A 72,089-nucleotide genomic window follows, 5' to 3' on the forward strand; every position below is an offset into this window, starting at 1 on the left:
TTAAAGGTGTTTAGTAATGTTCGATATTTTTGGACATAAGTTCATTTTGCAGTGACTCACTTAAGAGCCTTGTAACTTGTGGTGGGGCCCATTTGTCCTTTCGGCAAGTTACACTGTAGGAACAACTATACCCAAGGCTACAAATTTCGCTCACACCTGATTTCTATACTAGCTCGAAGGATTTACCGCGCGAGGTTGTTCCCAAAAGTGATGTGTCTCTTGGCAGGCCTCTCTTTAAAAGATAAAACTTGAGTGTTACTAACACTTTTCTCTTGCACCTAGGACCACGAAAGCCAAGGGAGAGGATAGTGTGTGTTAGAAGTAAGACCACTCGACAAACTCTTTTGCACAAGTTTGCCAAACACAAAATACACTTGTTCCTTTTAACTTGTCATTGCAATGATTTTTTTTATCTTTTTGGAGATGTTGCTCCAATAATCATGTTCTTTTTAACTTCAAAGGCAAAAAATGTTTGAGTAAACTAGAATTTTAAAATCCTGGTCAACTTAATTTGAAACATGTATGCATGAAGTAAATCACTTGCAAAATGAGACAAATGGATTGCTCCTTTTATTTGCACCAAAATTTGAAGTGTGGATTGTGAGTTTTACTTAAGTTTGATGCAATAAAAAGGAAATTTGTTTTTGTCTTGTTTTAAGCACCAAAAAGAGAGTGTATCCTAACTTGCAAGAAATAAATTTGTTCAATTTTAGAGCACCAAAACAAATTTTATCCTAACTTGCAAGAAACGAAATGTTTGTTTTGTTCAATTTTAGAGCACCAAATGCAAAATTTTCACCTTTTAAACAATAAAAGAAGTTAGTTAAAAACCTGCACAAGAAACGAACGATTAGGAAAATCCGAACCTATGGTGGGCTTCTACAAGCCTAAGAAAATTCACTTTTTTGGTTACATGGTCTTTTTTACAACGTTCTGTTACAATAGCACTATTCTGTGTGTAAACAGAAGAGCTACGTAACACAAACGCGCTACAAGGAAGACAAAAGTACTAAAATAAGATATTTGTGCAGCAGGCCAAAAGCACTAAAAACTAAACAACACCGCTAATTAAGAGATAAAAGCACTAGAGTATATTCAAAAGCGCTAAACTTTAGACAATAGCGCTATTGTATAAACAAAAGCGCTAAAAGACTAAATGACAATTGCGTTGTAACGTGAACAAAAGCGCCGAAGCGCGACCTGTGTGTCAATTTAAACAAAAAAAGTTAATAGTTGGTAGAAAACTTTTGTGTTGGATTCACGTCGGGTTCACCAAATGATGCTCTACAAAATGGACAAGGTTAGACTAAAGCCTATGGTCGTATAACACACAAAAATACAAGAAATTGTTAGTGTTATTCAATCAAAGACTAATCTAAGCAGACATATCAAAAGAGATACCAAAAGCATGAGAGAATATTTAACTAGTAAAGTAAATATAATGAGACATCTCCAAATGCCTCCTAACATGCTCTTAGCTCCTTCTCCTTTTTTCCTCTCCTCTCCAAGTTCCAAACTAGTGTAGCTCTCAAGAGCTTTTTGCACTATGGATGCTTATGGAGGTTTGAGATTGAAGTATTTACTCTAAATGTGAATAAAAAGCTAATGCTAGATGATATGATGCTAAAATGATTTATTTTAAACCAAAATGACAAGATATTAATGATTTATGCTAAATGCTCTCTAAAATTCTCTATAACTTAGATGCATGCAAGTTTTCAGGATCTGGATTATGAAGAAATGGGCTCTATTTATAGGAAAAATGGAGCAATGGATGGTTGAGATTGAGTAATCTCAACAAGGGTCAGGATTGAATGATATTCAATCCATGTGATAGCTTTCAACCCAATCACAAGATGACAAGTGTTAATATGAGATAGGTTGAGAGGAGAGGGAATAAACATTAAATGCTTGACATGACCTGAGAGTTAACTTGGGAGTCAAGGTCAAGGTTGGGTTGAGTGAATAAATTCTTTATTCAAAGAATAAAGCTTTTATCCAATGGATAAACTCTTGTGCAAAGTCAAAAGGGATAACCATGGTCAAAGCAATAAATGCTTGAGGAGACACATGAGTGCAAGTTGAATAAACCATAAATGGTTATGTAAGAGCCATTAATGGTCATGTAAGAGCCATAAGTGGTTTGGAAGACTTTGGAGGTTAGCTTGTTGGACACATAAAACATTAAATGTTTTTCAAAGACTTTGAAGTCTTTGAGAAGTGACTCCAAGTTGCTTAGGAATGTGACAATAATTAGGGGATGGATTAGGTTTATCAGGAAGGGTTTAGAAGAATCTAGAAGGGGGTTTAGGAATGCAAGTGGATTTGGTGGGTGAAGGAAAATAGGATTTTATTTAAAATAAAATAAATTTATTTCAATAAATGTGTTCAAGTTGCATTTGTAGGAAAATGCAAGTGGGGGGGATAAATGATTTAAATAAATGTTTTATTTAATTTATTTAAAAAAGGAAAAGGGGATTAAATGAAATAAATATGATTTATTCATTTAATTGATTGTGGATTTGATTTAATAAATTAATTAAAATAAATTGAATAATTTATTTAATTAATAGAAGAATGTTTGGAGATGAATTAATTAAATATTAATTTAATTAACTGATGGCTAGTGGGTTTTTAATCAAATAAATAGAAAATATTAATTTTATTAAACTGGACAAATTTATGTGACTAAAAAACTGATTACAGATAACTGATAACATTCAAATTACAAGATTTGGCTCACTGGCCTGCTACATACATGCTCAATTATAGAATTGGTCAACTTTGGACCTTCAAATCTTAAGATCTCTCTTCTATGTTCTATATCCTTTATTTTTAATGCTCAATTATAATGATTTATAAGATCTAAGGGGATCCGGTTGGCCAAAAGGGATCAAATGCCGAAGAACAAGATCAAACGTGTAAAATCAACAGTTTGGCCTCTGCTAAAGAGATTCCTCCAAAAAATCCAAAGGATGAAGTATGGATCAAAGGGAAGGTCGGCCACATTCCAAGGAACATTGGAATCAATGAGCTAGGATCCGCAAGCTACGGAAAGGATCTGGTAGATTCACCAATGCAACTAGGTCCGAGCGGTTCTAGTGCCAGAAAACTATCTTGGAATCCAGAATCGATAGCTTGCTGGAAAATGATCGAAATGCTCGACGATTTAGGAATAAAGAAGATGATCATGTCCTCGAGAATAAAAAGCTCTGCAAAATCTGGTGATCCAGTGCAAGAAAATACAAAAAGAAATGTTGAAACTGCAAAACAAAAAACAAACAAAAAAGAAATATTTTTGGTTGATGCAAGATTGTCATGAACCGGAGATGCTCCTGCATCAAAATGCGACAAAAAAAAATCAAGAAGCCAACAACTAACTAAAATAAACCAATGAAGAGACAAAGAAGGGAAGAAGAGATTCACAAGAGGTCCATCTATGAAGCACACAAACAAACAAACATGAAAATGTTGGATTATGATAAGATGTTTTCCATAGTCAAACCCCTACTTTGGTGTTTCCACCTCCAAGGATATCCAAGGTAGATAGATTGTATGCAAATGATAATTAAAGAGAAATAAATGATAGTGGATTCCAATTGATATACCTAAACAATGAGAGTTAAATAACTTGAGAAAGAGCACTTTAATTCAACACTAGAAGTCAAGGGCTTGTTGGAGTGAAGAAGAATACATGATTCTCGAGTTGATGGATCTTTGACATGAGTGACAATGGAGGTACACCAAAACCAGTGAGGTGAGAGAGATTATAAGATATTAAGAGAGCTAAAGGAGCAATTCCAATATTCACAAATGTAAGTGAGAGAACAAATGAATCAAGAAAGGCAAGATAAGGAAGGTAGGGTAACATCCCAACGTTTATGGGTGTAGAAGGAGGCATTACACTACCAAAATTAGCAGATGTGACATCTCAATGACCAACTTTGGTTTGAATATTTAGGAGAATGAATGTGTGACACATGAACGTCTATGCGATGTGCATGTATCCATGAACAAATTAGCCCAAGTGGTAGGATATTCGAAAAATGGGTGGAAAGGCAGGCTGAGAAAGCAAACGAGGTGGAATGTCTGATCATTATTTCTAATTCAGCTCAAAGTGAAGGTATTATGTGACATAGAATTGCACAAGGTACAATTTACACTGTTACATTTTACCCCACTTTAGAAAACATGTCAAAAGGAGATGCAAGCTAAAGTAGAAAGAGAGTTGAGAAAATTATACCAGAATATGAAGGGGAAGTGGAGTCTTCTATTCACGGAGAGTTGCCCATAGGGAAGAATCTTGAATCGAACCTTCACGAAGTAGTGCTAAGCTATATCATCACAAACATGTTATATGTAGTCAAACATGTTAGATGAAAAGATTTTTATTTGAAATAAAAAGATAAATAATAATTAACAATCATACAAAGATTGTAAGATAACGATCATCAAGATAGAAGATCATTGAGATTGTGTCATTATGGGTAGCAGGTTGTGTTATTATAGATAGCCATATGACTAGTCAACATGTGACTACTACAAACTGTGTTGTAGGATCAACACATAAAAGACAAAACTATAAACTTAGATAAAATGCAATGGTTTGGCCCCCACACAAGGCAATAAATGAGATAAAAGACTTGAGATAAATAAGATAATAAATGAAAATATGATAGCGCCCCCCCCCCCCCCTCTAGAATGATATGCACTATACAAAGGGAACACAAGTTATTCTAAGGAGAAGAGATGTTGTGTCATGTCAACATAGCGAGATGTTCCCATGGAATGCTACCTTGTAACATATAGCACATAATACCCACAACATCAACAAAAAATAGAAAGGGACAAGGAAATTCAATTATTTGGTGTTAGTACAACTCTTAGTAGTGGAATTATATCACATATATAATTGCATATGAATTACTCATCATGGTCCCAAAGTTTTTAGATTTGAAGAAAGACACATGAAAACAATGATAAAATAGAAAATTGTTTCAACATGGAAGAAGGCCTAAATGCCCCTAATGCTTTGCATCATCCTCAAATGTCAAAAATCAAGATACAACACAAAGAATAAGTATGAGACAATTAGAGGAAGTGTATGACAAATATAATCTCCTATATCCAAGTACTTATAGAGTAACTTGGCCCTTCAAGAGAGCACAACATATAAAGACAAGCATAGGGTAACACAAAACATGCATACTCTATTCTAAAAGATAAGAGGAGTACTACTCTAGAAATCCCCCCATTAGGTCTTCATCCTCCCAATCTTGATCATAGGGGGAGGGAGGAGAAGCTTGAAGAGGGACAATTGCTAAGGTAGTACTAGCATCTCACTGGCAACAAGAGCCAAGGATGAGGCTGTGAATCAACGAACGTGTGAATATTGTCGATAATGTGGAGATATCCTCTAGAGAGTCAAACATGCACCTCTTCAAAGAAGATGTAGGTGAATCAACCAAAGGCTGCAAAAATAGGAGTTACATCATCGTCCTCTAGAATAGGGGTGGTGACAAACTCCGAAGAAGGTAAAACCTCCTCCGGGACAAGCACAAATGTAGACAAAGACGTCACAAGAATTGATTTTTAATGACAAAACTTAGGAACAAGGCCTTGTTCAAACTTATGCTTAGGTAGCTAAGGTGAGGGATTCACATCAATCATGGAAGATCCGAGGATCCTAGGAAAGCTACAATGAAGATACAAAGATGAAGTGGGAAGACCACAAAATGATGCATTGGACAACACCTATATGCAACATGTGTATAGGATAGGAAATGGAGGTATGTCAAGCAAGGAGGTGATGAGTGGCAGCTCCAAGAAGGGATCAATGAATACCTATACCCACTTAGGGTGAGGCTCATCAATAGTCCCCAAAGTGGTGGGAAGCAACATGAAGAATGGAGTAGAAATAGATATAGAGTTGGCAATAGGAGCAACAAAAAAAGGAGAATGCATAGATGTAGAGGGAGCAAAAGTGGACTTAAATGACTCACCCTCAAACTTTAAAGCAACCTCATGTTCCCTAGTCATTTCTCATTGATGACGCTTATGCTTGCATGCAATATGGTTCTAACATAGATGGGGACTAGTAAGATAAGCCTACGAAGACTCAATAACATCTTACTTCATAGAAAAGGCCATCAATGTCATTGCCGACAAAGAGGAAGGCCCAACTGATGAAGTAAGAGGTGCCACTGTAGTAGAAATTGTAGAATCAATTATAGATACATTTCCTCATTTTTATCTAGGAGAAATTAGAGGAACAAGAGGAGCCTTTAGAGGCTAGGATATCTATCAGGATAGGCAACTCAAATAGAGGACAAACTTAGACTTTAGTAATGGAGATACATTTCCTTTGTTCGTGCTAGACATAGTCATAGGAATAGAGGACAATGTTGAAGGTTGTGCGGTCCTCTGCAAGCAAGGAGGTCTACCCTAAGGAACAAGCTTTTATTGAACACCGACAAAGAGGGAGCGAAAGACAAAACATGTTGCAATACAAGAGTAGACAGTGATGGACAAGTAGAGATAGATGTAGAGGGAGCCAAAGATACAACAAGTTGGACCAATATCAATGCTAATTCCTTGGTCTTATACTTCTAATATGTCTTATATAACATTCACCTTAGGGAAGCATAGGTACAACTAGAGAACACCAAAAATGATCAAGAGAAAAGCCACCACAAAACACTAGTTGTTAATGCCCAGTATCCTAGATAGTGTGTAGAACACACTCATGAGGAAACTTAAGACACATATGTACCACTTTGGGGACCACATCCATAGCAACCAATAAAGGAATACCCAAATTTACATGGAATAGGTCAAACTCGGGGATAACAATAAATGTAATAGATATCACTTTGGGTTCTACAAGGATTGTCAAGGTGGTGCACCCATGGGTGGAACAAAAATTCCATCACACCTCTAGATAGTAGCACGATAATAATCATATTTTTCCCAATGAAGATCATTAATGAAGAGGGCTTTCTCCTCAATAATTGCATCAACTCTGCATGATGAGTCAACCATAACACCTATGATAGTTTTACCGTTGATTTTAGTAGGGACATAGAGAGGACTAAACTCTCTATTATATGGAAAGTTTAGAGGTGTGAATGATATATCCATACTCTTAGTCCTCTTACTTTAGGGAGAAATTGAAGTTATGGTGACCATATTTGCATAAGGACAATCACTCTAGATGCAGTAGCAAATGATGCATAAATAAAATTTGATGTATGAGGCAAAAAGGAATCAGTTGAGAATTGTAACTCGTTGTTTTCCTTATCCACGGACTTGTAACTCATTGTTTGCCTTATCCATGGATTTTCTTTTTATCTATGAGCCAAATAGTATTGTTATCTATATGATCTTGGACGATGTGTCTTAAATGCATGCAACATTCAACATCGTGACTAGACACTTAGTGATATTGGTAGAACTTTGAACCATCATACCAGTGAGGGTATGGATTTTTATTTAGAAGAGGTATAATATTAGGGAGGATCAATAGGTTATCTTTCAACAATTTTTGTAGCACACTCAAATAAGAATAAGATAACCTAGTGAATACCAGATTTGGTTGAGGCTCCGATGTGTTTTTCTCAATGGCTTGAGGAATTTTGATTACATTAGCCACAACTTTATTCTTATAAGAACCTCTCGAGGAAGATGCACCTCCAAAGGTATCAACACGAGAATTCATATTTGTGATGTATGAAAATGGAATCAGGTAGATTAGGGCATATTTCTACTTTCATTCATACATTGGAATATGAAAGCACCTAAGGAAGTTATCCTCTTTTACTGACTCTAGTGAAAGAGAGTCAAGGGGTACTTTTAGGGTTTCTATTCCTTCACTGATATGAAAGGAAATGTGTTGAATATAAGAGAATGCAAGACTTAGGTTAGGATAAATGTAAACCACTATAACAGTAATAATAATAGTCTGATATAGAAACAAAACTGAGACATAAAGCATAGATCTCAAAATGGGAATTTGATGTGCACTTGTGATAGAAATTTGACCTTGATCTGACAAGACTAGGGCATTGGGTACCTTGGTCTCAGAGACTAGAATGATTTGCAAACTAAGGAACTAGAATCTAAGATCGTCTAAAGTTTGCCTACAAAATTTGGTCCTAATTTTAGTGATAGGTCTATGACTATTTGATGAGATCCTCTAAAAATTGATCACTCCATGAAAACCTGTAATGGTATTTGCAAGTTGGAAAATGGTGTGTTTGTGGCTATATAGGGTTTTGCCTTAGTCAAACCCCTTGTTTTGGTGATTTCCACCTCCACAAATAGATGATATTTGTATTGAGAAGTGTGTGTTCCCTATAATCTCATGTGTTTATAAGATTCCTATCAGCTAAGATGCAAACTAGAGTTCTACCTTATGTTTTGAGTAAAAACCCTAAAATGAATGTAATGTAAATGCTTGAAACCACAAATGCAATTTAGATCTAAAGTAATAATATAAATCTGAAACTCGCATAGAGATATTAAAATAACATGCAACCATATTAAATCCTAAGGAAGAGGTACAAGTCATTCAACACACGGTGATCTCCTTTTTATTCTTCAATATCTCCTAAGTCTTCCATGAAAAAATGTTGATGGAGAATTGATAAGTGATGAACTTGCTAATTCAGACTTCACATAAAACCTATACTTCCACTTCACAAGTATCTCCTTCAATTGCTAGATTCATATCCTAAAATGAGGGAAAGAAAAGGTTATATATATTAAACCCTAACTTTAATTTTGATAATAGGTCGAGTTAAAATTAATATAAAAAAGAAGGATTTGAATATTATAATAGTACCAATTAAGCTCCTTAAATTCGAGGAAAAAAGCATGGGACCAAGTAGTATACCACCTGGTCCTATTGAATTTTTTTCAATTTTCTTATGATGCAAGATATTGTGATTATAAAATCTAATCCAACATGGTAGGTCAATCCAAGGTGTTTAGATATGCAAAAATATGCTTCGAAGATTGAAATTAGGACATTATTAGGATTAATTAAAATAAAATAAAAAGGGGCACACCTAAGGTTAAGGGCCCAATTTTATAATATGTGAATTGTTGAGAGAGGACATTAGATTTAATTTAATTAATAATTAAATGCCTAAAAAGGAGCCTCATAAATGCAAGATGCAATGGGACACACCAAGGTGGGTACTAACCTAAGCGTGGAATTGGAAAACCCTAATTAGGGGTGTATAATTTATGATGCTAAAATAGAAAAATCTCTAAATTGAGTCATTGTATGCTGATAATTAGTGAGAACAATGTAGAGATTAGTGAAATTTGGATATTTGTTCAAGGAGAGCTTCTCCTTCAATGTTTGATGCAAACTACCAATAAACATTCTTTGAATATCATCATCTTGTAGCACACAGGGAATCTTAGTAGATATAGATTGGTACCCTAAGATAAAATAAATTATTTTATCATTCAACCTTTGTTTGCAATGAATTAGTTTAGCGATGGTGACCTTGCTGCCAATGTTAGCTTGTAATCGTTTGAGAAATGAACCCACTAATTGATCAAAAGTCTAAATTGAATAAATAGGTAGAGAACTATACCATTCTAATGTAGTCCTTTTGAGAGACTGGGATAATTGTTTATGCAAAATATGATATTGATTATGACAATCATTATATAAGGTAAGAAAATAATCACTGTGTAAATGAGGTTCTCCATCACCATTATACCAATCAAATTTCAAACTCTCAGACCATTGGGGAAGATTAGTACTAAGTATATGAACTACAAGTGGGTTGCATTGATAATATGGTAGAAGAGATGGTTGGTTAGCAACATTAGTAAGACTGGAAAGTTGTTGTTGAAGTTGTCCCATTTTTGCAATATGGTGTTTAGAACAAGATTGGCAAGTGAAGGAGGTGGAGGCAGATTATGCATGCTAGCAAAAGTAGAACCAACACCAACAACAAGAATAGGGATAGAACTAACATTGACATGAGGAGCAGTACCAATACCAACACTAGCACCAATGCTAGGCCTAGTGCCAACACTAGAAGCATGAGTTGCGGGTGTGGTAGTAGAGCTAGAAGCAAGATCGGTATACCCCAAAGAAATTTGAGAGACATTAATGCTCAAAATAGTACCACTAGATATATATGATTGATTGTATGACCTATATCTACCATATGAACTAACACTCCAAGCATAGAAACACAAATATGAGGACCAGTGATGTCAGTCTGAGTATCATGAAGATTAGGGAAAACGAGAGATACATGAGACCCTAATATCATAGATAATGCCCTAAGCATTTCGAGGCACTTATCATTTAAGATGAGCATCTCTCTTAGAGTAATAATGATAGAATCAACCTAGGGTTGGACATTCTCTCAACTTAAGAAACCTTTGAAATCCCTTAGGTTCTCCTCAAGGGATTGAATCTGGTCGAATGGAACTATTCAAGCAAACTCATGATCCATAGGAGGAGGAGACCTCAAAGCAGTATTCATTGGCATATGATCTTGAAAGTTAGGCTAATAACTAGATATAGTAGAACCTCCCAAGCCTAAAATCGAAGGAAAAGACCAAGGAGCAAAAGGATCATTAGAATCGATCGTCCTTGAAAATATCGGACTGCGTCTCATAGGACTATACCAATTGGGTGGAAAGATGGGTCTATAAGTCCTCCTAATCATAATTATCAAATTAGTTTGGGTTTTAAAGCTCATAGACAAGGACCACAAAAGTATGAAAACCTCAAGAATGTGCAAGAGATAAAACAAACACAAGCACTAATTATTTTTAATTTTAAGAAAAGTTCACAATTTTTTTTAACAAGAGGCGAGTTCACATTAGGCTCACCAAAATGTAGAGTAGGAAGATTATACTGCTCCAAAGGGTGGTCAAACCTCTTGAGGACTCAACAACCTTCTCTTCACTCCAAGAAAAACTTTGGAGTTGTTTGACCTCTAAGTTTTCTCACTAGGATTATAAACATGTAAATAACTCTATGACATTGAAGGATAAAAAGATTTTAATAATAGGAAACAAAAGTGTAGGTTATTAGGACCACTTGGTGAAATTCATACACTCTTTTCTCTAGGATGTACACATAGGTCAAGGATGACAACATGACACACAAGCATCCTGTATGGACAAAGCATGTAATTTTGTACCTGAAGGAACTAGAAAACTAGAACTCTGATTCTGAACAATAAATGTGCCAAAAATATAAAGTAGGAAGCTAATAACTAATTGAAATAAACAAATGAAGAGACAAATAAGGGAAATGAGATTCACATGAGATCTAGCTATGAATCCTCTAGCCAATATTACACCTTCTTTCACCAAACCTGTACATAAATAAATGAAGATGAGGATGTTGGGCTATGATAAGAGGTTTGCCATAGTCAAACCCTCACTTTAGTGTTTTCACGTCCACGGACAACCAAGATGGATGTATTGTATGCAAGTGATAACAAAAGAGAAACAAATGATAATGGGCGCCAATTGATATGCTTAAATAATGAGAGTAAAATAACTCAAGAGAGAGCGCTTCCCTTCAACACTAGAAGTTGAGGGCTTGTTGAAGTGAAGAATAATAAAGGCTTCTTGAATGTGTGGAGCTTCAATGCGAGTAATAATAGAGGTACAATTAAACCAGTGAGGTGAGAGAGATTCAAAGAGATTAAGAGAGATAAAAGAGCAGTTCTAGTATTCACAAATGCAAGAGAGAGAGAGAGAGAGATCAAATGAAGAAAGAAAGGAAAGATAAGGAAGGTTGAGTAACATCTGGATATTAGTGGGCAAAGAAGGAGGTGTTACATTGTGAAAATTTGCAAATGTAATGTCTCAAAAACCACCTTTGGTCTAAATATTTGAGGGATGGATGTGTGATGTACACATTTTCATGAACAAATTAGTCCAAGTGGTTAGGAAATTGAACAAAATGGGTGGAAAGGCAAGTTGAGAAAGCATTCAATGTGGAAGGTCTAATCATTGTTTCTAATTCAGCTTAAAGAAAAGGCACTATGTGATGTAGAATTGCATGGGGTGCAATTTACGACATTACAATAGTGAATAAACCATATTGAATTTATTAATCCATAGGTTTTTGGGCCTTCTAGACTCAATCATGAGGTTAATTTTTCTCTTAGATGCATTGTATGAAATACACTATGAAAAATACGGTCAAACAAGAGAATGGTTACAAACCAAGAGATTTGATATTATGCAAAAGTCTAGGAAAGGACTCATAAGATTAAAGGATCCAACAAATCCAAATAAAACTTCTACAAGGATAATTACATAAGAAAGGTAAATTTTTGTTAATGATTTAATAACTCTCAACCATAACGAATATCTCAAACATTGGCTCTATGCTCTTATATGGATAAAGAAAAAGCTAAGACTAGATTTGATGATTGATTACCAAAAAGGAATTAATCCATTTAAGAGATAGTTTATTAGTAGAACTAAATTGTAAAAGAATAGTTAACTAATAAAGCATATCCACTTAAGATAAAATTTTACTATTAAAATACACATGGCATGCATGAAGCATGAGACACTATGAGATTATGATAAGTGCTTTAATCTTGTCAATTGGGACACAAAAGTTAAATGTCCCAAGTAAACTTAGATATAAATACGAATAAAACTCAAGATAATATCTGCTTAGGAAATAATCCTTTATAAACTAACAATTGGCATGGTTCCTAAAAGTGGAAATGGATTTATCACACGAAAGTGTTTAGATTCCTAGGCATTTTCTCTTCCTTCTAGGTGTCTCCTTCCTCTATATGGTAAGTTGTCATTTCTACAGTAGAGAAAAGTTGGCCTAGTAGATTACTAGGTGGATTTATTTGGTAGGAAAATTTGAGAATGTGTTGTAAAGTCATATATGATAGTCACATCTATTATTCTTCTTGGTGGGTGCCATTGAAGTATTCATATCAAAATATTGAAAATATCCTTAGGTTCTTATGAACTTCTTTTAACAAAGGAAAAATATTTCAAAGAGTAGTTTAGGAGTTTTGTTGACTTACTCATTAATTTGACGGACTTGGTTTAGTCTCAATCCAATGTCAGGGTATAATTTTATGTGCCAAATGGATTATCAAAGCCTTCAAGGGAAATAAAACTATGAATCTTTTGATTTTGCATTATATTTATGTAAGGGTCCCCATGGTTGTTAGGCTTGGAAAGGGCTTGGTCTTTACATTCTTCTTATTATGAAGAAACCTATTTAGGTACATGATTTTTTTAATCAAAATCATATAGAAAGTCTAAGAATCCATGAAGCCATGTGGCTCTTGGGTCTTGTGGGATGGCAATGAATTTTGTAAAGGTATTTCTATTAATCAATGTTCTATTTGGTGGTATCCTATTGTTTCTTGTTAGAATTGACCCCTTGCTAAAAAGCCTTAGGTCCATGCCTTGAATTTTTACAAAATGGTATTAATACTCTTCTGGACCTTTATTCTAGAAATATGAAGATTTTTCTTTCTTGGGTAGAGGCCAAACTAAAGTTCAAGCTTTAATTAAGAATTTGAGTCATTCCAAACCAGTATTGATTATGTTTCTTCTCATACAATTCATAAAATTAGGGCAAGAAGCTACAAACCTTAGTGAAAATATTTGAAATGGTATCCAAATACACCATAAATTACAATTACAAACCACACAAGGGAAACATTTGGATCTCTCTACAATTGTACATAGATACAAAGATAAATCACCAATGACTTCTATAGCCTTTACTTTAGATTTGACAATGTAGATTTCAAGTAGTTTGCTCAATTAGTGTTGATAAAAAATTGTTTACTTTTCTTGGTGTATTCTTTACCAATGCCTTCGTATTCATACTAAGTTAGTTCTCACCTTGGTGTTGTCACTCCTTATTGTCCATTTATGGTCAACATGAGATACACAAGCATCTTTTTTGGATTTAACCTAGATCCTAGGTTGCTTAGAGTTGGACTTGTGATTTATTTAAGCCTTTCAAATGTGAGCCATTTTCTGAGCATCTGATTCTTTTTCGTGATTAGGCTATGGTTTTTGCTAAGTGCACCCAAATTTGACATGCTTTTGGGTGTAATTTATTTTTAGCATTTGTGAAATAAAAATTCTACTATATTCTTTGGTGGTTTAGTTTATATGAATTTATCTCTTTATTCTAAGGCTATAAATTATTCTAATGTTCTCTTGTAGATTTAGATGCAAGAAAACAAAGTTGCACTTGAAGTAACTCACCTCTAGATGCTATTGAATTATTAAGGTAATGCCTCATTCTATATTATCAAAGTTTTATTGACTCTACCTTCTGTAGACACCTAAATTTGGTTAATTAATTTAATCAAATTTGATCCTCCTAATTAATTAATTCCCCAACGCGTTTCCTCCTAATTAATTAACCTAGTTAATTAATCCCCTTTTTGCCATCCCATTTGATTAATTACCTTTAATTAATTAAATGTCCCTTTTCCCAAAACCCCCATGGATTAATTAATTTAATTAATTAATTAGACTCAAATCCTATTTGAGCACATGGCTCCTACATTTTAACCACTTTCTTCCAAGCCTCCTTCCAATCCTATCCTAACCAACCCTATCCTTCCAACCCACTTCCCTACCCTAGTCAACCCTCCAACCAACCTTATCCTATCCCTTCTAACCTCCCACACATGTGTGCACATTCTAACCAATTTTCCCCATTTTGAGGAAAATATTCTATTTTGGGTGGCCTTGCCCAAAATAGACATGTGTTAAAGGACACATGTCTCTCCCTCCATTTTTGGGTGGCTTTGCCCAAAATGGACATGTGTCCACACATGTCTTCCCTCTCTCTCCTAGTTGAGACACTTATCCCTTTTTGGAGGACAAGTGTCACCTCTTCACCTCCCCTTCCCTTCCTCATCTCTCCTATTTAATCCCTCCATTTTTAGACCAAATCCTCTCAGATCCAATTTTTCACTCAATGCATCGTTACTCTACTGAAATAATCACTCATACTCACACATCCATTTTTCATCTCTCATTATCACTTGCATCTACAATCATGGAGCACAAATCAGACATTCGTTGATGTCATGAACACACATCCAATCGCGAAATAATCAAATCGAAGCAAGGGTATTGGTTTGTATTGCTTGTCATTTGTGTTTTGTGCTTTGGTTTTATCATTTCAATCTTGAAGTGTTGAGTGTAATGGCTTATTTTGGTTAATTAGTTTATCTTTTTATCCTTTTGTAACGTAAGAATTAGGAATCATCACAAGATAAGTAGGTAGATCAATCAAAATACAAGACATGATAACTCAATCAAAAGAACACTCATTGAAATGAACCTAATTCTAAGCACATTCAATAGAGGCATAAAAAACAAAGCATTCAAAAGAAAATATCATGCAAACCATATAACAATTCGGATGCTTCTTCCATGCGGCTCCATTGTTGTTCTTTCCTCTTCAATGGGTTTGTGGATCTCACCTACAAGTGCACACACAATTGAAAGCAAGATTGATAAAAGCTCAAGAGTACTAGAAGCATAAGTTCGGTAGTCTGATAGGAATTCGGATTCGGGATTCGGGATTCGGGATTCGGGATTCGAAGGGATTGATTGAAGAAAATTATCCAATTTATAGAAGAATTGGATAAATGACAAGATTGGCATGATGCAATTCAAATGGAAATTGCAAATCAATATGACAAATTATGACAAATTATGCATAATTTGATTGATTGATAATTGATGACAAATTATGACACATTCCATGTCAAAATTGATTGATTATCAATTATGACAATTTCATGACAAATTGAAATGTCATTCCCATAGAATTAGGAGATAAAATAGGAGGGAAAAGGAAATTAGAAATTAAGAAAATAGAAAATTGAAATTGATGACAATTAGAAAATTGGAATTAGTAAATTGATGAAAATTAGAAAATTGGAATTAGTTAATTAATTAATAATTTTTCATTTATTAATCAATTCACAAAGAGGAATAATTAGCCAATTAAATAAAGATTTAATTGTGACAAGAAGACCTAGGATAAATAAGTAATTTATTTAATCCTAAAGGAAGAAATGACAAATTAGGTTAAATGAATAAATCATAAAACCCTAGAAGACGAATTAGAAATGCGAAAATGACAATTAGGTCTTGATTGAAGATAATTAATGTCATGATTTTGAATTGATAAATGACCAGTGCGACAAAATGATTTGATTGATAAATGCGCCAATTGACGAGGAACAATGACAAATTGATCCAAATTGACATAATTGAGACAGACAACGATCGATGACAAATCGGTCGCAAAATGACAAGATTGAAAATGACCACGATCGATGACAAATCGATCGTCAAATGACAAAATTAAACATGACAACGATCGAACAATGACAAATCGATCGCATGATGACAAGATTGAAGGATTGATGATAAATTGACAAGATTGAAAAGAGGACAAAACCCTAATTAGGATTGACGATGTCCAAAATGATAAGATTGATGATAAGATTGATAAGATTGACAGGAGGACAAAACCCTAATTAGGATTGACGATGTCCAAAATGATGACAAATGAATACGCACATTGATGCGATAGGGTAAAATTAATCAAAATCATGATTGGATAATGTTGTCGACAAGACCAAATTTAAGGACGAGATGAATGAAGAATATAGAAGAATGACTCGATGTTCACAAATGATAAAGACCAAATGCGTGACATAGGAGAAATGTTAATGCGACGCAAAAACCTAAAATGAGGCAATGCGCAAATGTTAAAGTATGACCTCGCAAGCGTTGACAATTTTTAGGTGTCTACACCTTTAGGTTAACATGCACATTTTCCCTCATACACCTTCTAGTAGGGAGTACTCCCTCCATGTGGACATAGTCAAAATGCCCATGGTGGACTTGATTCTTAATCACATGCTTTCCAACCTCCTCCAAGAAAAGCTAGACATCGATGTTCTCATGATTGCTCTCAACCAACTTGATGACCTTTAGCCACTTCCAAGCCTTGTAACCAAGGTGCCTTTGGATGATTGTATATTTTAAAAATTCCTTGCCTTGCCCTGGCTATTTATCCTATTTGTGACACTCAACCTCCTATTGAAGAAAAAACTAAAAAAGTTGTAGTTACATGATAGGAGCATATTCTTGATAACCAAGATATTCTCAATACCTTAGAAAACCCATGACAAAAGATCAAGTTCCTCCACCATCTTCTAATACTTTAGCTATTTCCACTTAGCAACCTTGTTGCTTGTTTCTAACCATTCATCCTCATAATAAATAGATTCATGTCTAATACTAAAACACTTATTCATATATAAAATTTAAAAACAATTAAAGAGTGGTTTTAGTATCATCGAAAGACATTTTGGCATTATCCCCCAAAAAATTGAGGCCAAAATAAGCAAGGCGGCTTATCCAATGGTCTATCGGCCAAGTGAGAAACATATTATATACGAACCGTTCGAGGTCGTTGAAGGTCAATTATTTAGTGTGTCAATATGGCTCCTCTCGCTGCAAGAGGCCATATTCCCAAGTTTTCCTGGTCTGGTCTTGGCCTATAAAATGTATGAATCACTCACTCATTGGAGGGTGCTCCTGCAATGGCAATCCAACTTGGCCTTCCACCATTTCTGTCAAAGAAGCAGCTCATGTACACAGTGGGTAATGCAGCTCCCCAAATGGGATTGCGTAATTTCATGCTTCTCAGATCTCTCCATGGCAAAAAGAGGAGAATTGGTTTGATTGTGGCGGAATCACTAGACAATGTGAATAGTGCCTCTGGTAGTTGGGGTGCCAATTTAAGACAAGGAGCGCCTCCTTGTGCCAGTGACATTGTCTGGCCTGCAGCAGGTGTGTTTCTACTTCCTTCAATTCTTTCAAGCCAAGCCCATCTCAAGTACTGTTCTGCTTTGTCGAAGGGAATCAGGAACAACCCACCTGAAAACATTATAAAATTGGGTGTCATGCTGGGTTTTGTGGTGTATATGTAGCTTGTAAATCAATTGAATACTTGACAGATTTTAGAATTATGTTATTAATTATGTGAATTGTTTGAATTTTTATATTCAACACTTTGAGCACTGAATGATTATCCAGAATTTGACGTGCCAGTGGTCCTTGTGTGTTCATTCTAAATTTTGGAAAGAAATTATACTTCTAACGGTTTTGCCCCATGACAACAGTGTATTTTGGGTATTGAGTTTGGCTGAGACTTAATATATTGGTCTCTGCAAAAGATAATACCTGAATTCAGAAAATGATGCTGAAATTTTGGTAGACGGATGTGTAGTTATGGTGTTCAGATATGCTATGTTTTTTTTCATGACATTGCATGCTCTGGAGCAATATATATGTCATGTACTTTGGTTAAGTCATTACCTGGTTTTAGAAAGCCTAATTTCCAGAAAACATGATAGGAACTTCAATATCCACTTCGGGTGAGAGTTCGTCATGCTTATTGTTTGGGGGTTATGTTTCTATTTTTAGTTTTTATAACTGGAACTGTCTTTCTTCCACTACAGCTTATCAAACTTACAATAATCTCAGAGCCACTTTAGTACAGACTGGTGCATCAGAGGAGTTGCAGTAGAACATGCGGGAAAAACCTTTAAACCCATATTTTGGCATACATGGATAAAAATCATTCAAATAGAATAAGATTCAAACTGATTCTTTCAGTTTCCAGCTCGCATCTGAGGAAAAAGTCTAAGGGCTTCCTTGCCCTGCACTAGCAATGTTTGGGATTGTTTCCCAGGTCCTGTAAAAGCATGCAGAACTTTTGCAGTCACTCTAGGAAATATCAAAAGGAAAATGTTTAGGTACCTTTGCTAAATTCTTTTTTTTGTTTTTGGTTAATCATGTCGTGCTCAAATCCCTGAGAAATGAATATCTTGCAAATTCTGAGATTTTTGGCCACTTCGTAGAATTCTTTACTTATATGGGCAGTGTAAATTGTTTAACAAAAACAGTGTAATCCAGCATATTTCTGCAATCATTATGAATATTTCTTGGTGGTTTAATTAATTCAGCTTATTCAATTGTTTTATTCAGGGGCATTTGTGGCAATGTCCATCATGGGACATGTGGACAAGATGATTGCACCTAAAGGGCTGCAATTGACTATTGCACCCTTTGGTGCTGTCTGTGCGGTGTTGTTTAGTACTCCAGCAGCACCAGCTGCACGGGTAGGATTGGAAACTCTTCCAACCCATTTTTTGTTTTAGCATCTCAAAGAAACTGGAAAGAAAACTTGTAAGAGATGAAGTCTCAACCTTGGAATCAACCATAGCTTTGAAATAAATGACCCGACGACACTATTTTTAATCCTATAATTAGTCTAGTGCAAGCCTCTTATCGAGCATGTGAAATTGACAAAGTTCATTTTGAATTTCATATGCAGAAGTACAACATGTTTGTATCTCACATTGGCTGTGCACTTCTTGGAGTGATTGCACTCACTATTTTTGGCTCAGGTTGGATTGCACGCAGCGTTGCATTGGCTGCATCTGTGGCATTCATGTTATACACCGGTTCTTTGCATCCTCCTGGTTCGCCTTTCTTCTATAGCAATTTTTCCTTTGAATTCCATTGTATTGTGGTTTGAATTCTTGATAATCTAATTTGTTGGAAGTTATTAGCTGCTGCCTTTGAATGTTGGGTTGGAGTCCTAATAATGGCTTATTTGACTCGATATAACATGTTTTGCAGCTGCCGGTTTGCCATTACTTTTAATTGATGCACCAAAGTTTCAGCATCTACATTGGTGGTACTCCATATTCCCTGGAGCTGCGGGTTGCATTTTGTTATGTCTGTTGGTAAGACCTACCATATCACTACTGAATGTTTTCTTTAACTGTCCTTACAAGTGTTAATTTTAGATCCCTATAGAGGATATTTTGAACTTTATTTATCCTACTGTTATGAGAAGCCTTATTTCATCGAGAGGGTAAAATTCTTTCTCTGGTCTATCTTTGGGAGGATGATGGTCTGTCCTATAGATTGATTGATCAGATGGGCCTTGCCCAACTTAATCATGTCGCAATGCTCTGCACCGTCTATGGATTAGTACAGAGGCTTTGGAGCCTCAGGAAGTCTTCCCAATATCTTTTTTGGCACAAAGTGAGGGAGGCCAGTCCCTCTAGGCAATCCATTGCCCATGCCAGAATTTTCTTTTGGATTCATTGGGTTGCAATAAGGTTTTTAATTTGTTAGATTGCAACTGCACCTTTCATAAAAGTCCTAATGGGAATCCTCTATCTCTCCAGGGTTTGGGCGGGGATCGAAGTAACAGGGGATTGTTCATACTTCACATATAGTACTTTCAAGTTTAAACAACTTTGAGCCTGAAAAGTATAAATGCTTTTCTGTTTTTTTTCCTTAAAGAAATTCCCTGTTATCAATTTTAATATTTTAAGTATATAGAATACATTAGAATGATAGAACTAACATGCTATTGATGACATATATGCTCCTTGAGTACATTTCTATTGTTTCTGCAGAAATTGAATCTGGAGTGAACTACTGTATAGATACACCTATTAACATGCATGTATATGCACGCATACATGTATACACACATTAGAGGTTAAAATAGTCCAATTAGTTAAGGAACTACAGTCCATTATAGTGAATTAGAATGCTTACAGAAAGTAAAAAATTGTTTGGATCAACATTTCAGATCATAGTCCTCATTAATGATAGATCACCGAGAGTGTACTCTGATATATTGATTAAAAAACTTCTATACAGTTATATTCCTGAAGTTTTCTAGTACATTTATATAATGTCACCTGAGTATGTCAGTTCTTACACATTCTTGGAATAACTTAATTTGGAAATTACTTCTAAGACATTCATTTGATTTTGTGCTGCAGCAAGAGGTGGTGACATTTTTGAAAAGCAATTACAAGTTCTGAGGACTGTGGATATATTAAAATTCAGACCCGCAGTATGAAATCCTGAACGTTTTCCTTTTCTATTTTTTTGGGACAATTTTACCACCAATAGTCCTCAGGTAGTCCTTGTGGACAGTGTTAGTCCCTATGCAAGGGTAAAGAAAATGAAAAAGTTACATTTGTCTGTAATATTTATCTTCTTTGGTGGAACTTCCCTAGATTTATCTTATTTTATGTTAAGTTGGTGAATCCCAGGGGTCAAACCTTCACTTATCAAGACTCCAAATTCAAAGCTCTGTGGTGGAGAAAATTTCCATCAAGGGAACTGATTCACGAGCAGCTGGAAGCTAGGGAATCTTGGTAGAAAGAACTACACCAGCCCTTCCAATTCCAAATGCCCATTAGTTTCATCCTTGGGCACACAACAAGTGGATTTCCCGTGCATAATTAATATGGTCTGCATGTACTATTCTATTCAAGTAAGCTAATGAAGGTTACTCAGTGAACTGTCCTTAGAGACTGCTTTTAAAAATTAGACAGGTTTAAGAATCTCTTTGTGGAACTACAAGTTGGGATAGCTTCCAACTGCAAAAATAATTTTTGAGATTAAAAATATGACAGATCAAAACCAAAGCTGAAAGGATCAGAGAGCCAAGAATATCTAATTCCTACTCGACTGCAAAACTCTTACTTTGTAAATTCATAGTTATATGAAAATGGTTCAATATAATTTGATCAAAGTATCATCATTGACAACCAAGCTAAAAAAAAAACTTTAAGCATCTCATACTCTAGCTGCAAAAAAGCTAGCCACTAGCCACTATTAGATGTTTATTTTGAGAACAAAATCTTTAACAACCAAGTTAAAAAACCTAAGCATCCAATGCATGAACATATATTTATTTTTTATTTCTAATATGAAGAATATTTTTTATGAATATTTTCAAAATGTTAGTAAGTATGAATGTTGTGTAGCGTCATTAGTGCTACCAATTAAAAAGCGAATTCAAACAGATTGAACTATACTTCAAAAATAATTTGTTTTCTTTAATCCTCTCAATTAAAACTTCTCACAAACTGATCCCATAATCAACATTAGCAGTTTGGGTTCTGACGGACATCAGTCATTAATGAAGGAGAATTGCTGTTTCTTTAAACCTCTTTAGTTTTGCATCTCACATGATGAACCATCATTCACCATAAGAGTATCAGCGAATCCCTGAATCAACTTTAGGAGGTTAAATCATCAAGGGACATCAAGTCATATATGAAGGAGAGCTGTTGTGTTCAATTCAATTCAATGAACATGAATGTTGTGTGCTGCATTGACTTCTTTAGAATCATTACTCTTCATGACGTAGCTAATTTCTTATCTTATATTCTTTATTCTCATTTCTATGTTTCCATTTGAATTTGTTAACAATGCATGTTTTTCAAGTAGCCATTTTTTTTTAGCCATTTTTTTTCATAGCCCATCAAATTATTTGATGTTTTATAAACATAAATGGACCACATAGCGCTCCTTACAAGTACGTGATGTTAATAGGGATGAATCATTAGGACATTGCAAGAGTTCACCCATCTCAATGTTACTTTAACTCAAGTGTATTTAATCATGGAGCTTCTCCCAAGATCAAGTCCACTTAGCTTTGCTACCAATTTGCAAAGCCATTTGCATGGTACTTATAGTAGCATGTTGATTATCACAATCTCATGGTAAGCTTAGTTACACATTTTAGTGGGAGATTTAAATAGTAATTTGTTGGTGGTATGGGTTTGATTCCTAGTATTTTTGGTGGTGGTTGTATATTCTTGGCTTGGACATCTTGGTTCTACTTTTTTCTTTGCAGCTATTGGTATGATAGTTGACCGTGGGTGATCTTCATTTAGGAGATGGTTATCACAATACCATAGAGAGCTCAATATCATGATTCAATGAGAGCTTTTGCAATGATGGAGATTCATCATTTCGTGATGGATGATCTTCTATAATGGTTAATGGTGTCATGGAGGATATATCTTTTAGGGGATGTTTACACATTAATTAGCAATGGAAGACTCTTGGAGAGTCTTTGGTTGATGTGTCGAGTTTATGACTCATCGACTTTGATAAATGATCCTTGGTTGAGAGATTTTTTGTGGTGTTATGTCCTAATTAAGTCTTGATTCTAATTGGTGTTTTGACATGATACAGGTACTTTTGGTAACATACATGGTATATTCATTGGATCATATGAACATCTGTAAAAGAGATGTTAGTTCATGATGTCATGATGTGTTCCTAATTTTGTACTTTTATTGTTTGAGCGTTCTCTTGTTTAATTCTCATAGTATTGAGTACATTGACTATTTACTATTTGCTTGGGAGCTTCATGTGAATTTGTAGTGTTGGATCTTGAGTTTAGTATGGATTAATTAGATGTAGGTGCTCATTGATACTTGGAGACTTGGGTGAGGTTTGAGTTCTATTGGGATTAGATACATTTGTTGGGACAATTTCTCTTTGAGGAGCCTACACTTGGCTATGGACATGAGTTAATGATGGAACTATAAAGATTATTGTTCTTGGAGAGATCCATGATGACTTGGTTATCTTGGAAGAGAATATCATTCACCACTCTCGGTATAGTGGATGGATAATCATCTAAGATGTATTGCCCATTCCTATTTTTAGATGCATTATATTGTATGTTTTTTCTTCTCATGATGTGGATCTTAAGCTATGCTTGCTAGTTTTGAAGGGTTAATTTGAGGGATGTTTGGAATATTTATCTCTTTATACATATGCGTTTATTTTTTTATTTTATTCTTTGATATGGATTTTAGGAGATGTTATTGGGCTAATCTCTTGATTAGGGAATGAATTTAAGTTTAATATTCCTTAGTTAGAGAGGCTTATATATATATATATATATATATATATATATATATATATATATATATATATATATATATATATATACATATATGTACATACATGTATATATACATATATGTACATACATGTATATATACATATATGTACATACATGTATATATACATATATGTATATATATATGTATATGTATATATATATATATATAGTTTGATCTTAGAGATTGAACGATTAGGTGTTGAGGATTTTTATTTGGGATAGTGAAGTAGATCTTATTCAACATATGGTTACCTCCTAGAGGTTCATATTCACATGTTTTATTGTAATGAACTAGGAGAATTAGTGACATGTGAAAGGGTATGCAACAATTTTTGTTGCATGAGTGATCATTGTATTGCCCTTGGTATTACATGGTTTGATTATCAACCACTTTTGGTATGAGTGTTTTTAGGGTTTAGGTAGATTAGAGAAATAAATATCAATTATATTACAAAATAGAAGAGGCAAAAATAACAATTGACAATAACCCACAAATTTAATGTAGTTCACCCAATGTAGACTACATTCACAGAGAAACAACCTGTAGTATTGTAAATTATAACTGCTCACAATTTCATACTCCTTTTTGGGCCCTTGCCTAGTGTGTCTCCTCCTAGCTCTTTTCCAAGCCTATTTATGGCCTTGTCCTGCAAAACTGATGTCATATGCTGACATGGTGATCTGATTTTATTTTTTGAGCCTATGTACATTGGAACTGCCTTTACCCCACCCCTTCTTAGATGGAATAGAGTGCTAGGCACCATAGTTCCAGTGGACTAGGATGCTAGGTGCTATAGTCCCCCCAAATTGGGCCCAATTTTGAATATGTCGGTGTATCAGTTCCTGCCAGTTGATTTATGATCTCAATATTTGAATATGACTGTTGGAAGTCGGCCTAATTTATAAAATACATTGGGAACCCTATATAAGAGCATATTTCCTAATTCATTTTCATCTATCCACATTCAACCACTTCCTAAAGCAAGTATATGAGTGAATTTCTTTAGATTTGAGCATTATGGAGCAACAAGATACAATAATATTCATGCAAGTGGTTTTTCATGATTGATCTTGTCTTGTCATATTATGTTATTACATCAACATTTGAGGGTCTTATCCAAAGAGCATTGCATCATCATCAACATCAAGCTTGAGGTAGTATCATTCAATTAAGTGTATTACTTCAAATTTCATATCATTTCTATCTATCTTCATTATAGGGTTGATTTCAAAACTAGGGTTTGACTTGGGCGTTACCCCTATACACCCAACACCATTTTTTCTCTCTTGTGTATGCAGGTTTCAGGTTTACCAAAAAAGAACTACAGATTCAGAAAGTGCAAAAAAAGATGAAGAGATTCACACTTTGAAGAAGCAAAAGACCTTGGACGTTTTACACAAGTCTGAAGTGTTTGACACTTTTTCAATGAAATTTCAGGGAGATCTTTTGAGTGACATTTTAATCTCGATTTTGTTCCGACATCCGAACTAGACACCTTTAGGACTAGGATGCTTATTGACATAGTCTGACACTTTTAGGCTCAAATTGCAAACATAGCTTTCTCTCTAATCCCTATTTCTAGATTTGTATTCAAAGTCTACATATTTGTTTTGTAGCTTACTGTTTATCCTGATTACTACCAATTTTGCATCTTTAGACCTAGTTCTTGCATTCTCATATCAAATCAAATCAACAAGCAAAAGAATAAATCATTTTTTTGTGCCCATCTGTTTCAATAGATTGAAGTTGGGTCTATTGATTCATTCTTGAATGTATTGTTAGTGTAAACGATTTTTGATTCCTAGTTTACATAATTAGATTACTAGATCCCATTTACCTACTTTACATTTTGGTGAATCTGACTCTTCTTACATTTGCATAACTTCTGATTTTCAGTTTCAAATCTAATTTTTTAATGAGGTTTCTAGATTTAGAAGCATTCATTTTTACAAATTCTAACTTGCATTGTAATTTCATATTGTATTTTAATTCTAAAAAAAGAAAAAAAAAACTAATGACATGCATTGTTATGTCCTTTATAGTGTTAGTTTACATTGAATTAGTGTTTTGAATGCTTTATTTCATTAGATTGCATCATTTAGTTGCATTATTTAGAACAATTTTTTCTTTTCCTAAATTAGAGAACTAAAACTTAAAAAACAAAAATAACCCCTATCTTGAAAAAAACAAGCTTATCAAACCATGTTAGATCTCTTTTTACAAAATTCTCATGCATTTGATGAGACATTTAGTACTGATGACTTTGATATGTTAGATGAAGCTCTTGATGACTTTATCTCAATTAAATCATCTTCTATGACTCCTAAAACTCATGAGGATATTGTGATGCAAGAAGTTGATATGGGTAACACTTATCTTTGTACCACTTCTCCTTACATTCACTCCAATGCCCTCCTTTCTAGAGATGAATCTCTAATGAACCATGCTTGTACCCTTCCTAAAATTTCTCCTATTCGTGAGGAAACTTTTGTGCAAGAAGAGGATATCATTAGCACTCCTTTCAATGATCTCTCTCTTGGAGTTGAAGTATTGAAGACCGATGACTCTTCTCCCAAAGATAACCTCCTCCATGAGAATATTTTGGCATAAGAGGAACATGACTTAGATCTTGATAGTCTCAATCTTAACACATTAGTGGACATAGATGCCTAATCCTCTCCTAGAGACTACTTTTTTGATCAAGACATTTTAATGCAATATGATGATACTCATTTTCTTAAGACATGTCTGCCAACATTATATTTAGCAAAGACAAAAATGAAAACCATGTTGAAATCCATAAGAACAACTTAATGAAAGAGGACCCTTTTTACTTCCCAAATGGACATTAATGATGCTAATAAAGATGTCCATCCTCCAACAAGGATCAACCCTGATTTATCTATTCATCCTTTTGGTGCTTCACAATATGCTTACATTACCGATTTCAATGAGGTTTATGATGAAAGTCCTTCCCCATTAGAGTTGCTTATATATTACAATGTTGGCTTTGACATGCTTCCTAAACAAAGACATAGTGGACATGATCTTAGATGTATGGAACAAAGAATCAAGATCCCTATAGATATTATATCTCATTATAGAGAAGGTGTATGCTCCCCTACTTCTCCTTTGTCTTTACACATTCCATCACATGACATAAGAATAGTGCCTAAACACTTTCCCTTATTTAAACAAGACCAAATTTTGTTAAGACTCCTAAGAGACCATTTGGTAGAACTCAATAAGTTGACGACACACACTTCTTCTTTTTACTTATCACTTCATGTGTGGTCATGCTAACATTGATTATAGAGCAAGTAAATGGTCTCATTCTTATAACACGTGATATTCATATTCTTTATCCAATTTTTCATGTAATTGAATAACATTTGTATCTATTATGTTGTTTGTCATTATGTGGCATTTTTAGCTTACCTTTTGGGGGTTCATTGTCATTCATAGTGGTACAATTTTATGTGCAGTCATACTTGGGTAGCAACATTATAGCCTATTATGTATTTTCTCTTGTCTCTATGTTGGGGGGCAAGAATACTTTTCAAACATTCCTCCTTAATAATCCACTTTCCCTTTGTTGAGTTGTATTTATAATAAGGATCTCTTCTTTCTTGTGGAGGTATATATCCCTACTAAGGATCACCTCCCCTTATTGAAAAAAATATCCTTGATGAGGATTTTTTCCTTGTTTTAGAAGTGTGCATCCTTGATTAGGACCTATTCCTTGATGTTGAAAGTGTGTAATTCTTCATAAAAAAATATTTTTCCTAGCAATAGAGAAGGTGTATACTTGGTCCCCTTCCCCTTTCTTAGAGTTGAAGATGTTATCTTTATTAAAGATTTCCTCTTGAAAGTAGATATCTTTAGAGAAAGCTCTGAACATGTGAGTTCTTACACAATCTTGGAATAACTTAATTCGAGAACTACTAAGACATTCAATTTTATGCTGCAGCAAGAGGTGGTGACATTTTTGAAAAGCAATTACAAGTTCTGAGGATTGTGGATATATTAAAAATCAGACCTGCACTATGAAATCCGGACCTTTTTCCTTTTCTACAATTTGGGACAATTATACCACCAATATTTCTCAGGTAGTCCTTGTGGACAGTGTTAGTCCCTATTCTAGGTTCCCAAGATTTATCTTATTTTATTTTAAGTTGGTGAATCCCAGCGGTCGAACCATCACTTATCAAGACTCCAAATTCAAAGCTCAGAGGTGGAGAAAATTTCCATCAAGGGGATTGATTCACCAGCAGCTGGAAGCTAGGGAATCCTTGCAGAAAGAACTACACCAGCCCTGCCAATTCCAAATGCCCATTAGTTTCATCCTTGGGCACACAACAAGAGGATTTTCCATCCATAATTAATATGGTCTGCATGTACTATTCTATTCAAGTAAGCTAATGAAAGTTATTCAGTGAACTGTCCTTAAAGACTGCTTTTAAAAATTAGACAGGTTTAAGAATCTCTTTGTGGAATTACAAGTTGGTATAGCTTCCAACTGTAAAATTATTTTTTTAGATTAGAAATATGACAGATCAAAACCAAAGCTGAAAGGATCGAGGAGCCAAGAATATCTAATTCCTAATTGCCTGCAAAACTCTTAATTTTAGATTTATATTTATATGAAGATGGTTCAGTATAATTTGATCAAAGTATCATCATTGGCAACCAAGCTAAGAGATAACTTGAAGCATCTCATACTCTAGCTACAAAAAAAGTTAGCCACTTTTAGATTTTTATTTTGTGAACAAATATTTAACAACTAAGTTAAAAAACTTAAGCATCCAATGTGTTGACATATTTCTATTTGTAAGTATGAATGTTGTGTAGCATAACTAGTGCCACCAATTAAAAAGTGAATTCTAACATATTGAACTATACTTTAAAAATAACTTATTTTCTTTAATCCTCTCAAATAAAACTTCTCACATACTGATCCCATAATCAACATTAGGAGTTTGGGTTCTAAATGGACATCACTCATTAATGAAGAAGTGTTGTTTCTTTAAATCTCTCAAGTTTTGTATCTCACATGGTGAAGCATCAAGGGACATCAAGTCATAAATGAATGAGAGTTGTTGAGATCAATTCAATGTAATGAACTGAATGTTGTGTGCTATACTAACTTCTTTAGAATCATTACTCTTCATGACATAGCTAATTTCTTACCTTATATTCTTTATTCCCATTTCTTTGTTTCCATTTGAAATTGTTAGCAAGGTGTGTTTTTCAAGTAGGAATTTTTTTTTCATGGCCCATCAAATTATGTGATGTTTATAAGCATAAATGGTGTACATAGTACTCATTACAACTAGGTGATTTTGATAGGATGAAGCATTGGAACATCCCAAGAGGTCACCCATTTTAGTACTACTTTGCCTCAAGTGTATCTGATCATGGAGCTTCTCCCAAGATGAAGTCCACTTAGCTTGCTATCCATGTGCAAAACCATTTGCTTGGTACTTATAGTAGCATGTTGATTATCACGATCTCATGGATATCTTAGTTACACGTTTTAGTAGGAGATTTTGATAGCGATTTGTTGGTGGTGTGGGTTTGATTCCTTATATTTTTGGTGGTGTTTGTATATTCTTGGCTTGGTCATCTTGGTTGTACTTTTTTCTCTAGAGCTATTGGTATGATAATTGACCATGGCTGATCTCCATTTAGCAAATAGTTATCATGATGCCATGGACAGCTCAGTATCATGGTTCAACGAGAGCTTTTGCAATGATGGGAATTCATCCTTTAGTGATGGATAATCTTTGGTAATGGTTAATGGTATCATGGATGAACTCTTAAATTTTGTTACTACAATAAGAGTTCTTTGACATTTTTTAGTTTCATTAAGAGGAGATGTTTACACATTGATTAGCCGTGGAGGACTCTTGGAGATTCTTTAGTTGACGTGTCGAGTTTATGACTCATTGACTTTGATAAATGATTCTTGGTTGAGAAATTATTTTTGGTATTATGTCCTAATTAACTCTTGACTCTAATTGGAGTTTTGACATGATACTAGTACTTTTGGTAACTTGATATATTCATTGGATTATATGATCATTTTTAAAGGAGATATTAGATTTGCGATGTCATGATGTGTTCCTAATTTTGTAGTTTTATTGTTTGAGAGTGGTCTTGTTTAATTCTCATGGTGTTGAGTGCATTGACTGTTTGCTTGGAAGCTTCATGTGAGTGCAATGTTTTTTATTACGTGAAAAACAGGTTTTGAAGGGACTCGAAACCCTTTACAAATTAAACAAGGGATAAAACTAGACCTCTAAACCAAGAGGAGAGGGTCACAACCAAAAAACAGAGTCCGCCCCAAAAGATAGCAAGCAACCCAACCAAAGACAGGGCCATAAAAACCAACCCAAACAACCAATCATAATGGCCCTCAAGATTTACAACTGGCCTTGTGGGAACAAAGAGTCATATCAAAAGAAGGCTTGGACGTCTTTGAATGCTTCCCCTTTACAGTAATCCATCCTTCTTCAACTTTAGCTGCTGCAACAGACCAATCCGAAGAGCCCAACATCAATCTATCTGGATTGGGAGAAAGAGCATCAGTAGAAGGAGCAACAACCGTCACGGACACAGGACCACATCCAGCAGATGGGGCAATAGTTGTATCAACACATGGTGAAGCAGTAGGCGGGGTAAGAGACAACAGACCATTTTCAGCAAAAGAGATAGCAACATCCTATATCGTAACATCTTTAATCAAAGAAGCATCCTTTGTGGCATTCGAAGAATCTTTCTTCACCATTAAAGAATCTGAACCAGCCAAAGTAGAAACCGCAACATCCTGCGACTCTATAGAAGAGTCCAAAGATTTCTTTATGATCGTATAATGTTGGTATGAGGCCCTTGACCACCATGAAGCCACTGGATTTTTCTTCTTTAGCCCACAATTCCCAGCCGCATGGCCAGTTTTAAAGCATCTACGACACCTGAAAGGAATACCTTCGTAATCCAAAGATTGCACCCAGCTACCAAAAGAGGAATTAATGACAATCTCAGCTGGTAGTCCCTTAGACACATCTAGCTCCACTAGAATGCGAGCAAAAGTAGTATGATAAAGCTCAAAGGATTCATTATCCACCATAATGAAATTCCCAATAGCATCACCTATTTCCTCAAAGAGAGAATCAACCCACAAATGGATAGGAAGGTAAGGAAGCTGAACCCAAACCAAAATTTTGTTGAATTTCTTAGAAAGGGGGTTAAAATCAAAGTGCCAGGGTTTGGCCAAAAGCGACATATTATCTTTCTCATAGAAAAAGCTTTCACACAAAAATTTTCTTCTATCCTTAGCATTCTCAAATTTAGCAACAAAGAAACCTTTAGCCATAGGGTATATGTGAATTGTACCAAAAATGAGAGGTTCCCAATGTTGAGAGATCCATTTATGCAACTTTGGGAGGCTGGGCCAAATACCTCCGAATCTACAAATAACACTATGCTCCGTAAAAACCTTCACATTGTTCTCTATTTCCCGTTTGATATCCTTATTCACATTGACAGAGGCGGCACATGAGATAGGGATAAACCCCCTACCTCCCACTCTGCATAGCCACTGACGCCCAAGAGACTCCTGCACGACCAAGGACAATGGCGGGATCCGAGTTACCATCGGGGAGAGATGATGCAAGGGAGCGGGCGGGAACATTTTCAATTTTTTTTTCTTTACTCAACAATTGAGTGCAATGTTGCATTTGGAGTTTTTTATGGATTGATCAAGTGAAGGTGCTCATTGATACTTGGAGACTTGGGCGAGGTTGGATTTCTATTGAGATTAGATACATTTGTTGAGACAATTTCTCTTTGATGAAGTTTCAGAAAGAAGATTGAGGAGCCTACACTTGGAGAGAGCCATGATGGCTTGCTTATCTTGGAGGAGAAATATCATTCCCCTTTCTTGGTCCACCATCTAAGAGGTATTGCCCATTCTTATTTCTAGATGCATTATATTTTATGTTTTGTCTTCTCATGATATGAATCTTAAGCTATGCTTGCTAGTTTTGAAGGGTTCATTTAAGGGATGTTTGGAATATTTATCTCTTTATACATATGATTTTATTTATGATTTCATTTTTTGATATGAATTTTAGGAGATGTTATTGGGCTAATCTCTTGATTAGGGAATGCATTTGAGTTTAATTTTCCTTGATTAGAGAGGCTTACATCCATTTTTATTTTATGATATACATATATTTTGTTTGATCTTAGAGCTTGACCAATTAGGTGTTGAGGATTTTTATTTGGGGTGGTGAAGGAGATCTCACTTGGCATAGCTTAGCACTTGAAGGTGTTCGTAGGACATGTTTTGGGATATGGTTACCTCCTAGAGGTTCATATTCACATGGTTTGTTGTGATGAACTTGGCATAGTTATAGTGACATGTTGTGAGAGAGTATGCAACAATTTTTTTGCATGAATGATAATTGTGATTATTCTTGGTATTACATGATTTGATTATCAACTGTATTTTGGTATGAGTGTTGTTAGGGTTTAGGTAGATTAGAGAAACAAACAATTTCAATTATAATGCAAAATAAAAGAGACAAAAATAACAATTCACAATAACACACACATTTAGTGTGGTTCACCCAATGCAAGCTACATCTATAGAGAAACAATCGTCCACTTTCTTTTTATTATTCAATGAAGAGAAAAGTACAATTTGATGATTTTTCACATTCCATAGCCACTTATTTATCAAGCCTTTTTTGGTGGTTTACAAAGGTCGATTTACATACGAAAATAATAGCCAACTCCTTTATTAAATAATGGACAATTTTTTCTTTGAGGGCATTGCTCCCAAATGCCTATTGTGAACTCCACCCTTGGGTCCTCATCAGGGGGATGAGCCCCCAGGGACCCACGAGAGGGGCTTTGCCCCCTTGCACTCCCTCGTTAATTGATTTGGGGGGGAGCACGGATGACAAAGTCACCCAAATTTAAGCCTAATAGAATGATCAATCACCACATACCAACAATTTGACTGGTAGACTTAGTATGCCATGATATATTTTTGGATTCGACAATACCCATGTAGTGGGAGTTCCTATATATGTTATTTATTGACAAGTTTTATACATGGAACTTGTCATTAAAATCTATTGGTTGGATGTGTCGTCGACATGAGTTCTACTGATGTTTGGATACCTTTGAGTTATATATGATTGGATGGATTAGCACAAGATATGATTTTTATTTTTAGTCATGCGAGCTTTGTCCATTTGACAATAGCTTAGAGCTTTTTTTATTAGTTGGATTTGATGCTTGTGTTCTTTGTATTGGTGCATATTTGCCTTGTCTTGTTCCCTTTTTAAAAGGTGGCATGTTGGAGGACAAGAGTTCTTGCATGACATGGTTGACATCTTTTGGATTTTATTCTAGGTAACTTGATGGAGCACGAGAGCATGTTGGAGATTCATGTGGTTTCATGGATGGCTATAATGATGCATTTCATTTATTGACCCTTATGCAATGTATACAACTAGTGGAAAAAAGTTAACTAGGAGTAAAGTGTTGTACACCTTGCAAAAGCATTATTTGAACTATGTAAAATACATAAATATATATTTGTGGTGTATCATTAGGAGGTGTATTTAGCCACATTAAATATTTATTTGGGCCCACTTGTAAAGTTGCATGTGAACTTGGTTAGATTTTTCATGTCTTGGTTGCACATGAGAAAATATTTAATATTTGGGAAAATTGGTACCGAAAAGCGAATGTGGGGTCAATTGTTTTGTGTACTCATAGTTTTGAGGCACATGGTTTTAACTTACCACTTTGTTGTATTTGTGTGAGTTTCATTCTATAAAAGAAAGCACATATTTAGTGGTTGAGGTTGGCTATTAGGGGTTTTGTCTTGGTTATCATTGTGTTGGGTTTTCTTCTAAAGAGTACGCATGCCAAGCATGGCATGGGATGTGTGATGAACACTCGACAACATGGAGGATGCATTGGAGATGTTTGGTGTTTCAAGACTATTATTGGAGACTTTGTAAGTGTATTGTATATTTTATTGCTAAATAATACATTGAATGTGGATGTTTTTGGATGCCTAGTTTTTTTCCCATTTGAGGGTTTTCTCATGGCATGTCTTGTGTTATTTTGTGATATACCTTTGATATTTACTTATGGTAATTCTATATGCATGCATGCTTTTATCTCATGGGGTTATGTAGGAAATGGCTTGATCAATCTGTATGATTTTCCTAACATTGAAACCTTTAGTAATCAATTCCATCCTCCCTCAAACTAGTTTAAAAGTCATCCTTAGTGTGTGGAATATAAAACTTATGTAAACATGATTAAAATGAGGTACATAATAAGATACAATTGGATTAGATAGATACAAGTATATAAATTACATAGGTATGGATCAACCACCTTAATAGATCTAATAAATGATTTTGATTTGTTAGGAATGACATCTCAACCTCACTTCTAATGTTAAGTATATAAAGAATCCAATTTTTGGACTATAAAATTTAAAAAGTAAATTTTGAACTATAAAATCCATTATTGAGCTATAAATTTATATAAACCCAATTTTATGTGACCTAGTTTTGCACTTTTTCCATTACTAGCTAGATTCCATTTAATTTCCCAATGATTGCCAATTTTGTTAGGATAGATCTATGACACTCCACATCCATTATTCAAATATTAATTTTGTTGTCTTGTGTACAATCATCCATTTACCATAATGAATCACATTAAATTTGTGGGGCTTTCTTCAATGAAGTAGTATTTACTCTAATGACAAAATGGTATGAGGATGGCGAAGGAAAGGAGTCCCTTGCATTGTGTCAATGATTTTTATCTTGCCTACAATAGATCAATTTTTTCTATTAAAGTTGTCCTTTAGATTTGTGACTTGCCATTCTTGTTGACTTCTTTTGCCCCTATCCTACCTTCCTTTGCTCTTGCCCTACTTAATTTCACTCCACTTTTGCCTTCCATTTTTGTCTATTTTGGCCATGCTCTTTTTTTGACCTAATTTTGTTTTTCCTTCATTAAAATAAAGGTGTGGGATTTTGGGAGAGAACCTAATATCTATGGAGTCTAAATTCACTCCCCTTAAACTCTAAAATAGAAAGTAAAATTTATTTTTAAAAAATAGCATGCCTATATAGGTGAGTTATGAGGTTTAAGCTATTGTATAGGGTTTTCGGTATTGCTGATGTAGCTATATTGACATGTCTTCACTGAATTATTTGAAATTAACAAAGAAAAAGCTAGATCAAAACATTATATAGGTGAGTTATGAGGTTTAAGCTATTGTTTAGGGTTTTTGACATTGATGATGTAGCTACATTGACATGTCTTCATTGAATTATTTGAAATTAACAAAGAAAAAAGCTACACCAAAACATACACATTACAAATTGCCTTATGTATCATCATATGATTGGTTGCTTCTTTGATATGACTCATATAATTATGAATATTTTTTGTCCAATTTCAGATACAAACATAACAACGGTTAATGCTAACTTTCTAAGTACTAGATAAAATTTAAAGAAAAAGGGTCTTTACTGTGAACACCATAATGATTATTGGCATGTGGATGGCTATTGGATCCTCTCTTCTATATAATCTCCTACAAGTTACTATTTCACCTAATTCTTCTTTCTTGAAAAGATAATTTAGAGTATTTATAGTCGTCAATCCCTACTAAAGGGTGCTAACCAAAACATTGAAAAAACCTATTTAATTAATATACAAATCAATGGCTAGTAAACAAGAGAACCTTGATGAAATTGATTTATAATTATATCTATCTAATATTGTTATATTGAGCTGTAGACATTGATCTTTTAGTCCATTTTGGAAGCATTCTTTAATATATGACACGTTCATTTGAATAATAGACCATTCTTAAAGATGATTATGATTTTACTAAATTCTAAAATTTTAATCATTCATGATAAGATCAAATATTTCATGAATGAAAATTATTTCTTTCTTTATCCATATTTTAGTATGTGGATGATTTCTTAAAAGAATGATGCTCAACTCTAAAAGCCTCTTTTTTTAATGTGGTAAAGAATGTAATGACTGACAGACCTTGGCCACAGGACAAAGTGGGAAAGTGCATGACTGAACACCATTAACAAGAATTTAACTATAAAACTATAAAATGTGGGGGCATGTATTACACATATTTGGTTTGAATGCATTTCTCATATGGTAGTGATTATTAGTTTGAATTTTAACTCCTGGGTCTATTGAACTGAACGTGTGAGAGAGAAGAAAACATGTATTTTTTTTTTTTAATGTGGTAACCATGGAATTTGATGATAAGGCCAGAGAAAAGCATATTATGATGGAGGAGTGTAGTTTTTAGTAATGAATAAGAGCTCTTCTGTGTGTAATATGATGTTGATGTAGCGTACCATTTTTTTTATAGATAAAAGACATCTGAAATCTATTTTAGAAGTGTATATGTTTTGCTTTAGGTAATTGATTTAAAAAATTTTAAAGAGGTTTTGGAAGAGCTGTTTTTGGATCAGACTGTGTGGCAGTTTTTACATCAACATTTTGGATCACACTCCATGATCTATCATCAAGATAATTCAGTGTTATCAGAGAGTAAATTGAGTGAGTAGCAAACCAGGCAAGCCTAAAAAGATGAGGGAGAAAAGAAATGTGACATATGGAATGAGGTAAAAGGGAGGAAAATTTTAAGTTAATGGAAAAAAAAAATATCATACTCTTCTTAGAGTCTTACCTTTTAAAATATCTCCTACTCTTCTTATAATCCTATTAAGAAGGTTAAAAAATATCTCATACTCTTCTTAAAATCTTATCTTTTAAAATAGTATGATTTTGAAAACTAAATCAAGTAACTTGCATCAAGCATTGGCTTCCAACCACAATAGTAAGAATCAAAAAATTAAATTTTACTAAGTCAATTTAATACAACACGTGACGTTTTAATACAACACAATGCTATGCTGAGTTGAATAGGTACTAATTTAGAGAATTGTCTATGCAAGAATTGGAATGCACCATCGATCAGATTTATTAATTAATTTGAAAAACAAAATAAATCATAATACGATCATATTTTTATTTTTAATTAATTAAAAAACACAATCGACGATGCAATTCTAATCCTTACTCAAACATTACTCGATTTTAATGGGTGCTATTACAATAATTTCACATCTTAGTATAACTCTCACATGCCTTTTTCCAAGCAATCTTCTATGGACATACAATGATGCACTAGGCCACTAGTGCTCCGTAGATAAATTATTTTGGCACCTATTTGCAACCCTTTGCATTTTTCTATTCTTCACATGCTCAAGTTGCAACTATAATTGCATTTGCATATCCTAATTTTTCCATATTTTGCTATTGGCATCAACAGACTTAAATTTTAAAAAGAGAGAGAACAATATTTGAAACAAGCAGTAGCCATTTAGAATTTTTTCTATTGGATAAATTAATATATTTTTCTTATGCCATTCTACCACTTATGTGATTACTTAATTTTCTAGTTTAAGATATAATCCAGTTATATTAAGATATAATTCGGTCATATTGATGTCAATAAATGGTCATCTTAAAAATTATTTTTAAAATTTTTTTTCTATAATTTTTTATAACCTTTGAATAAAAAATTAATAACTTTTTTTCATATGATGTAATACAAAATATATCTTTCAAAAACACCATCATCTGTGTTGAGCTCTATTTTCAAACTCTTATAAAAATAAATGTTTTAGTAATGATAATAATTGTAAGAAGACTCTCATTCTAGGGCTACCTATTCTATGTATTGTGTTGACAACAATTACAATTATGTCTGTCATCCTCCTTAGAATGTGATCTATTTTACTAAAAGCATATAAAAATCATTGCCATTACTATTGATAAGCAACAAAATGATGGCTGTGAGTGGTGCAAAGAATAAATGGACATTCTACGACATCATTGAAGCCATTGATAATTTAAGTGGGAGCTATATCATTGGCTTGGGTGGCTTCAGAATAACAAGCAATGCTTACATGAGGTTATGTGACATTTTAATTACGAAAAAAGTAGGATTTAGGGTTGAAGAGGTTAACTATAAGAACTTTGTAAGGGATGCCATGAATCTAGGCTAGAATCTTCAAATCATTATCTTATCAAACTCATTGGCTTCTAAACTCATGATGGATTTAAAATCCATATTTATGAGCATATGACCAATGATTTTTTTTTAAATCATCTCTATGGAAATGACCATGCCTTTGCAAGATCTAAATAGATTGAAATGGTCAAAACAATAGTATAGTTTGAATGGTTGAGGAATTGGCCTATTTGCACTATGAATGTTCTCCTCCCATCATTCAAAGGCATATTATTTTCAACATCCTCTTTGATGGCAATGGTGAAGCTCATATTTGAGCTTTGGGCATGCATGGTTTTTGGATGTTGATGCTTTAGGAACATCTAAATTCATGTCTATTATTATTGTGACCTTTTGATTTTTTTTACTAGATATGCATGCCTTTTTTTTTTTCATTTTTGTTTGGAGTAGGATATGATTGCAAATGCAAAGGTTCTTAGTTATATAGAAAACAAGGGAAGTGCATTTCATTTATTAGTTGACAATATTGGGATATTTAATACTTGAATATATTCTTGTAGTATTCGGAATTTTCTTTCTCTATTTTTATGTGAGCTAGTTAGTTGATTCATGATGCTTGTTCATGAAAAACTCATTATTAGAGATATGCTAGAGTGCATCATTAAGCTAACCATGTAGGAATCAATTTCTATGAAAAAAAAGGTGATAATCTTAAACAACTAGAAAATGATGGCAAGTTGTCTATCACTATTGTCAAGGGTGTATGATTTTCATTATTCCATGGTAGATATGTAGTAATAATCACCACAAGCCAAGTATTTATAAATCTTATCATTAAAAATGTTCACAAATTAAAATATTGATATAATGATAATAAAATATATAATTCATGTTGTTGTTTGACAACCTCACCTTAGGCTCCTAGAATATTTTTACATGAATGATTACTCTTGAAAATCAAAATGAGGGAGTAAAACAATAGATAAACCACCAGGATTTCACTTTGGGTATCATTTGTATCTATCAATGAGATGAGACTTTTTAGTTATCTTACATGCCCGTTAATGAATGATAATTGAAAATATTGATGAAAAAAGATAAACACTGAAATATTGGATGAAATTATTCCAAATGTACAAAAACATTGTCTAAATGTGATTATACATACATTTTTGAATTTTCCTCTAATTTAGGCAAGAAAGCATTTTTTATGATATAGGTACTATAATGTTAGTTGTTAGAGAGAAATATTTTTGCATTGATATTAAAAATTATAAATTGGATCCATGGAAAGTCAAACAATATTTGTTGTTTAGGTCTTTTCATGTTCTTCATGCATGCTAAATTAGACAACTTTCATTTGGAGACAACAATTAAAAGTGTGATAATAAAAGTATAAATTGTTGAGTTTGTTGATGAAAGCAAGTATATATTGAGTTCTTTTGGCCAAAAGAAGATGATAACGTGGTTTGAGTTAAAGTGATAGTATCATTAGTTTGTACATCCCACACATCTATATCAAAAAAAATAAATCTCAATATTGTCCATCCATTTAAATTATGCTTTTCTATGTTAATATGGGTTCTAATTTTTGTATACATTGTATACAAGTTCTAATTCTATATGGTGTATCTAATAGTGGTAGATATCATATGGACACCAGCTCGTGCTTTCTTACAATAGTATTACATGTGTGACTACTATATGTAACATTTTTAATTTAAATTATTATTTAAGTAGTCTTTTTTTCTCTCATGTGTGACATAGGTTACAAATATTCCACTCGTATGCATAGCAATGTGAGACCTATGTCTTGCTAGAACTTGGTATAAACTAATTATAGAAGATCCTTATGACCAAACACACTAGAAATCACCTATGGAACACTAAGAATCATCAATTAGAAATCCACATAATTTGAAACCACATTCACATTAGAAGTCAACTATGAAATACCATGAGTCCCAACTTTAGAATTCTATATTAGATATCTCTATAAAGATTTAAACTTAAGTCTCTATAGTGATAACCCAATACTTTAACTGACTAATCTAAGTCATTACACTATGGAATATTACACTAATTAAGTTAGTTTATAGATTAGAATAATATAAATAATATTACTTAATTGTTAGGAAATAAAGTTACTTTGCCTTGGAAATGAGCCATTGGATGGAAAATATAGAGATGCATTAGTCTGTAAGACTGCACAGAAATAAAGTTCTATTTACAGTACAGTCAATGCTCCATTAGGTATTGTTTATGGCTTAAATACATTGTTTTGTTAACCTGTAGAGATGAAGCAGTGAAGGTTGTGTGATGATGAGAAAGAAACATCAAGAATAGATTTGTTCATTAAAGATGATTATTTGTTTAATAAGTTCTAAAACTTTGATCATTCTTGATAACATCAAATATTTCACCAATGAAAACTATTTCTGTCTTTATCCAAATATTTTAGTATGTGGGTGTTTTCTTAAAAGATTGATGCTTAAATATAAAAGCATTTTTTTTAATATCTTAGTATGTGGGTGTTTTCTTACAAGATTGATGCTTAAATATGAAAGCATTTTTTTTAATATCTTACAGAATGCAATGACTGAAAGTGCGTGACTGAACACCATTAACAAGAATTTAATTATTAAACTTTGAAATGTGGGGTATGTATTGCACATATATTTGGTTTCAATATATGTTTATGTGTTTGTGAATTGAATTTTAACTCCTGGGTCTACTGAACTGAACGTGTGAGAGAGAAGAAAACAAATGTTTTTGTGACAGTGGTAACCATGAGATTTGCAATATGGTTGGTGATAAGGCAAGAGAAGTGCACATTATGATGGAGGTGTGCACAGTTTTTAGTATATTGTGATGCATGGGGCCATTTCATTGAGTGGTTACAGCCAAGGCAGTAGCCTGGTTGTACTTCAATTAGAAGTTGGGGAGCACATGGGGGAATTTAACTTCAATTTCTAAACATGGAGGACAATAGATTTTAGGCCCAGACCCCCCTTCTGTAGGACAGTTACAAAACCTGATCAATTAAGTTTGGGGTCCAATCTGTTGGGGACCTTCAAAACTTTGATCAATTAAGTTTGGGGTCCAATCTTTTGGGGACCTTCAAAACTCTGATCAATTAAGTTTGGGGTCCAATCTTTTGTAATGAGATATTCTAAGTGAGATATGCTATTGGACAATTTTTTTTTATTTTTTATTTTTAGCTTTCATTGGATCTCAGAAGAAATAGATTAACAGGCCCCATTCCTCCATAGCTAGGAGGCTTATAAAAGCTTTAGAATGTGAATTTGTTGCACGGTGGACTCGATGATGTGATTCCGGCACAATGTGGAGAATGTGGGGAACTAATGAACCTGCTTTTAGGCCCCTGTACTTGATGCCTTTGGTCCATTATAAAAGAAATCCTTCATAGCAAAAAGCAATTTATGAGTTGTCTTTGGAAGCAGTTATGGACATATAGACAGAGTCCTAAGTAGAATTTGGCTAACTTTCTTTTACTTTTGCCACAACATTACTCTTTGGTACCATGTACTTGCAACAAGGGACATGAATGTAAGCTGATCTGACATGAATTTGAAATATTTTATCTCTTTTGTCTATGTTGAATTCAATTATATATCCACTGTGCTATGTAATTCTTTAATTTTTAAATTGGAATATTAATATTTTAATTTGTATTATTTAACCATGAATAATAAATGTATATTTATGTAATTTCAATTTTCTATTTTTAAAGATTCAATTGTAAGTAAGTGGAGAAGATTTAATATATATTGACATTTTACAACATAGATATCAAACGAGACTTGCTCAAGATGATGGGAGCCATGTATGAGACTCTGTGATAGTTTTTGCATCAACGTTTTGGATTGCACTTTGTGATCCATCATCAGGATAATTGAATCCTATCACGAACAAATTGAGTGAGTGACAAACGAGATCAACTTAGAAAGAGGGGGAGAAAAGGAAGGTGACACAAGGAATGAGGTAAGAGGGAGGAAAATTAAAAGACGAAAAAAAATCTCATACTCTTCTTTGAATCTTATCTTTTAAAAAATCTTCTAGTCTTCTTATAATCCTATTAAGAAGGTTAAAAAATTCTCATACTCTTCTAAGAATCTTATCTTTTAGCATGGTTTTGAAAACTAAATTAAGTAGCTTGCACCAAGAATCGACTTATAACTACACTAATAAGAATAAAAAAAATTAAATTTTACTATGCCAATTCAATTAGTTCAACATTACTTTTTAATACAACACACTGCCAAGATGAGTCAAATAGATCTGCTAATTTAGAGTATTGTCTATGAAGGGATCATGATGCACCATTGATCAGATTTATTAATTAATTTGAAAATCAAAATAAATCATAATACTATTGTATTTTTTTTTAATTAATTAAAAAATACACTCAATGATACATTATAATTCTCGTATAGACATTGATGGATTTCAATGGCTGCTATTATAATGATTTCATATCTTGAATTTTCAAGAACGACTCTATTATAATTTTTTTTTTTTTTTAAGAGGGGTAAAAATTTATTGCATCAAAAAAACATTACATGAAAGCAAAAGGCCATTAAGCCCAGAATCAAAAGAAAGACAAGAAACACACTACAATTGAGAGACACAGAAGGGGCCGCAACTATCTTGCCATGTTCTCTACAACAATATCTTCAAAAAGTTGAGCACAATCAAGGGGCAATTGTCCCCACTCTCCAATATTCCACCCATTCAACCGATCAAAAGCCCATTTAGCCAAACAATTAGCTTCCTTGTTCCACTCGCATGGAACATAGCAAAAAGAGACTAACTCAAAGGAGTCCATCAGACTAAGAAAATCTCTACCCACAACAGCCAGATGCCAATCAACATCATCAAATCTCTACCTATTTAGCATATCCATAACAACCTGTGAGTCAAATTCACAAATAATTTTGCCCCATCTAAGATCACAACCTTTTTCCTTGGTCGAGAGAACAACAAGAGCCTCCACGAAGTTATTGGTCTACTGCCCCTTATACAGAAAAAAAAGGAAAATCACATTTATAGAGCTATCCCTGCCAACACCTCCAATTTTGGCATGCTCGGGGTTTCCTCTAGATGAACCATCAGTATTTATCTTGAGTACACCATGTGGTGAACGATACCACTTACCATCATGTTGAGCCTTCTTTTTAGCATGTCAACACTTATAAGTTCTACTCCTACTAGCAAAAGGATCTCTAACACTTGCACCAAAGATATTCAAGTTTTGAACAATAAACAAATACCCAAGGTCTACATCAATGGATATATCACACTTAGCTATCAAGGTTTCCTAAATCACACTAATAACACAAAGCCACACTTGTTGCACCAACATCTTCTTATCTTGAAAGATCCTCCAATTTCTTTTTGACCAAAATTGCCAAATAATAAAACAAAGGACAACATCCCATGCCACATGGAGGAATGAAGTCTTAGTAGGGGGTTTACCAAGACTAGCTCATAATTCAACTAAGGAATTAGCATGGACACATGCATACTTCTAGACTCCCCACAAAAAATCCCAAATTTCCTTGGAGAAAGAGGACTGAAAGAAAAGATCAGAAGTACTTTCCTCATTATTATTACACAAAACACAAACAAAATGCTCCTGGATATCTCTCTAACGAAGGCTCTCCCAAGTGAGACATCTATTTTGAGCAACTAGCCATAAGAAAAAATTACACTTGGGCCAAACCAACCTGCTTCCACCGAGAAAAATTCACATTTCCATAGGTCAACCTATCCAACTCCAAATATCCTGAAGCCACTAAAAAATCTTCCCTTTGAATCCAAGCCCGAAGCAAGTTCATATCTGGTTCATTCAAACAATTGCACATTCTACTAGCCAAAATCCAAGCAAGACCCCCCTATCCTCTATAGATCCTCCAGGAGGTCACTCTTGAGGCTCTTTCCATCTAGCCACCTTGCCATGTCCCAAATTCAAATTAACTTTAAAGTCCTCAACTCTACTCCATCCAACATTGAGAAAGTTGTTGCATAGAGGTTGTAGATGAGGAAATTGAGAGAGAATGATAGGGAATCCACTGCAAGAGTCCCACCAGAATAGGGCATCGAAGTTCCCTTATTACAAATCCAAAAGAGACCTTGCTTAACCAACTGAGCTCCCCTCTTAAGAGTATTCCAAATCATGGAGCCATTACTTGCCATATTGTATCGAGTAAAATCCTTACCATTCACTCCCCCAAGATATTTAATATTGAGAATTTTAGCCCAATCTTGGTTTTGGTTTGTACATCATCTCCAAAAAAGATTAGCAGCTAGAACTCGACCATTCATGCCAAGTTGACACAAACCAAGTCCACCATCTTGTATCAGTCGATAAACTGACTCCCATCTAACCAAGCTCCACTTGGAGGAGAGTAAATTGCTAGACCACAAAAATTATTTGGATAGAGCATCAAATTCCTTAATAAATTTGTTAGAGATGTTTGCACAAAATATCTGAAGAGAGGAAGAGCCTGAACCACTGAATTTAGGAGAGTCATCCTAATAGTAGTTGAGATCCATCTATTAGTCCAATGAGTAACCCTTCTACGAACTTATCCAAGATATTATGCCAAAAACAACCTGACAAAGAGTGGGCTATTAGAGGAATTCCAAGATAAACAAAAGGAAGAGCACCAACTTGAAATCTCAAAATCCTAGCAATTATAGTTTGAATATGAAGAGGGGTATTCAAATAGAAAATAAAAGATTTATCCTCATTAAACTTTTGTCCTAAAGCGATCAACTAAATATCCAAAGCTTTTCTAAAGTTGACAACCTCATTGATTCTAGCAGTACCCATCAGAATTGTGTCATCCATAAATTGAAGCTGAGAAGGAGAAATACCATGACCCCAATTCCAACCCTGAATTAATCCATTCCTAACATGAGACTTGATCAGTCTTCCAATTCCTTCATCCATTAAAATAAACAAGTATAGTGAGAGGGGGTCCCCTTGCGGAGACCTCTTGAAGCACCAAATAACTCTATGGGCTCATTATTGATAAGGACAACAAAGGAAGTGGAGGTGATACAACTCATAACCCAATTGATCCACTCAATTCCAGACCCAAAGAAAACAAGCACTTTATGCAAGAAGTTCCATTTGACTCTATCATGTGTATTAGCCATGCCCAACTTTATGAACATAGCATTTTTGTTAGAAGATGCCATAGAACGAAGCAACCGTGAACACAGATATCAGAACTTAGGTACTGCAAAACCTAGAAGGCAATGAATACTACAATCAGGTACAAGGGGCTTTACAAAGAAATTTCAAAGATTCTCGATATGATGGATACAACTTTGATTCAGATGGTCTATTGAGGTACCAATGGGGAATGTACATACTCAACCTCCCCGAGTTAAGGAAGTTGATATGGAAAGAGGTACATTTGGCACCATACTCGAGACATCCTGGTGTGATGAAGATGTTAGCAGATGTTAAAACCTTATGCTTTTGGAAAATGAATGAAGGACTCCACTAGATTTGTGGCAAGTTGTTTTTAATGTCAAAAAGTGAAAACCAAGCACCAACATCCAACATGACTACTACAATCTCATCCCATACCAAATTGGAAGTGGCAAATCATCATTATGGACTTTGTACAAGGTTACCCATGACAAGGAATAGACATAATTTTATTTTAGTTGTTGTTGATAGGCTTATCAATGTAGCATATTTTATACTAGGGAACCTAATTGATGGATCACATATAGTTGCTTGGAAATTTTTTTATGAGATCTTTTGATTGCATGGGATGCCTAGGAAAAATATCTCAGATAGGGATGCCATAATGACATCCAGATTTTGGCAAACATTGTCCACAACATTGGGGACACAGTTAAACATTAGCTTAGCCTACCATCTAGAGGCAAGCAGACAAACTCAAAGAGTGAATCAAGTGTTGGAAGATCTCTCAAGGATGTATTGTATGGATCAACAATATAAATGGGAAGAATACCTTCCTCTAGTAGATTTCACTTACAACAACTCATATCAATCTGCCATTAAAATGACACCCTTTGAAGCATTACATGGAAGGAAATACAAAACCCCCATTAGTTGGGATATGCTTGAGGATAGAATAACCCTTGGTCTTGAAATTCTCATGGAAATGGAAGATCAAGTTAAGCTGATCAAATAAAGATTAGCAGAAGCTAACGATTGACAAAAAAGTTACATTGATACAAAACGGACTCCCAGACAATACGTGGTTGGGGAGAAGGTTCTCCTTAGAGTAAAAACTTAGAAAAGTTCCATCAAGTTTTGAAAAGCCTCTAAATTAGCCTCGAGATATGTGGGAACCTTTGAAGTCCTGTAAGCTATCAATCCAGTAGCCTACAGACTTGCTCTACCATCAGCTCTCACCTAGTTGCATAATTTTTTTCATGTTTCATATCTTAAGAAGTATGTGGTAGGTTTTGAACATATCACTGATTGGAATTCCTTGAAAGTGTAGGATCCAAGGGTGGCCATGATCGAACCACTCATAATACTCAAGGTGTAACATCTACACTTTTGTAACTATGAGGTTATGCAATGTAAGGTCCAGTGGGACCAGTATGGTGAAGCAAATGCTACCTGGGAGGATTACGATGAACTACTTAAGAGGTTTCCTCATATTTTTAAAAACCATTGAGCTATTGTAATGAGAATAAAAGGACTTGCTTAAATGTTTTAAATTTTGGCTTATGTTTAATAATCATCGAGGACAATGATTCACAAGGGAGGAAATATGTTACATTCATTTTTACTGACTTTGGAAAAAGGCTTATTAAGATCTTGAGATTAGTTAATCAATAATATTGTTTTATTTTCACTATGAATGGAAATTCTTAACAGATGTAAAATTGAACGATAAAATTATTATATTATTGTTAATTATTTGAAAATGTATAATGGTTAACATGTGACTAACTAATTCTTCTTATAACCAAGTTTATGCAAGATGTGTGACACCCTTAGACGGGAGGGAGAATATCATCAAGGGGAGGGTTGCAAACTTTGGAAAATAACATATTTCCATTAAGCTCAAAACTAAGAGTTGAGTTGAGATCCTAGTTGGTCACCACCTTGGTTAAGGTTGTTTTTTCGTCTTGTTTGTTGGTTGGCTATTAGGGTTTTTTATGTTGTTTTGGGCCTTCTTTGAGTGAGTGTTGTACCTTTTTTATGTGATTATGTTTCTTCTCTAATAAATGATTAATTAATTTATATGTTGGCTATTGTTGAGGCACTTATATTTAAACACCACTCTTTAATCTCTATTTGGGATTAATGTCCTTCATTCCTTTAATAAATATAAATAATGAGAATAACATTTTTTTAAATGTCTACCGCTCGGAACTCTCGCCCGACTGCCTTTGGTTGTTCTTCCCTTGGTCATCTAGAGGTCTCCACCCACTCTAATGGTGATGGTCCTCTTGCGGTTGATTCTCCCGTGGATCGCGATGCTCTTGATGCGACGCGACTGGACACCCCTGCTGTAGATGGTGGTTTTTCTTCAGGGGTTTCAAGAGTGGCTTGCTCTGATTTCGAGGCTTCTAGGGGTTCTTATGCGAATCGTCTCACTTCTGGAGGGGGTAAGGGACCTACTTATGCTGAATCTAAGCCTTTTCCTATTTGTTAGCCTATTGTTATTAATCTGGAAGAAGAGATGGTTAATGTGATTGATTAGATTGCCTTTGATCTTTCTTCTCTTAGGGTTATATGTTGGTTTAGGGGTTTTTGGCCTAGTCTTCCGGGACTCCATGAATGGGTCTCTAAGCACTGGGAACCTCTCATTTCAGATTTGGTTCATATTTTCCCTTTGGCCAAAGGTTTTTTATTGCTAAGTTTGAAAAATTGGTGGATAGAAAGATTATTCTATATAAACATTTTTTTACTTTGGAGAATTGCTTCCTGTTGATGATTAAACCCTAGCATGAGGATTTCAACCCCTCATCTAAATCCTTCTATAAAATATCAATTTGGGTTAGACTCCCCAACCTCCCACTTCTTTTTTGGGTGGACCAGCTCCTTGAGGAAGTGGGTGAGGCTTTGGGAGATTTTCTTATGGTGGATGTGGAGTCCTCTAATATCCTTCATTCTACCTATGCACGTATTTTGGTAGATATTGATACTTCTAAGGGGCTACCAACAGAGATCAAACTTTCAACCCCCAAGGGTTTCTGGATTCAATCTTTGGATTATGAAGGGATTCCCTTCAAATGTAGAAGATTCTTCAAGGCTAGGCATGTCGCGGCTAAATGTTATTTAGAGAGAGTTAAAGTGAAGAAGCCCTCTTCATGGTGGAAATGTGCCTTTTCTCAACATTATATAGTATTCAAGAGCTCTTCTCAGACAGTTGGGTAGGATCTTCCCATTAATGGCTCTAAAGTGCCTGTGGTAGATTCTACCGGATTTTCCCCAAGGTCCCTGTTGATAGTGTTGTTCCTTTAGCTGACATCTCAAATGGTGTTCCTTCTTCGATTCCTTTTGAGCCAACAGGTGGTTTTGATTTGTCTGCTGGAGCTGCCCCTGCTGCTGGATGTGATAAGATTCTTGTGGGCTCGTCTATTGGTGTTGCCCCTTTGTCTACTTCTTCTTCTATAGCTTATATCGGAGTTGTCTCACTGTCTGTCTCGTCTTCCAGTGATGTGCCTGGCCCTGGCTCTATTGGTCCTGCTGGCTTTTCAAGGTCTATTGGTATCTCCTTGGATGTTGTGTTTCCTAGGTTGGATTCGTTGGTTTGGAAAAGTGAGGCTGCTAAGGTTGAAGAAGGCTAGATTTCGGTTAAAAGGAAACATTCCAAAAGGTCTTCGCCTTCTTTTGATATGACCCTTAGATCCCAAAAGAAGGGATCCAAAGGGAAATCCTAATGTTGGTTGGTTGCTCCTGGTTGGGGGTACCTATTGTTCGAACTGCCTGTAGACTTTCCATGCATATGTTCTTATTTGTCAGGCAACTTTTCTTTCTAGAGGGGTCCGTCTACTTAAATTCCCTTTTCTTGGCTTTGATCCGTTTCGTCTTTATTCCACTTTGTTTTGTGGATATTTTTTAATATTTTTAGTTATGGGTTGCAGGTCCCTTAAAAACTTGTTTTTAACTTAATCAAAAACATAAATAATGAGATTAATGTATGTATGCTTATATTTTTCTCTTATAGCTTGACCTATCACTAACTAAGTAAGGTGGGGGGGGGGGGTGGTGAGTTATTTGATGTTATGCATTGTTTCTTGTGGGAGACCTTCCTGGCAAAACAATACACCACCTTTCTCTTGACAACTTGTATGGAGTATTAGTTTTCACTGTCATGCTCTTTCTTCTTGGGCAGTAGCTATTGGATCATGAAGTTATTAATAACCATACTTTTGAGAGGAAGGGGGTTAACATTTTGGAGGAAATGATAATATTATATTTATTTTTGGATATGTTTTGGAATATCGAAGAATAAATTCCCCACGCAATATTTTGTTTATGTTTTGGCATGGGGTTAGTGCAGGATCATGGGGGGCCAAAAAGTGGCGATGTGAAAAAAAAAGGCTTCTCCACTCGCCTAAAAACGCGAAAATCTTAGTGTTGACTTTTTGCTTGGCCTGGGTGTCAATAAATACCTAAGCAAATCGGATATCGGATATTTGATTTTTATTTATAATTTTCAATTAAAAAATAAATTATATAATATATAATGTAATATTATATATTACATATTATATAATATATAATGTAATATTATATATCATTATATTATATAATATATAATATATTATTATTTTATATTATATATTATATTATATATTATATAATACATAATATATAATATAATATTAGATTATTAAATATTATATTATATTATATTATATAATTTATATAATGTAATAATATATTATATATTATATAATATAATAATATAATAATATAATAATATATTATATAATATAATAATATAATGATATATTATATAATATAATAATATATTATATTATATATATTATATAATATTATATTATAATATAATAATATATTATTATATTATATATATTATATAATATTATATTATAATATAATAATATATTATTATATTATATAATATACTGTTATTTTAAAATAATTTAAGTATAAAAATCGGATATCTGATCTTTTGAGACAATATATTTGGACCGTGACAGCTCGTGAGTTATTTTTAACCCACGAGCTGCGCGATTTTTGGAAATCCGATATTCGGTTTTTCACCTAAAAATTGCTAAAAATTACATTGAAAGGTAAGGTTTTTATTGTTTTCAATCATTTTCATTCAATTTTTGTATTTTTTTAATGTTTATTTGTTTTTTCATTGAAAATATGGGTTTTTTCATGAAAAGTAGGTTTTTAAAAATCAAATACAAAATTGTTTAATTTTTTTATCATATACCCTACCGACGTCGTCCCTTGAGCACCCTAAGTATTAAAAAATTGTCAAACTTTGACGGGTCCTAACTCAGAATCTGTGGCACCTGTAAATGATCTGTTTTAACCTACGGGGCCATGAGAGGGGTCCCTACAAAATCCTATCTTGGTTTTTCAAGTTTCCCTACAATTTTATTAGGGCAGCATTTTTTCAGTTCGCAAAAAAATCGTCAGTCTCATTCGATCGAATGTTGTCGCGTGGACAATTTCTTGTCCTGCTCATCGTGATAATGAAACGTCGGTTTTGACATGTACATTTAGGCATTATTACCTTATGTATGCTCCTATTCCCCCCCACCACCCCCCCACCACTCAGTCGAATGCTCAAGGTCATACCCTACCGACGTCATCCCTTGAGCACCCTAAGTGCTAAAAATTGTCAAACTTTGATGGGACTTAACTCGAAATCCCTGGCACCTGCTAATGATCCGTTTGAATCTAAGGGGCCATGAGAGGGGTCCCTACAAAATCCTATCTCTTTTTTTCAAGTTTCCCTACGGTTTTATAAGGGCAACATTTTTTTGGTTGGCGAAAAAATCGTCAGTCTCATTCAATTGAATGTTATCATGTGGCCAATTTCTCGTTCTTCTTGTTGTGATAACAAATTGTCAGCTCCAACATGTCCATTTAGGCATTATTACCTTGTGCATTCTCCTATTTACACCCCCTGCCCCCCCTCCCCCCTGCACTCAGTCGAACGCTCGGGGTCATACCCTACCAACGTCGTCCCTTGAGCACCTTAAGTGCTAAAAATTATCAAACTTTGGCGAGACCTAACTCAGAATCTGTGGCACCTGTGAATGATCCGTTTGAGCCTACAGGGCCATGAGAGGGGTCCCTAAAAAATCCTATCTCATTTTTTCATGTTTCCCTACAGTTTTATTAGGGCAACATTTTCTCGGATGGCAAAAAAATCGCTAGTCTCATTCAATCGAATGTTGTCGCGTGGCCAATGTCTTGTTCTGCTCATCGTGGTAATGAACCGTCGGCTCCAACATGTCCAGTTGGGCATTATTACCTTATGCATGCTCCTATTTCTCCCCCCCACTCAGTTGAACACTTGGGGTCATACCCTACTGACGTCGTCCCTTTAGCACCCTAAGTGCTAAAAATTGTCAAACTTTGACAGACCCTAACTCGAAATCCGTGGCACCTATGAATGATCTATTTGAACCTACGAGGCCATGAGAGTGGTCCCTACAAAAGCCTATCTCGGTTTTTCAAGTTTCCTACGATTTTATTAGGGCAACATTTTTTCAGTTAGCAAAAAAATCGTCAATCTCATTCAATCGAATATTGTCGCGTGGCCAATTTCTCGTTCTAGTCGTGATAACGAACCATCAGCTCTGACATGTCTAGTTAGGCATTATTACCCTATGCATGCTCCTATTTCCCCCCCCCCCACTTGGTCGAACGCTCAGGGTCATACCATACCGACGTCGTCCCTTGAACACCTTAAGTGCTAAAATTGTCAAACTTTGATGGGACCTAACTCAGAATCTGTGGCACCTATGAATGATCCGTTTGAACCTACGGGGCCATGAGAGGGGTCCCTACAAAATCCTATCTCGATTTTTCAATTTTCTCTACGGTTTTATTAGGGCAGCTTTTTTTCGGTTGGCGAAAAAATCATTAGTCTCATTCAATCTAATGTTGTCGCGTGGCCAATTTATGGTTTTGCTCATCGTGATAATGAACCATTAGCTCCAACATGTCTAGTTATCCATTATTACCCTATGGATTCTCTTATTCCCCCCCCACTCGGTTTAACACTCGGGGTCATACCCTATCAGCGTCGTCCCTTGAGCACCCTAAGTGCTAAAAACTGTCAAACTTTGATGGACCCTAACTTGAAATTCGTGGCACATGCGAACTATCCGTTTGAACCTATGGGGCCATGAGAGGGGTCCCTACAAAATCATATCTCAGTTTTTCAAGTTTCCCTACGGTTTTATTAGGGCATCATTTTTTTGGTCGGCAAAAAAATCGTTAGTCTCATTCAATCGAATGTTGTCGCGTGGCCAATTTCTCGTTCTGTTCATCATGATAAGGAACCGTCGGCTCCGACATGTCCAATTAGGTATTATTACCCTATGCATGCTCCTATTTTTCCCCCCCACTCGGTCGAACGCTCGGGGTCATACCCTACCGACGTCGTCCCTTGAGCACCCTAAGTGCTAAAAATTGTCAAACTTTGGCGGGCCCTAACTCGAAATCCATGCCACCTGAGAATGATCTGTTTGAACCTACGGGGCCACAAGAGGGGTCCCTACAAAATCCTATCTTGGGTTTTCAATTTTACCTACAGTTTTATTAGGGTAGCATTTTTCGGTTGGCAAAAAAATCGTCAGTCTTATTCAATCGAATGTTGTCGCGTGGCCAATTTCTCATTTTGCTCATTTTGATAACAAACTGTCGGCTGAAATGTCCAATTAGGCATTAATACCCTATGCATTCTCCTATTTTTTCCCCCCACTCAGTCGAATGCTCAGGGCCATACCCTATCGACGTCGTCCCTTGAACACCTTAAGTGCTAAAAATTATCAAAATTTGACTGGCCCTAACTCAGAATCTGTGGCATCTGTGAATGATATGTTTGAACCTACGAGGCCATGAGAGGGGTCCCTACAAAATCCTATCTCAATTTTTCAATTTTTCCTACGGTTTTGTTAGGGCAACATTTTTTCGGTTGGCGAAAAAATCATCAGTCTCATTCAATCGAATGTTGTCGTGTGGCCAATTTCTCGTTTTGCTCATCGTGATAACGAACTATCAGCTCCAAAATGTTTAGTTAGGCATTATTACCCTATGCATTCTCCCATTTCCCCCCCCCCCCCCACTCGGTTGAACGCTTAGGGTTATACCCTACCAATGTCGTCCCTTGAGCACCCTAACTGTTAAAAATTGTCAAACTTTGACGGGACCTAACTCGGAATCCATGGCACCTATGAACAATCTATTTGAACCTACGGGGCCACAAGAGGGGTCCCTACAAAAGCCTATCTCAGTTTTTCATGTTTCCCTACAAATTTATTGGGGCAACATTTTTTTGGTTGGCGAAAAAATCATTAGTCTCATTCAATCGAATGTTGTCGCGTGGCCAAGTTCTCGTTCTGCTCATCGTGATAATGAACCATCAGCTCTGACATGTCTTGTTAGGCATTATTACCCTGTGCATGCTCCTATTTTTCCCCCCACTTGGTCGAACGGTCAGGGTCATACCCTACCAGCGTCGTCCCTTGAGCACCTTAAGTGCTAAAAATTGTCAAACTTTGACGGGACCTAACTCAGAATCCATGGCACCTGTGAACGATCCATTTGAACCTATGGGGCCATGAGAGGGGTCCCTACAAAAGTGTATCTTGGAATCCATGGCCCTAACTTGTTCAATGAAAAATATAGATAAACAAGCATTACACTGTAGACACATAATGATCATCAATATTTCCATGTATTGTATACACATAATTACCATTACACTTGCATGTGACATCCATGAAGGGATATGCAAACATGATTTTTTTTCATTATCAATACAACTACACCAATGTACTCATGTATATATACATTATATATCATCAATATAACTAAACCAATTTGCTCATGGACATTGTATATCATCATAACAAAGTTACAACAATTCACATCCATATACAAATACAACATCCCACTTCATCTGCATCAGACATCCTCGTGTCCTAAGAGAAAAGCTTACGTACAACAATGCCTGCATATAAATGAAGACCAAAATAAGTAACCTTTTTATGCAGAATGAATGTGCTACAAGAAATAAATTATAACACTTAATACAAATTAGTTTGTCAAATTATAAATAGATTATTTGAAACATTTTTAAGACGTACAAGATTGTATAATTATGAAACTTACCAGTTTCTCTGCAAAGTATACAATCATAACTTTGAAGAAAGACACATGTTGATTAAAGCCCTTCTCACTGCATTTCTCTGCATGATTGAAGACGATGGTAGATATGGTCATTTCTAAATAGCAATACATTCACTTGACTTGATATTTATGCACAAAATTTAATCTCATTAATGCACAAAGGAATATGTACCATCACCAAGAGAGGGTCTTGTCAACGGTGAATGATCTAGCATGAACTTGTATTTTTAAGAATTGTTAGTCTACACATAAAATGCATGGATGAACATAAAGGCTTTATGATAATCACTTCAACTAAAATACATGATAATAAATGAAAAGGTGGGATTATATACCATAAACATACATCCCTTCGAATTATATCAACTGAACCCACTATGCTGACGCAAAAATCATAATGTGATACTGTTGTATATCATCAAAAAAGACTTGCATGAGCATAAAGGTTTTGCAATAATTATATCATCAAAAATTGTCAAATAGTGTTGTCTAATAACAAAAATTGTAAAGCTCATCAAATGCATGATAATAAGTTGTGTTGCAAAAATACATCCCTTCCAATTATATCGAGTGTACCTGCTATGTGCATGCAAAAACCGTGTTGCCAAAAAAAAACGTTCATCAATAGAACTACATTTTGAACACGTCCTTAATATACACGTAACAAACTTGAACATTAAGGTTTAATGACCATTGTTTTAAATGAAATGCATGATAAAAAAAAGGCACCATTAAAGATCTACTACTCAAGTATGTCTGCCTAAAGGGTCATCTCTTTGCTTAAGAGTATCCAGTATTGCTTCATGATCAACAATAGTCATTGTCCATAGCTCTTTGGTCTTTGGTTTTGCTTGATGCTTCAACAACTTGAAATTTGTAGCTATAATAAGGTGTGAATACAATAATGGTTTTGTGTCTCTCATAGTCTTCAAATGTAGGTATGCCATTCTTTCTAATCATGTATGTTCGCAACCAAGTTCCCACAACAACTACTGAACCTGTAGGATATGTGAACCCGTCATCATCTGTCATTGGTTTTGTTACCTTTTGCTTTCCTTGTACACATCGTGCCAACCAATATTTTGATCTCTCTTCATTCCCTTGCAGTGCAACAACTGCAAAAACATGTCCTGACTGTACAAGATCTGATAGACGGTCATACTCAAGTGAACTTTCCATGTCATCATTTGACAAGGATATTGTTTGAGATAAAGGAGTTAGATATTGGGGAACCCATGTATCAACCCACTCACTTGACTTGCACTGATCCCAATCACACCAAATACAACTTTGACAAAAATAAGCCAATGCTTGTGTCCAAATGGTCCATGTACTTGCATCTGAGCTGAGAAATAAATGCATCTTTGAAGAATCTTTAATTGTTTGACAATCCAATCTATCTCCCAATGTGCCCTCCTCAACCAACCAAAATAATCTGGTCACTGCTAAATCAAGAGGACCTCCATGTGACACTGCTAAACTACACCAATTAACAATAGAACGTGCATCAAAGAAATTTGCACCTGAAATCCTCAATTGCTCCTTAACTAGAGATCTTTTTAAACATGCCCCCCCTTCACATGCCCTGCCTCAAAAAAACACCAAATATGAGGTATACGCCTCTCTACATGCATTCTACTCAACCAATAAAACATATGGGCACTCTTGAATTGACCCATACAGTTATCTGACCATATGATATGTCGATCAATTGCAATATCTTTCTCATGCAAGAACTCAAAAAAATTCTCAAAATAATATTGCACATACTCAGAGGAGTGTGATCTATCATCACTCATATAAAAATGATACTCCCTGATTATCTTCATGTCCTCTTATGTACTATCAGTAGCATGTCTATATGTAATGTGAACAAAAATAGCAATCTTGATTGTATTGTAGTACTGAGACTGTACCTCATTCTTTGGTTGCAATGTATAGTTCTCTGCAAAATCAACCACCGATACAATAGTGCCAATCGGGAAAGAGTTCTTACACATCCCGAACTATTGATCCAACCACTGAGACCTATGGGTGTGCCTTGCATACTTGTAGAAAATATTTTCCTTAAAATCCAAAATAAAATCAGCAATACTCACTTCTATTGAGACTAATTCACATCTAGAACCTTCACCTTCACTCTTCAAGGTATATTTCACTGTCTCATATCTTTTTTTCTCAATATAATTCTTTCCAAAATCGTGTTCGCTACCCTCATGAAAACATGAAACAAACGTTGACAACCCACCACATTCTAAGCACTTCTCATTCAAACAATCATTTCTATAGAAATAGCATCCATCATCTCTAGGGCATAAAAATAGATCTTGCAAGTCTCTTGATGATCTCGAAAATAGCATTGCACCACATGATAGTTCTGATACTTAATGTAAGTACATATCCAATAGCCAACAAGATGAGGGGGGGGGGGTGAATCATACAAACTTAATCTTCCATAAAAACATCAGATTCAACCTCGGTAACATATACTTCAGTAATATAACCAAAACTACTAAACATGCAAACTCAAAAGCATATAAACATCATATCACTCATAACACCAGATTTAACGTGGAAACCCAAATAGGGAAAAACCACTGTGGGATTTTGGACCCACTAAGAAATATACTTTCTAGAGTATGCTCGGTTAAAAGCAAATCTTGTTAAAGATTACAAACACATTGCTAGATGTGACCCGGTTAAGGGATTTCCCTCAGATCTGTTAGGATCTTCACCTTGTTAGAAGTGACCTTGTTAAAGGATTTCAAACACTCAATCAGAATGTCACCTTGCTAGAGGGTTTTACAAATAAGACTGTTAAGTCCACTCAGTTAAGATATTTTTTGTCACTTTCACAAAATAACAGTAATAAAAATCTATCTGCAACTTCACATCTAAAATGCTAAAGCAGATTCTTATTTGCTCAATACAATCTAGACATAGAACTAATCTAGTCCATCTGCTGGGCTTCTATACTCTGTTATTCAAATAGGTCTTCAAGCTTCTGTGCTTGGTAATCACTATGTAGCATCCCTGTGCATACATTTGCCCGCAGACATTATTTATCAACAACTCCCTATTTATAAACAATTAGCTAACCGCTTTATCTCTTTGATCACACTTCCCATGATCAATCATAGCCATCAGATCTTCAAACTTGTCCAGGTTCAATGTATCCTTCGATCTGAAAAATGTTTTAGCCTGCCTTGGAACTTGCATACATTTCTTGGAACTTGTGCTAGGGTAATGCGGTTCAATCTGCGCCATAGATCTTCATGCCGATTTTCCTTTGCCATAGATTCTTTAACAAACTTCATGCATGGCATACCAATCATTTAATCAGTTCCAGCTCATCAACTTCCTTCATTAAATAACGCATGTAACCATTTAATGTATTCTGTTACAGCTCGGTTACAACTCGGTAACAACTCGGTAAGTACTAAACTTCACTCGGTAGACATTCCGCCTTCATTAACCGATAGCGATAACCTTAGGGTTTACTGACTACGTTCCTTAGGGTTTACCAACTAGTTTTTTTGCTTGGTAACATAGTATAGTATTAACCTTACAATTTACAACATATGTATGATGTTAAAACAATCTAAACATCATGATTTCATCATTGTCTGACTCAATAATAGTTGCCCATTGAATACCTTATTCATCATATTCTTTCTGTGTCTTTTACCAACATCTTTATACTCATCAAATCATACTTCTCAAGATATGGCAACATCATACTGAATTAGAAAATCAATTTCTTGACATCAATGACAAAATAATAATATTAAGATAGTAAACATCCTTAATCAGTTATATCCATAATCATCAACAACCTTCTCAATATCCTTATTGAAATGCCAACAATCTCCCATTGTCTGTTATAATGCCAAATGCCAACAATCTCCCCCTTTGGCATTGAATGCAAAACCAATTGATTTGACCTAATTGATTTGGATTGTTGTGAGTTGTTTGTGAGATTCTGAAATGCTCTCTTCCTGTCATCAGAATTCTCCCCCATACATTAGACTTCTCCTCTTTTCTCAGTCTTTCTTTTTTGCTTTTTTTTCAATCTTCTCAGTCTTTTCCAATCTTCTTCTCCAGTCTTCTCCCCCTTTTTCTTCAATCTTCTTCAGTCTTCTCCCCCTTTGACAACAATGCCAAAAAGTAAAGAACTAAAACATAATTTCTTCCTGTATGAAGTGAATTCCTGCTGTAATGTGTCAACTTAGTCTCGGTTAGAGCATTTTGTCTTCAATTCTTGTTTCCTGTATTGTATCCTGCACTGCACACCTTTAGAAAACATCCTAAAGTGTGTAAATCAACATCAACTCTTAAAAGATATTCGATAGAGTCATCGAATTGATGCTTTCATTGAACTCGGTCAATGAGTAGAAGATAGGGGTAGGACCCCTAACTTACTTTTGAGATACTCAAAAGTGTCCCTTGGTAGTGGCTTGGTGAAGATGTCTGCTATTTGTTCCTTTATGCTAACATACTCCAACACCACTTTCTTCTCTTGAGCTTCTTCTCTAAGATAATGATATTTGATAGAGATGTGCTTTGTCTTAGAGTGCATAACATGATTTTTTTAAATGTTAATGGCACTAGTTTTGTCACAGAATATAGTTATTGGCTCAGTAACTTTCTCATTTATACCTTCCAATAGTTATTTGATCCATGCTATGTTGGTACAATTCAATGTTGCAACAACGTATTCAACTTCTGTTGTTGACTGTGAAACACATCCTTGTTTCTTGCTAAGCCAACTCACTAGTCTTTCTCCTAAAAAGAAAGCTCCTCCACTTGTGATTTTTTTGTCATCGATGTTGCCTGCCCAATCAACATCAGTATAAACTTTTAAATCAAAATCATTTCCTTTCTGATATACTAAGCCATAATCCTTGATGCCTTTCAATTATCTAAAAATTCTTTTGATTGCTATCATGTGTGTTTCCTTAGGATCTACAGAGAATCTTGCAACTATACCTATTGCATGTGCTATGTTTGGTCTGCTGTGAACAACATATTGTAGCTTTCCAATCATGGATTGGTAAAGTGTCTCATCAACAAATGTAGATTCATCATTCTTTGATAGTTTATAGTTGGTAGTCATAGGAGTACTTACTGGTTTTGAATCCTCCATTCCAAATTTCTTCAAGATTTCCTTTATGTACTTGGATTGAGTAATGAAACTCTCATTTATCATTTGCAGTATCTGTAAACCTATAAAATACTTTATCTCACTGATTAATGACATCTCAAATTCTTTGCTCATTTCATTTCCAAAGTTCTTGCATAAAGAGTCATTTCCACAAAATATAATATCATCAACAAATATGGCTGAGATCGGTATTCCATTTTCATCATTCTTCATGTACATATTGTTGATCTCACTTGTCCTTATAAAACCAATCTTAATCAAATAAGAGTGCAATCTTTCATACCATGCTCTAGGTGCTTGTTTTAGACCATATAATGCTTTGTTCAATTTACATACCTGATCTTTACTCTTGTCTTCAACAAATCCTTCAGGTTGTTCAATAAAATTTTCTTCTCCTAATATTCCATTCAGAAAAGCAGATTTGACATCCATTTGATATACCTTGAAGTTTTTGAAAGTAGCATATGCCAACAATGTTCTTACTTCTTCAAGTCTAGCCACAGGTGCAAAAGTTTCACCATAATCAATTCCTTCTTCTTGAGAATAACCTTTGCATACTAGTCTTGCTTTATTTTGAATGACCTCACCTTTTTCATTTAGCTTGTTTCTGAAAATCCACTTTGTACCGATTACATTTTTGTCCTTCGGTCTTGGGATTAGTGCCCATGTGTCATTCTTCTTGATTTGATCAATCTCTTATGTCATAGCATTTATCCAATCTTCACTGTTAAATGCCTCTTTCACTATTCTCGGTTCAAATTCAGATATCAAACACGTGTTCTGTCTTAGTTTGTTCCTTGTCATCACTGGATCATCCTTATCTCCTATAATCTGACTTGGTGCATGATGTCTTCTGACATACTTGGCTAATGCAGGCTCGGTAGGCTCTATATGATCTTCTTCATCACTCGATAACTGGATATTCTCTTTATTTTTTTCAACAGTTTTCTCGGTAGGACTTGTCGGTTGAACATAGACAAATTCATCATAATCTTCTGGTTCTTTGGAATTTCCTTCATCATTTCTTTCTGCAAATTCATCAATTTTCACATTTGCACTTTCTACTATTTTGTTAGATGATTTGATCAAACATTTAAATACTTTGCTTCTAGAAGAATAACCTAGAAATGTTCCTTCTTCACTTTTCTGATCAAACTTGCCATTTCTATCATCCTTGTGTACATAGCATCTACTTCCAAAGATTTTAAAATAACTTACTTTAGGTTTCTTGTCATACCAGATTTCATATGGTGTCTTCAAAGTACCTTTCTTCAGTTGTACTCGGTTCAGGGTGTAAACTGTTGTGCTTATTGCTTCCCTTCAAAATGTTTGTGGCACTTTATTTTCAATCATCAGGGTTCTGGCACAATCCACAATAGATCTGTTTCTTCTCTCAGCAATTCCATTTTGTTGTGGAGTTCTCGGTGCAGAGACTTGTCTTTTAATACCATGATCATTGCAGAATAAGTTGAACTCATCAGATGTGAACTCTCCTCCTCTATCTGATCTAAGACATTTCAGTTGTCTTCCTGTTTCATTTTCAACTCTTGCCTTGTACCATTTAAACATTTGAAAGGCTTCTGATTTTTCTTTTAAAAATATTACTGACATCATCCTTGAGTAATCATCCACAAATAATATGAAATATTTATCACCATAATAACTTTGAACTTTCATAGGACCACAAAGATCAGTATGCACAAGATCTAAAATTCCCTTAGAAGTGTAAGACTTACTTGTAAAGCTTGATCTTGTCATTTTACCCATCTGGCATCCTCAGCACATAGCATTCTCAGGTTTTTCAAAACTCGGTAGACCTCTTACTCAATGCTTATTACTTATTTTGATCAGATTATCAAAATTTACATGACAAAACCTTTTATGCCATAACCAGGTATCATCTATCTTTGCATACAAACATTTATTCCGAGTTGAGTCAAGATGAAATGTATTACCTTTTGTTTGTGTCCCAGTAGCAGCTAACTTTCCATGCTTGTCATGAACTTTGACAATTCCTTTCTGAAATTCTATTCGGTAACTTGTATTGTTTAGCTGTGCTACACTCAACAAATTGTATTTCAAACCTTCAACCCAATAAACATCATTGCATCTTGCATTGTCAAGAAGTGTTATAGATCCTTTACCTCTTACTGGACATGGTGCATCATTACCAAACTTTACATAGCCTCCATCATAATCTTCTAACATAACAAACTTGTGTTTATCACCTGTCATATGATGTGAGCATCCACTATCTATGATCCAAGAATCATTAGTATTTATGTGAGATATTAGGGCTTTTTCTTCATACCTTTCTTCATCTGATCCATCTTTGATAGCCACAAAAACTACTTCCTCCGTATCAGTTTCATCTGATTTATCATCGTTGGATTCCTCATCGGCTATTAAGCATGTCTTTCTATCTCTTCTACTGAAGTCTCAATGTCCTCTGTAATGATTATCTTTATGTCTGTCATCTTGGTAATCTCTCTTTTCAGTAGAATCTTTTTCAGGACAGTTAGAAGCCATATGTCCTATTTTATAACAATTGAAACATTTCAAAGGTAGTTTTCCTTTATACTTACCTTTGCCTCTCGGTAACCTTCTGGTTAATAGTGCTTCAAACTCTTCCTGCTTTCTAATTTCCTCATACAGTTTGTGTACTTCTTCCATGTTCTTAAGAAATCTTTCACTTGCTCCACTGTGATCTCCTTCATAGTACTTATACTTTCTTTCATTGTAATCATTAGATTCATCAAGATGAAAAGAACTAAATGCAGATTCAACTTTATTTACCGATGACCCACTGTTATCAAAGTTACTTAACTCAAATGCATGTAGCTTACCAATAGTAGCATATAAAGAAGCTGGCATATTAGGTACAGACCTTAATTCATTGATTGCAGAGACTCGGATTGCATAAGTCGGTAGAAGGGTTCTTAACAACTTACTTGTTATATCCTTTTCTTCAATAGTTCCACCTACTCCTTTGATTTGATTGACGATCTCCTTTAGTCTTGTACTATACTGGGTTATGTTCTCACCTTCATTAATCCTCATAGATTCAAGTTGTCCTCTTAGACTGTCTACTTTTTCTCTTTGAACATGTTCATCACCGCCATATACAGATATGACCTTATCCCACATTGCCTTTGCATCATTGTAGCCTTCTAGATCATTAAACTCTGAGTCGATCAATGCAGATGTTATTTCAATTATTGCTTGGATATGTTCTTGCTTTGCCTTTATTTCTTCCATAGTCAATGGATAGGTGCTCGATGTGATGAAATCATTTTTCAGATAATATACAACATATTCTCCAATTCCTGATAGGTGCAGCTTCATCCTTTTCTGCCATGTAGAGAAACTTGACTTGTTCAGCTTCGGTGCATCCCTCTTATACATCTTTGGATCTTTGCCTCAAGTACCTTTAAACTTTTTCTTCCGGAGTCCAAATCTCTGATACCAATTGATAGTTCTGATACTTAATGTAAGTATAGATCCAATAGCCAACAAGATGAGAGGGGGGGGTGAATCATACAAACTTAATCTTCCATAAAAACATCAGATTCAACCTCGGTAACATATACTTCAGTAATATAACCAAAATTGCTAAACATGCAAACTCAAAAGCATATAAACATCATATCACTCATAACACCAGATTTAACGAGGAAACCCAAATAGGGAAAAACCACTGTGGGATTTTGGACCCACTAAGAAATATACTCTTCTAGAGTATGCTCGGTTAAAAGAAAATCCTGTTAAAGATTACAAACACATTGCTAGATGTGACCCGGTTAAGGGATTTCCCTCAGATCTGTTAGGATCTTCACCTTGTTAGAAGTGTCCTTGTTAAAGGATTTCAAACACTCAATCAGAATGTCACCTTGCTAGAGGGTTTTACAAATAAGACTGTTAAGTCCACTTGGTTAAGAGATTTTTTGTCACTTTCACAAAATAACAGTAATAAAAATCTATCTGCAACTTCACATCTAAAATGTTAAAGCAGATTCTTATTTGCTCAATACAATCTAGACATAGAACTAATCTAGTCCATCTGCTGGGCTTCTATACTTTGTTATTCAAACAGGTCTTCAAACTTCTGTGCTCGATAATCACTATGTAGCATCCCTGTGCATACATTTTCCCGCATGCATTGTTTATCAACAACGCCCTATTTATAAACAATTAGCTAAACGCTTTATCTCTTTGATCACACTTCCCATGATCAATCATAGCCATCAGATCTTCAAACTCGTCCAATTTCAATGTATCCTTCGATCTAAAAAACATTTTACCCTACCTTGGAACTTGCATACATTTCTTGGAACTTGTGCTAGGGTAATGCGGTTCAATCTGCATTGTAGATCTTCATGCCAATTTTCCTTTGCCATAGATTCTTTAACAAACTTCATGCACGGCATGTAACCATTTAATGTATTCTGTTATAGCTCGGTTACAACTCGATAACAACTTGGTAACAACTCGGTAAATACTAAACTTCACTCGGTAGACATTCCGCCTTCATTAACCGATAGCGATAACCTTAGGGTTTACCGACTACGTTCCTTAGGGTTTACCGACTAGGTTCTTTGCTCGGTAACATAGTATAGTATTAACCTTACAATTTACAACATATGTGTGATGTTAAAACAATCTAAACATCATGATCTCATCATTGTCTGACTCGGTAATAGTTGCCCATTGAATACCTTATTCATCCCCTTATTCATCATATTCTTTCTGCATCTTTTACCAACATCTTTATACTCATCAAATCATACTTCTCAAGATATGGCAACATCATACTGAATTAGAAAATCAATTTCTTGACATCAATGACAAAATAATAATATTAAGACAGTAAACATCCTTAATCAGTTATATCCATAATCATCAACAACCTTCTCAATATCCTTATTGAAATGCCAACAATCTCCCATTGTCTGTTATAATGCCAAATGCCAATACCACACTCCTGCAACATCTCATTAGTATGCATCGTAGAACGAATATGACATAAAAATTCATGGTACGTTGAAAACTTTGCATGGTACTTGCAACAACAAGTATTACGAATCTTAAGAGGAACACAATAAAATGGCTTAAAAGATTCAAAGGCCCCTTGTGATATTTGCAAAGTTGGATATACTTCACAGTTTTTTTTGTACAATATTGTTTGGCTTGATTCCAAGAAATGTTTGGGATGTGGTGTGCGGTCTCGATTGTCGATTCTTAATTTAAAACATCCTTTACATTGGGTGACACTCTATAATTAGAGTGCCAAAATTGTTGAATCTCCTCCTTCACATTGTCATTCAACTTTCTATCAACACGTGGAAGCCTCCCATCAAAATTCCAGGTATCTTGTTGAAGTGGATCGTCAAGTCTTTGTCTTTGTGCAAGTTCTCTATCCAAAGTTTTATGGTTTATGTTAAAATCAACACAAGTTTGTCTCATTTGATGAGCCTTCTTCAATTGATGGCTTAATAAGGAGGTTTTAATCACTCTTTGAGTGACTCTCTTATCTCTTTCTTTGGTATTCTTTCCAATAGAATTGAGAGCGTCAAATAGATTTTTGGCAATAATAGAATTTCTCTCCATCTTCTTGTTCATATGAATGTTCAATTTGTTTAGCAATGGTCTCATCTTTATCATCTTTAGCTATTGAACAAAGAGTTGGCATTGCTCGCTCAATGTCTTATTGCTAAAATTTTGGTTGAAAAGTTGTGTAGCCCACAACTGAACGGTTCTTGTTGACCTCTTGCCTTCAAGATTTGCAATAATATTCTCATCGATTTCAAGTAACCATTTTGGGGTTCTTGAAGGTCTTGGATTTGGTATTTGTCTTTCATCAATGAGAGGGTCTTCATTTCTAAAGTAATTAGGTGTTACATATGGTTCACTTGGTTGAGCAATTCCACCTTCAATGTCAAAATTTTCCACGTTTTCACGTCCAATGTCAAAATTTTCCACATGTTCACCTCCTATGTCAAAATTTTCCACATGTTGAGCATTTTCATTATCCCTTTCAACATTTTCAAAAATTTCACTTTCAAAATCTACATTTTCATTTTCAATAACTTGTGACACATTTTCAAATTCAATTTCCTCTTCACTTGAAGTAACATTAGCAATATTTAACATATCTTGTCTTCTCCTCCTATGACCTTCTCCATCTCTTTCTCTATACACTTTAATTTGGTCATTTGAAAGTTTCTTTTGCATTTAGACTTCCGACAACTACTACTCCCCATTTACCTCCACAAACATGCTGCTAAATGATTGACAATGTAAGATTTGACTTTAAGAGTCTCTCAAAAGCATAAATTTGTCTCAACCTATCTGAAAACCCGTGATCATCGACAAAAAGTAGAATATGTAGATTGTGGGCCGTTGGAATCCACAAAATGGCCCACAAGGCTCTTTATTATTTACAAAAATCGGATATCCAATTTTAATGTATAAATTTGTGGTCCCAAAATTTTTTCCCTTTGCCACCTTATTTTTTTACTTTTGCCACATTAATGGAAATGATAGAAATCGGATATCTGATATATAATTTTATTACTCATATTTTAGAGAGAGAGAGAGAGAGATCGGGGGAGGAGGAGAGAGAGAGATTAGGGGGGAGAGAGGGAGAGAGAGAGAGAGAGAGAGAGAATATGTTGTTGTTAGGGGTCATACGACAACATACGACCCCTTATGATGCCATACAGTGTCATTAGGGGTCATATGGTGTCCTAAGGGGTTGTAGAACACAATATGACCCCTTAGGACATCATATGACCCCTTAAGACACCAAATTGTGTTGTTAGGGGTCATATGGTTTCCTAAGGGGTTTTAGGACATAATATGACCCCTTAGGACACCATAGGAACCATAACGACCCAATGTGGTGTCATAAGGGGTCATATGTTGTCCTTAGGGGTCATATTGTGTCCTACGACCCCTTAGGACACAATATGACCCATAACGACACAATTTGGTGTCTTAAGGGGTCATATGGTGTCCCATGACCCCTTATGACCCCTTAGGGCACCATATGACCCCTAACAACACCATATGGTGTCATAAGGGGTCCTATGGTGTCCATACGGGTCATATGGTGTCCTAAAACCTCTTAGGAAACCATATGACCCCTTAAGACACCAAATTATGTCGTTAGGGGTTATATGGTGTCCTAAGGGGTCGTAGGACACAATATGACCCCTAAGGACAACATACAACCCCTTATGACACCATATTGGGTCGTTATGGGTACTATGGTGTCCTAAGGGGTCATATTATGTCCTACGACCTCTTAGGACACTATATGACCCCTAACGACACAATTTTGTGTCTTAAGGGGTCATATGGTGTCCTAAGGGGTCATATTGTGTCCTACAACCCCTTAGGACACCATATGACCCCTAACGACACCATATGGTGTCATAAGGGGTCGTATGTTGTCCTTAGGCATCATATGGTGTCCCACGACCCCTTATGACCCCTTAGGACACCATATGACCCCTTAAGACACCAAATTGTGTCGGTATGGGTCATATTGTATCCTAAAGGGTCATGGGACACCATACGACCCCTAAAGACAACATACGACCTCTTATGACACCATATTGGGTCGTTATGGGTCCTATGGTGTCCATAGGGGTCATATTGTGTCCTACGACCCCTTAGGACACAATATGATCTCTTAAGACACCAAATTGTGTCGTTAGGGGTCATATGGTGTCCTAATGGGTCGTAGGACACAATATGACCCCTAAGGACAACATACGACCCCTTAGGACACCATAGGACCCATAAGGACCCAATATGGTGTCATAAGGGGTCGTATGTTGTCCTTAGGGGTCATATTGTGTCCTACGACCCATTAGGACACCATATGACCCCTAACGACACAATTTGGTGTCTTAAGAGATCATATTGTGTCCTAAGGGGTCGTAGGACACAATATGACCCCTATGGACACCATAGGACCCATAACGACCCAATATGGTGTCATAAGAGGTCGTATGTTGTCTTTAGGGGTCGTATGGTGTCCCATGATCCTTTAGGACACAATATGACCCATAACGACCCCTTAGGACACCATATGACCCCTTAAGACACCAGATTGTATCGTTAGGGATCATATGTTGTTCTAAGGGGTCGTAGGACATAATATGACCCCTCAGAACACAATATGACCCCTAACGATACCATATGGTGTCATAAGGGGTCATATGTTGTCCTTATGGATCATATGGTGTCCCATGACCCCTTATGACCTCTTAGGGCACCATATGACCCCTTATGAAACCATATTGCCTCGTTATGGGTCCTATGGTTTCCTAAGGGGTCATATTATGTCCTACGACCCCTTAGGATACCATATGACCCCTAACAACACAATTTGTTGTCTTAAGGGGTCATATTATGTCCTATGACCCCTTAGGACACCATATTATCACTAACAACACAATTTGGTGTCTTAAGGGGTCATATGGTGTCTTAAGGGGTTGTAGGACATCATATGACCCCTATGGACACCATAGGAACCCTTATGACACCATATAGTGTTGTTAGGGGTCATATGGTGTCTTAAGGGCTCATAGGACACCATATGACCCCTAAGGAAAACATACGACCTCTTATTACACCATATGGTGTCATTAGGGGTCATACGGTGTCTTTAGGGGTCATATGGTGTCCTAAGGGGTCATATTGTGTCCTAGAACCCCTTAGGACATATGACCCCTTAAGACACCAAATTGTGTCCTAAGGGGTCATGGGACACCATATGACCCCTAAGGACAACATACAACATCTTATGACACCATATTGGGTCATTATGGGTCCTATGGTGTCCATAAGGGTCATATTGTGTCCTACGCTACCTTAGGACACCATATGATCCCTTAAGACACCAAATTGTGCCGTTAGGGGTCATATGGTGTCCTAAGGGGTTGTAGGACACCATAAGACCCCTAAGGACAACATACGATCTCTTATGACACCATATTGGGTCATTATGGGTCCTATGGTGTCCATAGGGGTCATATTGTGTTCTACGACCCATTAGGACACCATATGACCCCTTAAGACACAAAATTGTTTCTCTAGGGGTCATATGGTGTCTTAAGGGGTTGTAAGACACAATATGACCCGTAAGGACAACATATGACCCCTTATGACCCCTTAAGACACCATATGACCCCTTAAGACACCAAATTGTGTTGTTATGGGTCATATTATGTCCTAAGGGGTCATGGGACACCATATGACCACTAAAGACAACATACGACCCCTTATGACACCATATGGGGTCGTTATGGGTCCTATGGTGTCCATAGAGGTCATATTATGTCCTACGACCCCTTAGGATACCATATGACCCCTTAAGACACCAAATTGTGTCGTTATGGGTCATATTGTGTCCTAAGAGGTCCTAGGACACAATATGACCCCTTAGGACACCATTTGACCCCTAACGACACCATATGGTGTCCTAAGGGGTTGTATATTGTCCTTAGGAGTCATATGGTGTCCCATGACCCATTAGGATACCATATGACCCCTAACAACTCCATATGGTGTCATAAGGAGGACCCCTTATGACACCAAATTGAGTTGTTAGGGGTAGTATGGTGTCCTAACGGGTCATAGGACACAATATGACCCCTTAAGACACCAAAATATGTCATTAGGGGTCATATGGTGTCCTAAGGGGTCGTAGGACATAATATGACCCCTTAGGACACCATAGGACCCTTAACGACCCAATATGGTTTCATAAGGGGTCGTATGGTGTCCTAAGGTATCATAAGGGGTCATGGGACACCATATGACCCCTAAGGACAACATACGACCCCTTATGACACCATATGGTATCGTTAGGGGTCATATGGTGTCCTAAGGGGTCATATTGTGTCCTAGGACCCCTTAGGACACCGTATGACCCCTTAAGACACCAAATTGTATCGTTATGGGTCATATTGTGCCCTAAGGGGTCATGAGACACCATATGACCCCTAAAGACAACATACGACCTCTTATGACACCATATTGGGTCGTTATGGGTCCTATGGTCTCCATAGGGATCATATTATGTCCTATGACCCCTTAAGACACCATATGACACCTTAAGACACCAAATTGTGTCGTTATGGGTCATATTATGTCCTAAGAGGTTGTAGGACATCATATGACCCCTAAGGACAACATACAACCTCTTATGACACCATATTGGGTCGTTATGGGTCCTATGGTGTCCATAGGGGTCATATTGTGTCCTCCGACTCCTTAGGACACCATATGATCGCTTAAGACACCAAATTGTGTCATTAGGGGTCATATGGTGTCCTAAGGGGTTGTAGGACATGATATGACCCCTAAGGACAACATATGACCCCTTATGATACCATATTGGGTTGTTATGGGTCCTATGGAGTGCTAAGGGGTCATTTTATGTCTTACGACCCCTTAGGACACCTTAGGATCCATAACAACCCAATATGGTGTCATAAGGGGTTGTATGTTGTCCTTAGGGGTCATCTTGTGTCCTACGACCCCTTAGGACACCATATGACCCCCGACGACACAATTTGGTGTCTTAAGGGATCTTATGGTGTCCTAAGGGTTCATAGGACACAATATGACCCCTATGGGCACCATAGGATGCATAACGACCCTATATGGTGTCATAAGTGGTCGTATATTGTCTTTAGGGCTCATATGGTGTCTCAAGACCCCTTAGGACACAATATAACCCATAACGACACAACTTGGTGTCTTAAGGGGTCATATGGTGTCCTAAGGGGTCGTAGGACACAATATGACCTCTATGGACACTATAGGACCCATAACGACCCAATATGGTGTCATAAGAGGTTGTATGTTGTTTTTAGGGGTCATATGGTGTCCCATGACCCCTTAGGACATAATATGACCCATAACGACACAATTTGGTGTCTTAAGGGGTCATATGGTGTCCTTAGGGGTCCTAGGACACAATATGACCCCTTAGGACACCATATAACCCCTAACGACACCATATGATGTCGTTAGGGGTTATATGGTGTCCTAAGGGGTCATATTGTGTCCCATGACCCCTTGTGACACCTTAGGACACCATACGACCCCTTCTGACACCATATTGGGTTGTTATGGGTCTTATGGCGTCCTAAGGGGTCATATTATGTCCTATGATCCCTTAGGACACCATATGACCCCTAACGGCACAATTTGGTGTTTTAAGGGTCATATGGTGTCCTAAGGGGTCATATTGTGTCCTATGACTCCTTAGGACACCATATGACCCCTAACGACACAATTGTGATGCATGGGGCCATTTCATTCATGCGTCGGGCTCTTCCAGTAGGAAGAGGCACATGTGACTTATGTCTGTGGTTGAGTGGAAAAGCCCTTGATGATGCTCTCCCTCTCCCATGTTGTACCGAGTTATGCATTTGTTTCTTCAAGAAGTCCATTGCTCTGTAATTTATTAACCCTTCTCTCTCTTTCATTAAAATTTAATAATATTTAATTGTTAGTTGATTTCCTTTATACTGAAATGGTAGTTAGCTAGTAGTTAAGTTAGTTCAAGTAACAATTTCATTTTCAGTTGAGCTTAATTGCAATGCAATTTCCTTTTAGTAGAATCATTAAAAGTTAATGAAATTTTCCATTTAAGAATTTTTGGTTGTTACACTATGTATTGTGTTGAACACAACTACAATTATGTTTGTCATGTCCTCCTTAGAATGTGATAAATTCTACTAAAAGTATATAAAAATCACTACCATTACTATTGATAAGCAATCAAATGATGCTTGTGAGTGCTACAAAGATTAAATAGACATTCTATAATAGCATTGAAGTCATTGATAATTTGAGTGAGAGTAATATCATTGGCCATTAGATGGTTTTAGAATGACATGCAAGGCATACATGAGACTGACATTTTAATAATGAAGAAAGTGGGATTTAGTGATGAAGAGGCTAATTATAAGAAAATTTCTAAGGGAGGACACAACTCTAGACTAGAATCTTTAACATCAACATCTTATCAAGCTCAATGGCTTCTAAACTCACCATGGACTAAAACTTCATATTTATGAGTGTACGGCTGATGTAAATCTTTGACGACAATGGTGGCGCCTATTTGGAGATTTGGACTTGCATGGTTTTTCGATGTCAACACTTTGGTAACATCTAGAATCATCATGTCTATTATCATTGTGACCATTTGATATTTTTCAGTATATATATTTTTTTTATTTTTCTTTGGAGTAGGTTATGATTGCAAATGCAAAGGTTCTTAGTTATATAGCAAACAAGGAAAGTGTGTTTCATTATTTAGTTCATTTTTTAGATATACTTCTTATAAATTTGTATATTAAAGATATTTTGATAAGGTCCAATTCGTATAAATTATATGAATGATTTTGTAAGCATTTGCTACTATATTATGATATTTAATAATTGAATCTATTGTTGCGGTATTTAGTATTTTCTTTCTCTATTTTTTATGTGAGCTAGTTAGTAGATTCATAATGCTTGTCCATGAAAAAATAA

At 35.4% G+C, this 72,089-nt stretch overlaps 1 protein-coding gene across 5 annotated transcripts; it reads left to right on the forward strand.

The window, feature by feature from the left end:
- The first annotated feature begins 17,496 nt into the window (after positions 1-17,496).
- Positions 17,497-28,278, forward strand: LOC131070517 (uncharacterized). Of its 5 annotated transcripts, none has more exons than XM_058006086.2 (6): positions 17,497-17,889; positions 19,090-19,223; positions 19,439-19,586; positions 19,747-19,853; positions 20,304-20,388; positions 20,913-21,468. In XM_058006086.2, exons 1-5 carry the CDS (start codon positions 17,640-17,642, stop codon positions 20,352-20,354), a joined length of 690 nt encoding a protein of 229 aa, XP_057862069.2. In that variant the 5' UTR covers positions 17,497-17,639; the 3' UTR covers positions 20,355-20,388; positions 20,913-21,468. The 5 variants fall into 5 exon arrangements, with proteins under 5 accessions (XP_057862069.2, XP_059067216.1, XP_057862079.2 ...); XM_059211233.1 differs by lacking the exon at positions 20,304-20,388 and adding an exon at positions 27,820-28,278 and having other exon boundaries at positions 17,500-17,889; positions 20,913-20,986; XM_058006096.2 differs by lacking the exon at positions 20,304-20,388 and having other exon boundaries at positions 17,500-17,889; positions 20,913-20,986; positions 21,175-21,468.
- Positions 28,279-72,089: the final 43,811 nt, after the last annotated feature.

The sequence above is a fragment of the Cryptomeria japonica genome, chromosome 9 (assembly GCF_030272615.1).
Source record: "Cryptomeria japonica chromosome 9, Sugi_1.0, whole genome shotgun sequence".
NCBI classification, from domain to species: Eukaryota; Viridiplantae; Streptophyta; class Pinopsida; order Cupressales; family Cupressaceae; genus Cryptomeria; species Cryptomeria japonica.

Excerpts from the sequence above, each read along its gene's own strand:
- LOC131070517 (XM_058006086.2), top strand. The coding sequence starts at position 17,640 with ATGGCAATCCAACTTGGCCTTCCACCATTTCTGTCAAAGAAGCAGCTC. Across the intron at positions 19,224-19,438 it reads CAGCAGCACCAGCTGCACGG|AAGTACAACATGTTTGTATC; the intron begins GTAGGATTGGAA and ends TTTCATATGCAG. Across the intron at positions 19,587-19,746 it reads CGGTTCTTTGCATCCTCCTG|CTGCCGGTTTGCCATTACTT; the intron begins GTTCGCCTTTCT and ends CATGTTTTGCAG.